General features: G+C 40.3%; 1 protein-coding gene across 1 annotated transcript; it reads left to right on the forward strand.

The window, feature by feature from the left end:
• The first annotated feature begins 22170 nt into the window (after window positions 1-22170).
• ZC3H12C (zinc finger CCCH-type containing 12C) lies at window positions 22171-52618 on the forward strand. The gene is made up of 6 exons (XM_073339163.1): window positions 22171-22262; window positions 25589-26352; window positions 41495-41634; window positions 44792-45026; window positions 47870-47976; window positions 50660-52618. Exons 1-6 carry the CDS (start codon window positions 22260-22262, stop codon window positions 52057-52059), a joined length of 2649 nt encoding a protein of 882 aa, XP_073195264.1. The 5' UTR covers window positions 22171-22259; the 3' UTR covers window positions 52060-52618.
• Window positions 52619-72089: the final 19471 nt, after the last annotated feature.

Genomic DNA, 72089 nt, shown 5'->3' on the forward strand with positions numbered 1-72089 from the left:
GGTAGCTAGGCCGGGGCGGTCGGGGAGCATACGGGGGGGATGTGGCCAGGACCGGCGGCAGGGAGCTGGGCCGTGGTAACTGTGGCGCAGCGTGGGCGCCTCCCCGGCGTGTCCTGTGGCCATGGCGGCGGCCGGCGAGTTTCCGCTCCGCGCTGCGGGGTCTGGAGACAGGGGTAGCGGGCCCGGGCCGGGCCGGCGTGTGACTAAAGTCGGCACCGGGGCTGCTGCTGCCCGCTTTGTTTCCAGGCCTTGGCTGCCGGGGGCTCCGCGAGGTCGCGTTGGTGAGATCACCGGGCTAGCGGCGCGCCGAGCGGCCGACTTGGACGCCGGGCGGCTGCCGCTGTGAGGCGCGGCGGACGCTCAGTGGTTTCATGCGAGGTAAGAGTCCCGGTACCTGCCGAGCCCTGCTGCCGCCGAGCAGCCCGGTCCCTCCTCCATCCCGTCTCACCGGGCAGCCCCTCCAGCCTCCCATCTCTTCTCCCTCCCCACCCACCAAGCAGCCCTCTCCCCTCTCCCCACATCCCGCCAAGCGCCCTGCTCCAGTTGCCCCCTGTCCCCCACACACCCTCTTGCCTCAGTCCACCAAACGCCGCTTTCAGTCCAGGCAGCCGCTCCAAAGACAAGGCGGGGGGGGGGGGTCATATCTTGTATTGGACCAGCTTCTGTTGGTGAGGGAGACGCGCTTTCGGGTTACACAGCGCTCTTCGGAAGCTGGCCCAGTAAAAGAGATGACCTCGCTTGCCATGTCTCTCTAATATCCTGGGACCCGCAGGGCTACAACAACGCTCCCAAACCAAGCCTCCTCAAAGTCTTCTCCAGAGACACCCCAAATCCAGCCTTGTCCTCCCCTCCCCCCAAAAAATAACACATTTTAGCTTTAATCCTAGTTATCTGGAAGTCTCTGTTCTTGTCCATATTTATGAAGATAGCATGTGTAATCCAAGGGCTGGTGAGAGCTGGGCCGTGTTCTTTAGGAAAGGGTTGTAGTTTAGGATTGGAAAAACTCGGATACCATAAAACTTGCACTGTTTCAGGGACACAGACCTATGGCTTGGGGAACAGGCCATCTGTGATGAGACAACTGTTCCCCTATTGTGTTGACTTCTGAAAGACTTCCTCCATTTTCCTGTCCATTTTCCTTTTCCTTGCTTGTGATCTAACACCTCTTGTGACATGGGAAGAAGCCTTGTCACTCACTTGCATGCATAATGGTGTTTGATCAGTTCCTTTCAGGTAGTCAGTTTCAACGGCTTCATTTTCTTAGGTGTACCATAGTGGAAATATTTGTTTAGAGTCAAGAGCAGTTGACTTTGTGTAGCTAATAATTAATCATTACTATTCGGCTAATTCTTTAAACCTGTTTCTGTAACTCTGTGTTCAGAGTTAATAGAAACAGTTATATTAAGGGGCATGTTTAACTTAATATATAGCCAATTTAAGGAGGAGTTTTAAAGTAGTTTCATGTGCAACACTTGTCTTACTGTTCCTCCTTTGTTGGTTATTATGGTATTAACTGTACTTCTCGGTATTTAACAGACAAAATATTCATTCCTACACTGCTAGGTGAAAGTGCCACAAATAGTGAAAACAGGAAAGTCACTATACAAAAAATGCTATTACGTACACTAAACAAATATAATTTTTTGGGGCCAGTCATAGGTGGTGTTTATAATGCTAGTAGGAAATTTTTCAGACCCAAGTGTGGGTTTTCTTAGAAAATTGTACCTTTAAATTAAAAAGTTTTCATCCTCTTCTGTTGTCTTAATTTAGACTTAATTTTGCAAACACCCCTGAGAAATTTTATGCATATGCAACAATGTTTGTAGGATTTAGGTTCTAGATTGTGAACTCTTTGGGATAGGGGCCTGTTTTATGCTGTGTTTGTACAGCACCTTGCACAATGGAGCCCAAATCCTATTTGGGGCGTTTGAGCACTTCTATACAAATAATTTTGCTACAGTCCAAGAATATTTTGTTCAAGATCACTCTTGATTGTTAGTTTTAGGGGGGGGGGGGAATCCACAGCTCTGAGTAGTGGCTCACATTTAGTGACCAGCGAAGGTCATTAATGTCAACTTTGACCATATATACTGAAGATGAGTGTTTAGAAGTTTAACATAGCCTTCTGATATAGAAAGAAACTAAGCCATTCATGTACCTTCAGGGTTTTCAAGGTAACAGATTGCTCCCTTTCCAGTATATCTGTTAAACACTTACTGGCAGGGATTGTCTATATCAATGGTTCTCAACCAGGGTCCATTCAGTTTACTGGAACATTAGTTAATACTTACTGTATTTAGTATATCTAGCTGCAATGCAAGAGCACATTTCTCTAGATGTACTTGGTGAAGTCCTTTGTTGAAGTGCATAGTAGTGAATGGATATTGAAAGCAATGCTATTTTATTACCAGCTTGCTATGTCAACTTTCAGTAACTTTACAGCTGCTTTAGTAATGTAGGATAGCACTTCTTAAATTAGGCTTAAAGGACATGGGTCACATGGAAGTTTCATAATTTGGCATGCATTGTCCCAGTATGCTCTAGGTCTCCTGTATTCAGTGCTTGTGAGTTTAGAAAAATACCACACATCTTGATTTAAAAAAAAAATAAATTCTGGTGGAATTTTCCTAGGGTGTAAAAGTCGGAGAATCAGATGGTAATTTTAAAAAAAAATGATTGAGCATAGGTATTATCCAGGACTTTGCTCATCTGTCTGTGGAGACTGTGGTGTTTATGCATAGACGGAGTCTCAGAATGTTGGGCTGAGTATTAATCTGTTGGAATGATTTAATTACTAACTTTACTGGATGGATCTGTGCTTTAAAAATATCAAGTAATGATATTCCAGAGACTTGTCTTGCTGCTCAAGGAGAACTAGATTTTTGATACTGGTTAACCTTTCAAGGGTTAGAGTTCAGTTTGGTTCTGATGAGCACACAAACATTTTCGTGTTTTCAGAATGTCACTTTCTCAGTTACATAAACTTGAGTTGGAAATCTCATGAGACTCATCTTTCTTGTGTGAGATTTCTGGTAGTCCCTGCTTCCAGCTGAAAATATCCCCAACAGTGAAATGAAGACAAAGGCAATGGAAGTGAATTAAAAAATAAAAAAATCAGACTACAAGTTTGGTTTGGGTAAGATCTTGTTTTAGCCAACATAGCTTGCCTGTAAACAGCCCAGAAATTCCTAGATTTAGGCCAAAAGGGATTTGGGTTCTAGTTTAACTTCCTGCATAACATAGACCATAGAACTTCACCCAGTAATTCTTCCATCAGGCCAATAACTTCTTGTTTGAGCTAGAATTTCATCTTTTTAGAAACATATCCAATCTTTATTTGAAGACTTCTAGTGATAGTTATTCCAATGGTCCAGCCATTGGATCTCATTAGGCCTTTGTCTTCTAGATTATAGCGTTCCTATTATGCATATCTCTTTAAGTATATCTTAGCCATGAAAAAATTCTTTGATACGTACTAGTGGCAATGAGAGAGGGATAACGGTTACTCAGAAAAATGCTAGTAAATTTAGGATATTTAATGCTGTGATTTGCAACATTTAACTTTTTCTCCCCTTTTTGAAACTATTATGCTGTCTCTCTCACTTTTCAGTGTCACATTTGGGACATGGCTAGGATGAGTTATTGGATGGATATCGTTAAAGAAAATGAATAGTCTAGAGACTTTCCTAGACTTATTTATTTCCAGAGTGCCTATTGCCAGGGCAGCTAGCTAAGTGTTTCCAACTGTTAAGACAACTGCAAAATAAAGACTACCTGGAGGTCCTGAAAGCTATATTCAGGTTACTAGGGAAAAGGCTGAAGTACAGGGTCTCTGTGATAGCAGTCTCTGAATTGCTTCTGGTTTCACGTGCAAGTTAATAAAGACTCCGGCAATTGCATGATAGGATACAACAAATATGTCAACCATTGACTGCCCGGACGTAGGAAGGAGCTTCCCTTATAGTCAGGTTGTTCCATCACGAGAATGTTTGCCCCTTTCTTTGAAGCATCTGGTACTGACTGGCCGCTGCTGGAGATACATTACTGGACTAGAACTATTACTCCTCTGTTCTGGTACTGTAGTTCTTTTGTTAATCAAATTGTGATCAAAATAAACAGTCCTTGCATTGGGCCCTAAACATTAATACATCCAGATGCTGGTGGGCTTACCAAAGGATCAAATTTTAAAAGTGTGGGTCCTTTAACTGAGAGCTGTGCCACGAGTTTTAAAATATTTGATTCCTGTGCCATCTGGTCATAGTAGTCAGTGTACACAGAGCCAGTTGCAGGTTTGGGGCCTTAGATAAAGCAAATGCCTCATAGGTTATCTTAAATACTCTTTCGTGGGATAGTGTTGAAGGCACTCTGAGATAACTTGCTCTTCGGTGTTGAATATTCACTTGCTATATCTTAATACTTGTATTGTGGTAGCACTTAAAGACCCCAGTCAGGATCAGGGTTTGTATACACATTATACAAACACATAAAACATAGTCCCTATCCCAGACAGTTTACAGTCCAGATAGACAAGACAGGAATATAAGCAAACTGTCAAAAGATATTTCTTGTTACCTGACCAGGTGCCCAGCGCTATACTCTTGGATCCCACTGAAACTTGAAGATCTTGCAAGTGAACAGTCACTAGTACTCATTGGTAACTAAAGTTGTTGAGGGACACCTTGCCATTGTCCATCATTAGGAGAAAGTAGACAATTATACAAACACTCAGTTCTGTACCCGTATATAAGGTTCAAGATACAATAAGGGATTTGAGTGTCATATGTAAAAGAATAATGGAAGATTTTTAGCCTTTGAAATTTTTATTGACTAGTCATGCTTAAGATGCTTCCTGTCTACAATCATTCTAAGTATTTCATATTTAAAAAATAGCTTTTACTATAGGTCTGGAGCGAGAAACCCAGGATTTACACCAGCCATTTTGACTGTATTATATGGTTTCAAAGAATTGGCATTTGTTTTCTGAGTTTTTAAGTTGCATATTAAAAGTAGCATCTGAACAGAATACTGTGGGAGACACAAGCAAAAAGTGAGGCAGTCTTTCAGACCTCCTCGCCCCAATCCTCACTTTCATTAACTAAGTATAATTGATTCTTAAAGAGAAGTCCACCCTGTCTAGAGTAACAAAAACGCAAAATAAAAAAAACATTTTAAACAAGCACTTCCTTTGCATAGTAGTCTATATTGGGCCATTGGCTCTTTCACAAGGGTGCCAAAACCAAACAAAAACACTTGAAAATTCTCAGTATTGGGGTGTGGAGGGAAGCATCCTCCCCAAATGCCACTCTTGGGTACCAAATAAATACCAGTTCCCAAGCCCTGTATACCTTCTTGGCCGATGCTGCCTCTTCTATTTGCTCCCAAGTTCTTCACTCTCTCCAGGATCACCTCACAAACAGTATCAGATTCTATGCTTTCCCTTCTCTGGCCAGGTATCTATGTTGATCTTTCCACAGTCCTTACCTAGCACACCTACTCTTTCCAGAACTCCCACCTTGTGAAATAAGATAGCTACTTATATATGCTGCTTCATTCTTCCTGGAATTCTTTGCTGTAGAGGCTTAGCGCTCACGTGCCCTGGAAAATACAGCTCCCAGAATGCCTGTGTTTTGGGCTGACATAAGTGACAACAGTTTTTAACATAAGAATGGTCATACTGGGTTCATACCAAAGGTTCATCTAGCCCAGTATCCTGTCTTCCAACAGTGGCCAATGCCAGGTGCTTCAGAGGGAATGAACAGAACAGATAATCATCAAGCGATACATCCCCTGTTGCCCATTCCCAGCTTTTAGATCTGGACCCATCTTAAAGGGCTAACATATCCTGATACGACTTCTGGAAGGTATTGCAAACTTAATAGAATATGTTCCTTCTCCAAACTGTTGTTTTTTTCTTGAGGGAGGATAGAAAGGAAATTAAATCAATTGTAAACAGCACATGTGATGGGTTCAAAAGCTAATAGAGTTGGGGCAGGTGTTATAGAGGTAGGTTTGGTTTGTTTGTTTGTTCTGTGGACAGTATTTTGTGGGGTATGAGCTAGAAGAAAGTCATACCCAAGGAGAGGGTGAGGAAACAGTTTGATGGATCTTGTCAATCCTCATATTGAAAAATACAGCAATGTCTTGTGCTTTGAAGGGAAGGGTTTAGGAGGGAATTGAAAGTCACAAATAAGTGCTGGGGATTGTACAAGTTAGTGAAGTTGGAGACATAGTGCTGCCTGACAAAGGAATACGGAATAGGTTATTGTAAATATGTGAAAAGAATTCCACATGGAAGCTCTGCAGATGTCCTAGGTAGACAGAGATCAGAGGCTGGCTAAACTCCATTAGCCTTTTCGACATGTTAGCCAAGGCCAAAATTGTTTGTCAGTATGTTGGTTTTGAAATACCTGTTCTCCTACGCCATCCTCCCAGATCACTTTAGTTCACATATGAACTGTGATGGATGCACAAGGGTTGGAAGCTAAAGCACCAGCAAGAGGTTGCACGCAATCTCATTGATCATGAGATGATAATATTTTGAAACTTTGATTTGGTGAAAAGTTTTATTTTATGGTAGCATCACCCAAATCCCAAACCGATGAAACTTTGCAGTGGCAAACCTATGTCTGGGTCTGACAAAAAATAGTGTAGTCTCTGGTTGTATGCTGGCCAGTTCCTCTTGATGACGTAGAGGGAATGTTGACCTTTCACCTCAACCCATGAACCTCAAGGCTAACAAAATCTAGCAGAGAAGAATTGGATTCATTTTTGGTTGAGATGCTAGCTTCCACCATAGGAGTTGTCATATTCCTTTTGTTGCACTACTTCTGCTAGCATAGACAGCTGGTATCAACTCATCCATTCTTTCACTCTGCCAGGGAACTAGTCTGTTGCTTTAGGACTAGCAGGTCTATCAGTTCCTTAACTGTCTGTAAATATCACTCTTGAGCCATCAAGTTGCCCAGCCTATCAAATGCCAAGCATAGGTGCGTGGCTGCATCTCCAAGGAAAAGAGATCCCTGAAAACCACTTTAAGTATTTTCTCAGAGATCCCCAACTTGTCTAGGATGGCAGATCTGATCATCCTCATAGTTTGTGGTAGCATCCTCTCCCAGGGCCGGATATGCCATCTCTCCTTCTCCCCTCAAAAAGGAATTGATTGAATACCTAAGATGATGATGACTCCTGCACTGCAATAGCCACCTTCTGTAAATGACCAAGCACACCTCTGGAAATAGTTCCATTTCTGACTAGGAAACGGTTGAGATTTACGAACACCCAGGGCACTGCACCTGGTTTTGCAAGTCTGTATAGGAGCTGCTCCTGGAATTGCTGCTGTCATTCTTGTTGGGCTTTTGCCAACTGGGCTTTTGCCATTGTTACTGAACTGTAAGTTGGACTTCTTACTGTTTCTGGAACTGCCATTGCTGTTCCTGGTGAACTGCAGTCTGGGCTTTTTGAAGATGCTTCTGGGCTAAAGCCTATGCTTGTTGCTCAGAGACTGAAATCTGAGCTTTCTGCTTCAGCTGCTGTTCCACCAGCCACTTGTCCTTTTTTTTTCCTCTTTATACATTTTATTGTGGAGGCTGTGGGAAAAATTCCACAACTTCTGGTACTAGATGTAAGCTGGTGGATTCCTTACCCTGCTCCAACAAAATGCTGTACACACCTTGTACAAAGTCAAGAGTTACCTGGTAGTTGGGATTTGGCTTTGTAACCAAAAGCAATTCAAATTAAACAACCTAAACCTTCTCCTCAAATTTGGCTGCTGTAGCTTCCTTCCTTAGGGCTGGCCCCTGCTTTTCTTTTGAAAGGGAAAGTCCTATGTCCCTTATTCAGGGTGCAGTTTGACAAACCACACCTGCTCAGTGAATTAAGGAATTAACTACCACCCTTCTACAAGACCTACCCCAAAATAGTTACACCCTTGCTTTTGTAAGTTCATAAATACATAGTTCCAGACTACAGGCCTCAAGGGTGTGCAGTCTTTTAGGGTCAGTTTTCCTAAAAGTGATTATTTCTCCTAGGCAATGGCTTTAGCTGGGCTTGGGCAGTGGCTGGACGATCTCATTAAATTCCAGATACCAACATGGTACAGATTGGGCACATTGTGTTTCTCTGGTCTGTAGAGCAAGAAGAAACCTTGTATAAAACTACTTGTAGCACCAGTGGCTAACTTCATATATTTATCCTTCTTCCTGTTCACTTAGCACTTGCACAGGCTGTTAAATTGTTTACTTGCGTATAGGTGCACTCAGCAAGGTGCAAACATTTTTCATTTCTCTGGGATTGTAAAAGAAAACAGTTTTCATTCTGATCTTTAAACCAAAAAGTTTCCACTGAACACTGTAAGTAAGGATTGATACATCAACTAAAATGAGAGCAGTTATGTGGAAAGTAATCTTGCATTTAATGATAGATATTAAAATTTTATGTTGCTAAGAGAGTTAATACATCTGAATGTTAATAACTTTGCAGTTTCTGAACTGAACATGTCACATGCATTTGTCATTGTCAGAAGATTTAACTGCATGACAAGTTTGAACTTTTAAAAGTAAGACATTTGAGTTTAGAGCAAAAGAGTGTGAAATATTATTCTTAAGGAGAAACATACTCTGTTCACAGCCCTGGAACTCAATCTGCTTGTGTCCCCTTTTTTTTTTTTTTTTTTTTTAAATAAAAATTCTCATTAGGTTTAGACTGACTAATCATAAGAAAATTCAACCCAAAAAGAATCTGAGAATTTTAAAGTTGGAAAAAGAGCAATCAGGTGGTGGTGGCAGAGTTATGATGTACTAGATTATTTTCAAAAATAAAGACTTTTTTATTCCTTAGTTTATCTTAAGTTTATCCTAGAAATATTCAGAATGTCAAGTCTGATCCTGAGTTACTTCCGAGAAGTCTTTTTGTATTCTATGGCTACAGTAAATCCAAACAAAATCTGAGGCTAAATAATGGCTAGATACATTGTCAAATGTATTTTTAAAGGCTCAATATACTCATTTCTTTGTTTAGATTTAGAACGAAGTGGTGGGGGGGCAGGGAGGGAGGTGAAGAGAAACCCACTTAATACCAGATCTAGGTGCCTGCCATACTTTTAAAGTTACATTAACAAGTCCCAGCACCTTCCCAAAAATAATGAACCAGAGAAAACAATCAAATTCAGACATCCTGACAGTACCTTACCATACCCCCAAATTTCCAACTTTATTGGGCTTCTCTCTCTCTCTCTCTCCTCAAAAGTCTGGGTAAAGAGATGGACTTTGCTGCACACTCTGGCTATTTCACTCCAAGAAAGGGAGTAAATTCCAAAGTTGGAAGCCCCTCATGGAGGATCCATTGCTGGAAGCTGTATCTGAGGAAACTCCAGCCCAAGCTGACAACTGCAACAGTATAGCTTGGGTAGAAAGGTGGTGTCTCAAAGAGGAAGGACCAAAGCCATTTAGGACGTTAAAAGGCCAAACCAATACATTAATCTCCAACCAGAAACCCTGGAGCACTGCTGTCATGTACTTCTGACAAGACACATCACCTAGTAAGCAGGTGGCCACATTAGAACTGAAAGACTCTGGAACTTTCCACACACTGCAGCAGCATCCACATGGAAGTTGTTGCATGGCATACTGGTGTGCTGTAGAATTACATCCTGGCATGTTGTGCAGTAGCGTGCTGTGTAGACAAGCCCTAATATTTTCTGTCACATTCATTTCTGGCTTTTTTTTTAAGGGATAGTTTTCCAACACAGATGAGCTCGGTAGCCCTAATATAGTATAATGGATGTTATGTAGGGTATCGAGCTCTTTTAAATTGTTTAAATAATGAGAATGCTCTCTCACATAACCATGTTGGTTTTTCTTCTGACAGAACAGTTTGAATAAAAGCATTCTGTTAAGCATGACAGTTATACTCTATACAGTTGTAGATATTGGCTGGTTGCCCAATATTGTCACAAGGAAAGTTAATTAGACACTTCAGTTTTTCATGTGCAGAAAGTATACAAACTGTCCATGTGATTCATTCTGAACAAAGGAAAAGATCAGCATCTAACATTCATCAATGAAAATACGTTTGTTTGTTTTTTTTAGAAAGTGTGGTGTTTTGAAGTGTAAATAGACACTCTTAAGCAGTAAGAAAATTGAAAGACAAGACTGCTGATTTTCTTTAACCAAATATATTCAGGCAGTGCTCTGATGCACACCTTTCTGTGTGGTGATCTAGAAATACATAGAGAAGTTTTCTCTACTGATATCTGTGAGAATAGTCACTCAATAGCTATCTGGATTAGTGGATTTTTGTTTTTGTTTGTTTTTTGTGTTTTTAAATTTTGTGTTGGAAAATAACTAGTTAAAATATGGGACTCTGAATAAATATTTATTCTTATGAAGTGTAACAATGGGATGTTGTGTGCCACTTAGTTTATTTTTGTCCTTCAAGGGGACATATTAGTTTGAAATTTGGTCAATTAAAAACAGTGAGTTAAAAGTTGTTCTACTTTGCTCTGAGTCCCACTAACAACTTTTGAGTTTCACTGTAACATTTGCCTGTTTTTAAAAAAACAAAAAAAACAAAAAACACCTCTCCCTTGCCATTTTGTGAAAGACTCATACGAGCAGGGGACTGCCTGATCAGGCCCTGCTCCTACAATTGGATACTCACAGGTGGACTTCTGTGCCCACATGAAGCCCTACTGAAGTCAAGAGAGCTCTCTGTGGGCACAGGGATCTACCTATGCAGGTTCAATTACAGGCTTAAGACCTAAATAACTAACCAGTAGAAATGGTGAAACCAACTATACACTAAGTGTACAAAGTAAACTAAAAGGGAGAACTTTTTCCTCTAATCTCTTCCCGTTGTAGTAATTTTAGACATTATTCCTATAAATAGGAGGTAAGCATTTTCAGACTGCGGTTTTTAAAAGTTGATTGTGTCCCTTTAAATAAATACAGTGGTTGTGAAGGATTATTTTTCTAACCATTAAAACAAGGTACTTTGGTTCAGTTGAAATGAAATCCCCTGTCTGAAAGGTTATGTTCCGTTTCACTTCAATATGACTACTGTTACTTAGTGGTTTCATTGCAACATTCTGGGTGAAATTCTGGCCCCATTGTGGTCATTGGGAGTTTTGACATTAGGTATGTCTGAGCTGGAGCTGAAAGTGTAATTTCCAACTTGGGTAGACACTCACATGATAGCTTTAATTGAGCTATCTAAAAATAGCAGTGGTGGGACAGGCTAGCTGCCTTGAGTACAATCCCATCTGAGACTCTAGGTACGTACTCGGACGTTTAGCTTGTCCAGTTGCCTGTGCTGCTATGGCTGTTTTCAGTAGATTAGTTTGATCAGACCTAGCATGTATCTGTCTACCACAGCTGGAAATTAAATCTCCAGCTGCAGTGTAGAGGTACCCATAGATTTCAGTGGAGCTGGTTTGCACCATTTAATTCTCTTATTCTGAATCTTTTTCATGCAGTCAGATATTGCTTAGGGCATGAACAAGCCTCTGCCATTCCTTCCTATCCCGGGCCACTCTTTGCATGTCCTCTATGTTGTTAAGTCCCATGATTTTTCCTTCTGTGAATGGTGTTGGACAGAGGAATTTTTTCAGTCAGATCCTTGTACATATTCCTTTAGTTGTTGTGACCCAGCTGGGAAGGGGGATTACAGGAATGCCCTGATTCTGGTATGCACATTGTGGTTCAACAATTAATATCATGGGAGGTCTTAAATGAAAGCCAGGGTCATAATGGTCATTAATATCATTGTGAAGTATATGTACAAATACTATGTAAGGAGGTGTGTGTGTTAAAGTTTATATCAAAGTAGAGTTGACAAACATCTAGGATGAGTGCAGATGAAGGATTATAAAATTTTCAGAAAGGAACTAAGAGATCCTTATTTTGGATAAACTTCAAAGGTTTGCTGTACTGTGTTTAGGGAACGAAGATGACATCCCCATCATCCTTCACCTAGGCAATAAGCAGGCAATGCATTTACATTCATCTCACACAGCGTTGGTTCAAACATTGTAAAGGACATTTTGGGGTGAGATAAATTTCTTAATTGAACTGGCTAACCTCCATCTAAAGTTTAGTCTCTAGAAAGTGTTATATTTGTATATGTAACTTTTTTGTTTCCATTATCATCACCCACTATCTTTTGAGTCTTTGATGATAGCCTTGTTGTTTTCACTATAAATAGATCTTAGTGCTGGGTATTAAGCCAGGTGCTGATCCTGAGTTGAATCATATAAGCTGGTGTGTACACTGATCTCTTGGGGACAGCATGCCTCACATTTCTGTGAATGTTCAGTGGATAAGGGGCTAGACACTAAAGGGGAACTCTTCAAAGGGACTTCGGGACGGGTGCATTTATTGTTAACCTACAAAGCAAAGTAAGAGCTGACAGCCCTGAGGAGAGTGCGCGGCTGACTAACAGGCTGGTGGTGTGGGAGTTGACACCCAGTTAAGCAGAAGCAAATCTCCCTCTCACAGCTGCCCAACGGAATGTCTGCCATGGCAAAACTGACTTCACTCTTTATACATGCCCCAGGTATTTGCTTTTTGAAGGCATTCAGACATACTTAAGTATACCTTTGGATTTTCAGCTTTCAAATTCATATATTAAGATGGAAATAAAATGCGAGTTAATAATGTGTAGTTTCGTCTTCAAACTGGTCATTTTAAATTTTTTTATAAATCTTTTTTAAACTGGTGAATGCAGCTGCCACCTTGCCAATTCATGACATCATTTCTTTCTGGATATCTCCATTGGCTTGTACATTACTGCCAAGGTATGTGAATGGACTCACTCCTTGTAATGTTTGAGTTTGGGAGCTATTGGGATTCTCATTAGAATTGTTTTTTCATAACTGACTATTAAACCTGTCTTTTTGCTACGCTGGACAGTCTTTTGGTCTTTGTTTTCTCATTAGTTTAGCTGTCATTTAGAAACCAGCAAAATCTATATCTTCCAGTGTACAAGTGAAGTTTGTGTTGTATTGTTCTACACTTTTTCACGTAGTGAAATCAATGACATTGCCAAACAGGAGCGGTGAGAGAATGCATCCTTGTTTGACACGAATGTCTCTAATAAATGATTCACTCAAGTGTGTATAACTGAGCAAGCTGCACCTTGATATAAAGCCTTGATGATGATGATTTTTGTTGGCAAAACTTCATGATGTTCCAGAGTGAATTGTAATGTAGGCTGTCAAATGCTTTCTTAACATTTTCTTACGGCATGGTGCTTACTGATGGATGACTAGGCAGGTATTTTAGGCCCTGATACTGCTGGCAGCTCTGTGTGGCCAGGCCATTTACTTTGATGGGTCCGCACATGGGCATAGCATTGCTCCTACAATGAGCAGCTTGCATCAACAACAGTGCAACAGTTTGGGTGTCTTAGTCTATGTCTGCACTGCAATTAAAAACCCAGGCTGCAGTGTAGACTTCCATGCTCAGGCTGCAGCCTGAGCTCTGGGACCCTCCCACCTCAGTGGGTCCTAGAGCCTGAGCACAAGTCCAAGCCCAGCAGTCTACGCTACAGTTAAATAATCCCTTAGCCCAGGCCCCATGAGCATGAGTCAGCTAGCACAGGCCAGCAATGGGTGTCTTAATTGCTGATATACCCATAGATCACAAAGATTTTGTGTGCTTTAACAGGTCTTTCTTGGAACCCAATGGTCTCTAACTATTTGAGGACTCTTTCATACAGAGGGCCTACGGTGATACATATCCCTATCTTACCAAGTTACATGGATGTATAGAAATGGATGAATCTCCTCTCCAAAGCCAAGATATTATTTGCCACTTTATTTTAATTCAAGCTGTGGTTATTTTAGATTGTTAAAGTCCTTTAATATTTTTACCACAAGTAAGAGAAGTGGCTCTGAATTTAGAAATAAGCAACTGAGACTATTTAGATGAAATTTTAAAGACTGAATGGCAAAGAGGGTAAATTGAGTGCTCCCTTTGCCTGTGAATCTTGCTGCCTTATTGAGGCATTTTGCATTAGCCTTTGTAAGAATCGGAATATTAGAACCAGTGGTTCTGGTATTTCAGTTCTTAAGAATTGTTCTTTCTTAGAAAATAGCTTGGAAATTACAATTTCACTTCCTCCTTGCCTAGGGAAAACTGTTGCTCATCTTTGTCATAAGAGTGTATAGTTATCTTGATTGTCAGGGACCTTTCTGCTATTTAGTTCATCCCACAGCATACCGGTAGTTGTAGGATTCATTTTGTAGTGCAGATCTGCATGTGGATTTAGTCTAGACAGAAGATTGCTCAGTTTTGAAGGTGATGCTCTAAGGTGCTGTATTTTGAATGTTTTGCACCTGTTGAGATATTGGTTAGTGATCAACAAACACTGACCAGATGGCCAACTCCTAATTTTAAGAATAAAAGGTTCTTTTCTGGAGCTGCCAAGTGCAACATTAAATATATGGATATTTTTGTAATGCAACAATAGTCAGATATTCTGAATTCTGAATGCTAAAATCAAAATCTTTCTATTTGTCTCTGTTTATGTATATAATGATGTGTGCTTAACTTGTCTTCTAAAATGTATTCTTGCGGAAACAAAATTGTATTTTTGTGGATTATAGTGGCCTTGGTACAAGGTTATATAACAAAGGAAACAACATGTTGTTGGGATAAATCACATTGTTTCTAGTACTTTGCTGCAGCAATACTTTTAGCAGGTTGAAATTACTGGAGGACTGTGACTTCTGTACATTTTGAATTAATATAATTTTCTTTTAAGTAAGCTTTTGTTTTCAGCATGTTTTGAAATAACAAGAGTTTGCTAGAACTAGAGGTCTGTGATGGACATTTTTTATAGTAGTGATATCCTGATGTCACCTTACCTCCATTTGGCCGTTCTATTTAAGTTTTGCAGCTGCTCCAGCTCTAGCTCTATGGGTCTTTCGCCTCTTCCCGTGCAGTTCCTGCTCCTTCCCCTGGCTGTGTTTCCTCCAGGACTCTAGTATTCTCCCCCCTGTCTTTTTGTGTGCTACTCTGAAATCTCTTTTCATCCTGATGTCCTCCAAAGTTAGTGAGGGCTAGTTGTCTGTAAACATCTTATGTTGTTTGCATGGTAGTCTATTTAATGTTTTAATAAAATAGTGCTAGGAACTTCATGATGAGCTTTGATACAGTTTCTGATCTCTCTAAAGAGCAAGAAAATAGAATCATTAGCCTCTCCAGATGGGTAAGAGGCTAGAAGTCGGAGAAACCGCTATGCATGCTGCATTTCAATGACCAGCTATAATCTTAATTTTCTGTATTGTATTTTAAATATAGCAGTGGGAAATGGCTAGACTGGTCAGTTTGCTGGATCTGAAGGTTTTAGCTGCAGAAGAAGAGCTTTCTTTGTTCATCTGCTGTGTGTACTTCCTAGTAATGCCATTATAGCCTGTCACAGATGTGACAGAGATCCTCATTGTTTCCTCTTAAGGTTTCTTTGTTGCCCTCGTTGTTCTCAGTAGGAAATCTAGTGTACTGGTTAAAACCTTAATATGAATGTTCTTCTGTTAGCATGAGCATGATTTGATAAAATGGTTCTGACACCTCTTAAATCTTGAGCATTTCCAGTTTATTTTAACGAAGTTTTGAGAAAATTATTCGGACAAGAAAAATATTGAGACTGATTTGAACAACTGACTAATGTTTTTACATAATGTAAAATTGCATTTAATTGCATTTAATTTTAATGTAATTATATTTTGTTAAAGTAGTTTACACTGGCTTACTTAAAATATAACCTACTGACCTATTTGATATCTTAAACACCTAATTTGATCTTGGTCTTTTGTCAAAGTTGCGCTACACGATTTTCCAAAGTAATGCCCGCATGGAGATGAACCAAAGGTAACTTAAAGTAGCTTCCTTTATTTCAAAAAGGCATGGGATCTGGAAAGTTTTTTACACAAGAAAATAGTGAAGGGGTGACTTATACCAAATGGTAACCTAATATTTAAAATAACATTAAAGTTAGGTCATCCACCTGCACTAATGTGCATTTTTGTTATAGAACAATAAATATGCTACTTGTATTATACTACCAAAGTTCTCCTCAGTTCATCGTGCCTGTACTTTGACTGCATCATATGTCCCTTTTGCCAAAATAAGCATTTCTGTCACCAGGTACAAAGTGTCTGTCTCGCTCTGACAGTGCTTGAACTAAAGGCTAGCAAAGTTATGCTGCTTGCATGTAAGGTCAGTGCCTATGACTAGGTAAACCAGACTGGCTTCTTATTTTTCTTACAGATGTTTTAATATGCTTAACATTATCCAATACCAGCAACTGAGATAGTCTAAATACCACAGCAGGGACTGATTAGCTTTTTCAGATCACTGCCTTTATTTGCTGTTTGCAAAGAAGCTTAATCCAGTGCTGGAGACCAGGCTTCCTGCTGTGCACTTGGGTAGCTTTCTCTCATTCTTTGTGTTCACAGTGGCAGAAATTAGTGAGAAGACTTCTCCTGCCTCAGAATTTAAAACTTCAAAATAGTAATGATAGTAGCTGTTCTTGTGGGTGTTTAATGGACAGTGTAAAGAGATTGTATTTGGTTGGATTTTTGGTTTGCAGTTTTCTAAATTCATCTGTTGCTATCCCCAGAAGGGTTAGGTGCAGAAATGTATGCAGTGTTAGATTTTGCACTTGATAGTATTTGCTTTATATCGGTAAATCTGGACATCTGATAAACTTTTGTCGTACGGCATGATGACGTGTGGATTCATTTATTTTCCTGAAACATTTTAAAATTCAAATGCCTGAAATTAACCATCCTAATAATAAACTATTTGTATTTTGGGTGCCCTCTGAACCACAGCAAATGGTCTCAAATAGATTTCCTCAGCCTGTGAGAATAGACAAACAGATACTTCAGCTTGATTTTCAGTATTGCTTATCTGCTCATTGAATGGAACTGAAAGTCATTTAATATACTTGTACCTCAGCCTTGATTCATCTGAACTGAGCTTTCCTGTGTAAAGTTACTAAAAACAAAGGCCATGATTTGAAAGTCTGAGTTTTGGTCTGCTTTCTTACCAAACACCAAAACTAGACATTGGGCTATCTGTAGGATCCAATTATTTGAGGGAGGGGAGAAGGGGACAAGTGGGTATTCTGGGGCCCATGCCCCCTGGATGTGGCTTTCTTTAAAAAAAAAAAAAAAAAAAAGTGACCAGTTGCTAGTTAGAGCCATAGAAAATCTTAGATTTTAGGAGTTTAAAAAAGTATAATTGGGCCACAGTATCAGTATTTACAGTGATTTATAATTTATATGAGGGAAGAAGACTTTCCAGTCTTCTACTGTTCCATTGCTTAACATTGGATAGCTTTGTACATATTTTGGCCTTTCTGACAATAACTCGAGGCCCCTTGAAGGTCAATTGGTGGGGGAAATGTACCCTTTGCCTCCCTGGTAGCTACATGACAATGGCCATGTGCTAAATGTAGTAAATTGAAGATCTTTTATTAATAGAAATTTGTTTTGGACATTTTCTTTTAGCTTAGAAACATTCTGCCTCCACAAGGAAGAAATATTTTAAAACATGCTTACCTAGTGACTTAACTTCCAAAACATTTATTTAGATCATCTATACACACTGCAGGAAACCAGGGAGATTTCTGCTTCAAGTGTAAATCTGTAGAATAAGATTTTCTAATTACAAAAGCATGAACATTGATGACTGCAACAAGTAAATTTATTATTGCAGTGGTGCTATCACAGTTCCTTTTCCTTTGTGTACGTTCTAATGCCATTAGTTAGAAAAATCCCATATTTGATGCTTGAAATTGATATTTTTGCAGTTTAATAATTTATCAAAATATTTTCCATTGAAACTGAAATACTCTAAACATTGTATTTGGTTTTAGTTGTGCATAAATGCAAGTTCATCAGGCTTTTTGGTACATAAATAAAAGTAAAGTTTCAGGAAATTCAGAGTGCTTTTGAATGTATTTATGTATAATATTGGCTCCTTAACAGACCTCCTGTTGCACTGCATCGATAATGATTTATTTTATTAACAGAAAAAAGAGAATACACACAATCACTGCTGTGATATTTCTATATTTTTAATTTTCCTAGCAAAAGCTACAAGGTTTTTGTAATAGACTTGGCTATATCCTTTAGGTTTTGTTTTTTATAGAAACTTACAACTTTTACTACTTAAAAATAATTCCTTTCTTTGTTTCATGTATTAGAAACAATGAGGAAAAGCTGAAGTCTGCCCAAGCCAGGTGTTTCTTGTTGGCAGCCTGCTCCCTAATGACTCTGGCGCTCATACAGCAGCTGCCTGCTAGTCTCCTTTGTATGGCCTATTGTTGCTGCACACCCCTCGTTAATACACATGCTGCCTGGGGCAGACCCTGAGAATGACATCAACTTGCTTATCTTAGAAACCTACAAACCTGATGCAGGGTGGGGAGGTTGCCTTGCATCTGCCTGGCCAACTAATTGTGAATTCTCTGGCCTATGATTGGCTGTTGTTCCACTCAGTAATAGGTTAAGCAAAGACATTGCCATTCCATCTGTTCAACCATTCATTGTTCTGCTTGCTTGCCTGGAAGTCTGCAGCTGAAATCGTGTTAAGGAGTTGCTTCTGGAACTGCTACAAGAAACCAATGTCTCTGTGTTTTCCAGCTAACGTAAGTATTTGGACTACTCTCTGCAGGGATTGAAAAGTTTCACCATTCTAACACTTCAGTACATCTTCTGCGTTCTGAACAAAATAAATAGCCATACACTTCACAAAAACTCCAAATTTTGGGGGTGTCTTAAAAAGAGAGAGAATTTTCACCTGAAAAATAATTACGTGAAGGGGTGATCTTTAACTTGATACATTCTGGAAGGAACTTGTTAGGGGCATCAATAATGTGTATTGGTGGGGGTTGGAAATGACAGTCAGAACTCTTAAGGAGAATTAGATTTTCTGCACCCTTTGGGTGACTTTGACTTGAGTTTCAATGTTTTATCCCTTGTAAATATGCAATAATTGATAGTTTTTTCCTTTGGAAAAAAAGTGTTTTATAGATTTGCCCATTTGAAACATTTGCTAAGATTAGGAGGAACATCACGTGGGGACAATGTGTGAACTTAAAGGGATGGATTTAGGGCAGGATATAACATTAGTTCTTTGGGGCTACTCTCAGGTGATAACATGATCCATTCAAAGCCTCTGTGCTTTCAAAATCATTTCTACATTTATAAAATTAGCCAACACATTATTGTGCAGTTTTTAATCTATTTTGTTTTATATTTTGGGTTCAGATATTAGGTTGAAGAACACATACAATGTACACTCCATGAACCAGTGTTCCAAGGATCCTCTAAAGAAAAAACACTACAAAGACATTCATATACCAGTTGGGAGGGAAAGAGGGCACATAAAAGGGTTAAAAAGAGGTTTGCATTTCTACCACATGCCCTATTGTGTGAACATATGCATAAGTCTATTGAAAGTTTTCAGAAGATGGGCAGGCCACCAGTTGCTGGTCTCCTGCAGTTCCAGTAGACATCTGTTGCCCCAGAGCATTAACCAATCTGTTCAATGGGACATCCTTCCTTTGTTAGACAGAGTGATGCAGACAACAGTACTCCTTGAAATACAATGGTAATTAAACATACAGAAACTACTGCAGGAGGTATTTATTACATATTCATTATTTTATTTTCATTGTTGCAATATCTTTGCCATTTGGGAAGCTAGGACATTTGTTTCTATATTGGTATTCTGAAATTCTGTATGACAAACAGTTGTGGTTTTTTTTAATAAGCTGTGGTCTAAATATTTACTACTTGCTGCTTAGAAGATCTAGGAATATTTTAAGTATTGTGTAAAAAACCAAACTTTTTCACTGTTGTAGGATTTGTCTTTAAAAACTTGGAAGCTCTTTTAAGAACACATGCCATTGCTATTATAAAAATTTGTCATAACACACTGTTTCACTTATTGCTTTTTGTGCCATGTAAAGTTTGCATTAAACTATTTTGAATTTCAGCTGTAATTGGACAACTTTCATAATATTAAAAGTTTAGATCTATTTGCACCTGACCTCTTGAACAGTAGAAATGTCTAGTTCAAAATTAATGTTGGTAGTTAGTGGGAAATGGTTTTGCTACTGAATTTGAAGAACAGTAGATGGAAAAAGGTTGCAATTCTGTAACATAATGGCTTTGTATTCCTCCACAGTGTTAAATGTAAACCCCTGACTTAACAAGTGTGTTTGATAAATGGGCGTAGTATTTGATGATGATAGTAATCCTATAATAATGGAGCCTGTTTAAAATATGAAGCCACATTTGGTTTTATAGCTTTGGGGGAGGAGGGTTATGGTTTGCAGGTTTTTTGGTGTAAAGAGTGTAAGTACATATGTATTCATAAGTTAAGAACCCTTCCTTTTCAGTGTAATGATTGGATTGTTGTTTATCACACAGAATAGCCAATGGAGATTACCTATTTTTATATTTAAAATTTTTATAAATTCAAAAACTATTGTTTAGTAGTTTTATTGAAAGCATAAGAACTAAGTACAATAATTTAGTTAATAGGTTTATTTCTTTGGTCACTCATTTTGTGTTGATACACTTTTTATTTTTATTTTATATATAAATATAATTGTATCAACACATATATGGCACTCAAAATAGTTCATAGCAAGTAATTTCATCTAGATTACATGGTATCTATAAAGTTTTCTTATAAACCATGGTCTCAGTATAAGAGTTTTATTGTAAATGACAGACAGAGAGCTTTTACGTTTTTATGTTACTCCTTGAACAAATTCATTCTCTTTATTTCTTGTGGGCTTCATTATGCTGTCAACAGGTGCATTAACATTTGACTGAAAGAACCAAAAATAATTTAGGTTAGTTTGCTCAGGTAGAGTGACTGGCATTTCTCCCTTCACTATCTAGCTCAAAGTAAAATAATAAACTCTATTAGGATTTAATTATGATATCTAATTTTCATTGTTATAATCAATGAATATTGCCTAGGACTTTGTGTTGGGAGCTCCCAAGCCTAACATTCTAAGGAGGTGCTGCAGCAGATTATTTGCTGCCTATCACAGATGCTGTAGAATTTGTCTGAACATACATAAAACTTGCATGCAGGTCTGACAGCAGGAATGGTATGCTGCTTATGCAAAACTTAAAGGTAATATTTCAGAATCCTTATGCTTTGTGGTTGTAGTGGAGTCAGATATTAAAATACTAGTTAAAAATAACAATAGTATGCTTAAGTCAATTAAATACTATTTTGTGGGTTTTGAAAGCTGCAACTGCTGTAGTATCTCTTTGCAGAAGAGAAGGTTACTCACCCAGTGCAATAACTGAGGTTCTTTGAGATATGTCTTTTTGAAAGAATATTATGTTTATAGTTAAGATAAAACTTTAACGAGAAACAATTAGAATATGACATCAGGAAATAACAATACATTAATCTTAACTAATCTAAATGCATGTCCAGATAGTGTCCAAAAGAAAAGTAATACTTTTAGTTCAGTGCTAAAATGGTATTTCACAGTACATGGATTTGGGCAGTGACCCATTATCTTGGCGTATTCTATTAGGGCAATACATGAGCTGACCCAACTTTTCACTCCAGCTTAAAAATGTTGCCCATTAAATATACTTCCTCTAGTCAGAGCAGATTGTGGGGTTTATGGAACAATGATGTCGGAGCGTCCAGATTGGTTTGGCAGCTGCATTGTTCTCAGAGGGTAAACCAGACGCACTTAAGTCCCGGTCTTTTTCATAGGCTTTTGTTCATACCAAATTATTCTTTCACTGTGCTAGCATTCATGATGGCATGTTAAAGGAGTGCATCCTAGCAACTAAAGACTGGTTGCTAGGCAGCCTAGCTTCCAATAGGTTTTTCTTGTTTAAGACACTTTTTGGTGGCAGTTCTATGAAGGCCACAGTGTGGGTTTTTAACTGTATCCTTTTATTGAGATACTGTTGTGATTTGTTACTGGCACTAGGCTATCCAGTGTATTACAGTAGTTAATAAATCACCAAGTGTAAAGGTTCACTTCCTAAATTCCCTTTGTATTTAATCTGCAGTATTGCTTGAACTCCTAAAGATCCCTATAAAGAAAATGAACATTGACTGATATACTTCAAGAGACAGCATCACAATCGCTCTGCCTTTTAACTAAATCAGGTCTATACAGAAAAATATTTTCTACTTCTATCAGTCTAAACTAGATTAAACTGCTGGAAAAAAATTCTCTTTGGTTACAAACCAAAAATGGTAAGTTATCAAGTAGGACAACTTAGTTAATACAGCTATTTACTGAAAATCTCTACTGCTGTGGAGATGTCCTAACAATGCATTTAAAAACTTTTTTTATTAAATCATGGATGGCATTTTCATTTCTCTCACATTTGTCTTGAGAGAAGTCTTCATGAGTTGTCATATCTATATTCTGCATACTTTTTTTTTCCCCCAGCAAAGGAAATAAAACTCCGCAAATGACTCAGTACTCTTAAATATATACTACTAACACGGCTACCAGTCTGAAATATATACTATTTATTTATCGGGGCGGGAGGTTTATTTATTCAAATGGAAGAAATTTTGTATCTTGGGTAAGTTTAATCTATGGATAATTGTTAATAGAATGGAGACAATGGAGTTGTGTTTAATACAATGATTTTTCTCAGTGTGATTTCAATAATCGGGTTTGTGGCCATGCTATATATGACATTCAAGCACTGCCTTCTGTATATGTGTCTTGCTTAATTTTTGTCCTGCGTGAACTAGAAAAGCTGTTGTTTTTCTGTTTCATCCTTATATTTTATTTTTTAATAACGGAAACAGTTCTGCTTTATGCCAGAATTCTCTTTCAAGAGAACAAAAAGTAAAGGAAGTAATAAGTTCCTTTTAAACAGATTATGGAGATAATTTTTCAAATATCTATTTCCTCATAAAAAGTTATGTTAAACTACAATAATGTGAACTCCTCTAGTAAACTTGGGTGGGTGGGGTTTTTATGAGGCACAGAAAACCACAATCTGCTTTATTCCATATCTCCTATATACCATCCATCTCTGCATTTAGGCCCTGATCCAGCAAAGTACTTATGCACATGCCTAAGCTTAAGCATGTGACTAGCCACATTATTGAAATTAATATTTAAGTACTTTTCTGGATCGCTCTCATTTACTTCAATAGACTTGGAATCAGCCCATAGTTCCAAGTCTTGTTCTTCTGACTAAAAAAAAGCTACTTTGAGAATATTCAAAGTGTTTCTTGATTGGCCTGGACTTTATAAAGGAATTTAGGAATGTGTAGGGATGTTTACCTGACTGAATGAATACTCTGTTTCAGGATTCATTGGACTATATTTATTCTATGATTAACCCATTTTCTGTAAGGTGGCTTCTTAAGCATATTTGCCTAATTAGTGAAATATAAAGAGGAACAAAGGGGATCCAAGGAACTATAGACCAGTCAGCCTAATTTTGATATCTGTAAAGTTACAAATTATTAAACAATCAATTTATAAGCACCTAGAGGATATTAAGTTTTTAAGTAATAGCCAATATGGATTTGTCAAGAACAAATCATGCCAAACCAACCTAACTTCCTTGTTTGACAGGGTTACTGGCCAAGTGCATAGAAAACAAGCTATAAACAACATATATCTTGATTTTTTTTTAAAGTAAGCCTTTTAACACAGTTCCACATGACAGTCTCATAAGCAAACTAGGGAAAGTGGTCTAGATAAAATTAAGAATACAGTAGTGTTTGTAAGACTGTACTTAAAGAGTAATTATCAATTGTTTGCTGTCAAACCGAGGCGGGGGAGGAGTATATCTAGTGGGATTCCACAGAGTTCTATCTTGGGTCTGATACAATTCAATATTTTCATCAATGACTTGATGTTGGAGTTGAGAGTATAATTATTAAATTTGCAAATAACACCAAGATGGGAGCTGTTGCTAGCATGTTGGAGGACAGGATTAGAATTCAAAATGACCTTGACAAATTGTAGAATTTGTCTGAAATCAGCATGTTGAAATTCAGTAAAGACAAATGCAAAGTGCTACACTTAGGAAGGAAAAATCAAATTCACAACTATAAAATAGGAAATAACTCAATACTGTAATACTTCAGAAGATGATCTGGGGGTTTTACTGGATCACAATGACTATGAGCCAACAATGTGAAGCAGTTGCGAAAAAGGGAAATGTCATTCTGGTGTGTATTAAAAGGAGTGCCGTACATAAGACACCAGTGGTGGTATCGCACTCTACTTAGCATGGTGAGGTCTCAGTTGGAGTTCTGTGTCCAGGTCTGGGCACCACACTTGAAGAAGGATGTGGATACATTGCAGTGAGTCCAGAGGAGAGCAACAAAAATTATAAAAGGCTTAAACAACTGGGTATGTTTCGTCTAGAGAAAAGACGACTGAGAGGGGACCTGATAAGTCATCAAAGATGTTAAGGGGTGTTATAAAGAGGCTGGTGGTCAGTTATTCTCCATGTCTACTGAAGGTAGGAGAAGAAGTAATGGGCTTAAGCTGAGGCAAAGGAGATTTATGTTTGATATTAAGGAAACCTTTCTAACTATAAGGGTAGCTAAATTCTAGACTAGGCTTCCAAGGGAGATGGTGGAATCCCTGTTATTGGAGGCTTTTAAGAACAGGTTAGACAAACACCTGTCAAGGATGGTGTAGACATACTTGGTCCTGCCCTGATGAGGGAAGCTATACTAGATGACCTCCTGAGGTCCCTTCCGACCCTACCTTTATATGATTCGGTGATGATATAGTAATATGCTAGTTCCCTTGTATTAAATGGAATGTCTAAGCCACTTAGTATAAAAACTTTTCCATAGCAGTACTCGTATGTTTTATAGCTGCATTTCTGATTTATTACACTGTTTAGTAATATTATCTTTGAGAGTACGTCCACAATGAAAAATAAAAAACCCACAGCAGCAAGTCTCAGAGCCCAAGTCAACTGCCTCGGGCTCACAACAGAGATGTTTACACTGCTATTTTTAGTCCCATAGGGCCAGTGTAAGTCAGCTGACCAAAGGTCTGAGACTCACAGCCACGTTTTGGGGTGGGAGGGTGGGTTGGTTAGTTGGTTTTTCTTTTGCAGTGTAGACATACCCAGTGACAGAATATCACAGTTACTTTAAATCTGAACAAAAGACTCCTGTTCAAGTTAACATTTTCTAGTGTCTGACCTATACAGCTACTTTATTTTCAAAAACTTTTAAGGAAAACCAGTTTATATAAAAACTAATTTTTGAATGTATTCATCAGTTTAGATGTAAATGCTTTTTGAAAATTGTTGAATAATAATAATAACAATAATACTCTGTTAATCAACCAGGATTGATTTTATTGGAAAGTTCTCTCTGTTTGAAGAAGTGTGTTTACATGCAGCAAGTTTCATACTAGTTTGTTTACAAATGCAATCAAACTTTAAGTGAAGAGGGAATTTCCTCGAATGTGAAAGTATTTTTAAGTTGGTAAAGAAACGGAGTCCCAGAGGAAACAACAAGAAAACCCAAAATAAAATAAGTGCTAACTAGTTACAACCATTTTATTTCTTCTGTAGGAATACGGGACACTTTATATTCAGGAATACAGGAAAAACAGCAAAGTGGAGTCGAGTACATGCAGCAGCTTCATGGGCGTGAAGGATCATCTGGGGCATGACCTAGGCCATCTTTATGTGGAGCGAACTGACACACAAATAAATGCAGTTGGATCTTGGTCAATGGTGGAGAAACCAACAATGGATAAAGTTAACTCTAGGAAGGAAGATGCAGATAAGGAGGCATCTGAGGAGACGGGAAGCTCCAGCTGTGATTCAGAAGAAAGCACAAATTCTGATAATGAGTCAGAGAGACTGAATAACATTACAGCAGAATCACATCTACTACCTAAGACTCACCGACAACTGTGCAGGTCTCCCTGCTTACAGCCCCACGTACAAAAACGTTATGAAATCTTACAAGATCTTAAAATAGAGGAGGCTCAGATAGTATCTAAGGAAGTAAAGAAGCCCCCTGATGTGGTAAAGGAATATCAAACCAAACTGGAGTTTGCACTTAAGTTAGGTTACTCTGAAGAACAAGTTCAGCTTGTGCTAAATAAGCTTGGCACTGATGCTTTAATCAACGATATTTTGGGAGAACTTGTCAAACTTGGAAATAAAACTGAGACTGACCAGCCTGCAAATAATGTCAACACAAACATAATGCGTGAAGCATCTTCTATAGAGTCTCAGAGGTCTGAGTCTCCACTTCAGGAGGATGTGACTGAAGATGGAGATAACCTGAGGCCAATAGTTATTGATGGCAGCAATGTGGCAATGAGGTATGTGGCAATGAGGCATTGATTTACTGATACATTACATTACCTATTATATGGAAATTGCATTATCTTGCCCAGTTAGAACACTGATGTGCTGTATGATTACACATCTATAACAGTACATTGGTTCTCATTTGCATAATCACAGTGTGTTTATTTTTCATCAATACAATATGCAAACCCCTGTATTCAAAGGGCCATTAGCCAGTCAGAGTGCAGAGATTTGCATTATCAGTAATTGCAACCATATATTAATTATGCAGATCTCTCTACTTTGGCTATTATTAAATTCTGTCCATTTTGATCAATATTAATTGTAGATCTGGAAAAATGAACAATGAGGGTGGGCATTTGATAAATGACATGAAATTACTATCATCTCTTGAAATCAGAGAAACCTGTGTGGAACTTTAGAGGGACCTAACAAAGCTAGGTTTACGGGCAGCAACATAATACAAGAACAAGGAAACATCCAGTGAAAGACAATAAATTCAAACCTGATAAAAGAAAATTCTTTCTTTACCCAATGCCACTAGGTATCACTGAAACCAACTGTTTAGCAGGCACCATTTCTATAAATAATTGCACCATCCAAAGTTACCTATGATAAGGTAAAATAACTGCGGTATAACCCCTCGTGCTTCAAGTCATAAATCAAACACTAATGGATTGGCTTAGTAAAAAAAAATTATCCTATTGAGTAGGCTTATTCCACAATGAGGCATCTTTCCTCTGAAATAGCTAGTACTGGCCACAGTCAGAAATAGGATACTGGGCTAGAAGTTACAGCAATTACTGAGACTGCAGTCTTCTGAATTTCAGTGACGTGCTCACAGAATAACATGTCTGCACACCTCACACACTCCTCTTCACCTGTAACTGTAGATAATGAAATACTCTTAGTTGTGCATAGGAGGGAGCTGGCCTTCCTCACTGGTCAAGAAGGAGTGGAGGAGGGAAGTATTGAAGATAATGGGATGAGAAACGTCAGAAATCAAGGTGGCCATACTTTCTGTGGGCGTATGGATGAGGAATTATTTGGTAGTTAATTGGAGCACAGGGATTTATACTAGCCAATCCTACCATAGTATTCAGAAGGAAAAGCCATTTCAGCATAGTAATAATTTGAGGATACTTCTTGTTTGCTTCGTAGTAAAACTTGGTATAAGAAACTTCAGGGCTTGGGGCATCTGAGTTTATTTAGTTCATGATCGTAATGATCTGGTAAACAGAGTATTGTCAAATGTAATTTAAGTATAGATAACTCTAGCAACTGGATAATTTCAGTAGATTTAAGTAAAAGCAATTAACCCATAAATGCAGGTTGCTACCTTCTTTCCAAACTCTGAATGCTAGTATTTCCTATCCGCTCACCTTTTAATTTCTTTGGCCAACTTGCACATCTGTTCAGTTTTCTCCTAATTCTTTCCATGTGATATGCTGTGTCTTGTTTTTTAGCTGTCTCTTACGATATAAAAGAGCTGGATTGTAAATACTGAATATGTTCAAGTTAACATAACAAGTAAACAGTATTCTAACACTCTAATTAAAAGCGATCCAGAGACTTCTGAAATACATCCACATTTTGATTAAAACTTAATTTTACATGGTTACAGAACTGCTTTTATAAAATGTTTAGAAGTGTCCTTTTTAGCAAAAACAGAGTGCCATCATAGTTTTGCTCATTGTTGGTTTATTCCTTCTTAGTGCTTTAACTGTTAGAGCCAAATCCTCCGCTGCTCTGTGACCGCTTTGTGCTAATCTGGTGATGCAAAGATGCCATAAAGATGGTTGAACCAATGTTAAGGGTTACCTCTGTGTACAGGAATTCTCAGATGGTATAGAGCCCTTCTCCAGCACTTGGGGCTTGACTGGGAAAAAGAGGGCATTGGTCAAGGGATCCCTGTGCTCTGAGTATCCTGAGCAGTAATTCCTGATGGCCCCTAGGTGCCAGAAGCAGCATCTCTAATCTGGATCTGGTTACTGACCCAGCATTAAAGCTGTATGAGGGGAGCAATACTCGCACACTTTTTATAAACCTCGCTTCCCTACACGTTACACCAGGCGCTCCTTGGAAGCAACTGAGAACCAGGCCATCCATTTTTAATAGACACTCAACTCTTTATATAAATTCAGACATGCAGACCTTCCTATGTTCAGTTGTTGCCTTAACCACCTCTGTGAAATGAGACAAATTTGAGTGTGTGCTGTGCTTCATAGAACCCAATTTTATTAAAACAAGTATTTTCGGCAGCAAGATGATGCACCGAAAAGTCGGAAGCTCGCAGTATCTTTTGTGGGTTTTCATAGCATGTAAAAGACAGTCATGATAATTATAGGGCTAGATTCTGTTTTTTACAGCCAGAAGTATGTTGAACAAGGTGCAGAGAGGCTGGGCTGTTTTGTAGTGTAGAATTTTGGATGACTTTGCCACAATTCCTCTGTCTAGATCAGTGGTCCCTAAACTGTAGGGGGATGGGGAGGGACTGCCACCCAGCCCCGCTCTGTCTGCTGCCCGGCCCCTCGCCCAGCCGCTGGCTCCAGGCCTTGCTCTGACACCAGGCCAGCTCTGCCTTCATTCCCTCTCTGCCCCCATCCCCAGTTCTGCCACCAGCTTTGCCTTCAGCTCAAGATCCTCTGCTGAGCTACCTGTGCAGTAATGGAGTGGGGGTGTGGACAGATTCCATTACTGGTAAGGGGGGGCACAACTAGAAAAGTTTGAGCACCAGTCATCTAGATGTTTCAGTGATGTGATGTGCATGAATGAGTGGTGAGTATCTGCATATGCTTAACTGGCTGTTCAACTGTCATTGCAATACATGCTTTCCCCACTTGTCATTACACCTTGTTGATTGATGCTAAGGAGCCATGATACTTCTTGCCTATTTTTGAATAGCTAGCAGGAAACAATGACTGTATTCCTGAAAAATATTGTGCATAATTCCTGATTGGGAATGAAAGATCTGGGGAGGCATCCTCTTTCTCATCTTGCATAACCCCCCGCACACACATACACTTCTCCAGGAATGGTCTGGTCTGTAGTTTTATTTCTGTGCTCTTGTGTCCACAGGCACGAGGTAGTCACTCAATATGATAGCATTCAGCTGCTACGATGGTGGAACAGAATAGAACCTAAGTAGAAAGTACTAATTGAGCTGAGAGATCTAATAGGTGTATTAGGGAAAATACACTGTGGGTAGGTTCTGGACTAACAAATCACTAGAGACATGGGGAGACCTTGATGGTTTAAATAATGTTGCTGCCTTCAGTACATCTAAGTGATATTTTGGCATGGCTTCTCCGGTAGTTTGTCCTTTAAACTGAAGGCAGTGGATGAGTTGGTCCTCTTATATTACAGGTCCTCTTGTATTATCTTCAGATATTGGCCGAAGTAGTGAATTGGTTTATTAAAACTTTTCCTTTGGCAGAGAGGCTGGTGTCTGGTGATTTGGTGGTTTATAGTTTAGTACTACCTAATGAATGCTCATAGAAGATTTACTGGGCCACCTCCAGTTTTTTTTAATTCTCTCAGCTTTCATATTGCCATTGATTTTAGTTACTTGGGTGTAACTGCTTATGGTTAACTTCTCTCTTACACCAACACATGGGAAACTGTCATTGGAATATTCTTGCAGGTTCGATTTTTCTTTTTGTGTAAATTGTAAAACTTGTAAAAAGCAAGTCCGGCAGCTACCAAGAATGGATATTTTAAATTCCTTTGAGATTGTTGCTGCCTTCTCGGTCTGCTGTACATCTATACAAACTAACTGTAAGTGCCAAAATCCTCAAATGGAAGAAGATTGTATCGTAAATAAAAGGCTTCTATGGCACTTGTGGTTCAAGCCTGCTGTATCTAAGCCATGATACACATGGTCCTTTCAAAGTGCTATATAAAACTGATATTGCATACTGTGAGGTGGTGTTTACATGTAGATGATAATATTACTATTTGTAATATTTTGTATTACACACATCAGTACACTTTGCCCACAGAATAAAACAGACTTTCTCCATTACTGAATAATGCTACTAAAACCTGTGTCAATATTCTCTTACAATATGAATTGCAAATTGGTTGATCGTCACTCTCCCCATGGTGCCTACATCATTTAATCAATCTCTGTTCTATATCCTTCCTTGCAGAGATACTCCAATTTGAATTTTTAAATGGGCATTCCATACTTCTCACAATATCAAAAAGTCTAAATAATCCTAAATTGCCTTTTTTTAATAAATGCACTGACAGATAATTGAGGCTAACGTTTGACCTATCTCTTGAAAACAAAATGTGTTTAATCTAATGATAGTTGTTTATACTCTAAATATTTATTTCTAAAAATTATACTACTGCAATATTGCCAACTGCAAAAGTTTAAAAAATTGAGTCTGGCCCTAACTCACGAGATTTATTTTTTAATTAAATAATGGGATTTTTTTCTGTTTTCTGGCAACTTTCTAACTCTCTGCTCAATCCCAATATGCATGTGAAAATGGGTGTTGTCAATTTATAAGAATTATAAATCAGCCCCACGACAACTCCGCCTACCCAACCACACAACAATTCTGCACCTCCCAACCCCATATCTGCCCCTTGCCCAATGTGCATCTTTGTTCTTCTTGCTGTTCCAGAGGTTCTTCATCCTTTCCTCCCAAGCCTCATGGAGAGGCAGCTCTAGGGGATCCTCTTCTCCACCTTAACAGGACTGTGTTGCAGGATTAGAGGGGAGGAGAGAGCAGCTGGCCCATTTTTCATAGAAGTTGGAGGAGGCAGCAGAAATTGGTCTTTTTCTGCTCTCTCTTCCCTCTCCTCCATTCAGATACTTCTCTCAGCTCCTAAAGACCAGGGAGAGAGCTCTGCCTGTGTTCTGCAGTATATCACCAAGAAATAATGAAGAATTCTTGTTTCATAGGACCTGTACACTGCATGTAGTGCTTCTGCAGAGCCCAAAGAAGCAGCACAATTCATAGAATCATAGAATATCAGGTTTGGAAGGGACCTCAGGAGGTCATCTAGTCCAACCCCCTGCTCAAAGCAGGACCAATCCCCAACTAAATCATCCCAGCCAGGGCTTTGTAAAGTCTGACCTTAAAAACTTTAAAGGAAGGAGATTTCACCACCTCCCTAGGTAATGCATTTCAGTGCTTCACCACCCTCCTAGTGAAAAAGTTTTTCCTAATATCCAGCCTAACCCTCCCCCACTGCAACTTGAGACCATTACTCCTTGTTCGGTCATCTGCTACTACTGAGAACAGTCTAGAGCCATCCTCTTTGGAACCCCCTTTCAGGTAGTTGAAAGCAGCTATCAAATCCCCCCTCATTCTTCTCTTCTGCAGACTAAACAATCCCAGTTCCCTCAGCCTCTCCTCATAAGTCATGTGTTCCAGTCCCCTAGTCATTTTTGTTGCCCTCCGCTGGACTCTTTCCAATTTTTCCACATCCTTCTTGTAGTGTGGGGCCCAAAACTGGACACAGTACTCCAGATGAGGCCTCACCAATGTCGAATAGAGGGGGACGATCATGTCCCTCGATCTGCTGGCAATGCCCCCACTTTTACAGCCCAAAATGCCATTGGCCTTGGCAACAAGGGCACACTGTTGACTCATATCCAGCTTCTCGTCCACTGTAACCCCTAGGTCCTTTTCTGCAGAACTGCTGCCGAGCCATTCGGTCCCCAGTCTGTAGCGGTGCATGGAATTCTTCGTCCTAAGTGCAAGACTCTGCACTTGTCCTTGTTGAACCTCATCAGATTTCTTTTGGCCCAATCCTCTAATTTGTCTAGGGCCCTCTGTATCCTATCCCTACCCTCCAGCATACCTACCACTCCTCCCAGTTCAGTGTCATCGGCAAACTTGCTGAGAGTGCAGTCCACACCATCCTACAGATCATTAATGAAGATATTGAACAAAACCGGCTGCAGGACCGACCCTTGGGGCACTCCGTTTGATACCAGCTGCCAACTAGACATGGAGCCATTGATCATTCCCATTGAGCCCGACAATCTAGCCAGCTTTCTAGCCACCTTCTAGTCCATTCATCCAGCCCATACTTCAACTTGCTGGCAAGAATACTGTGGGAGACCGTGTCAAAAGCTTTGCTAAAGTCAAGGAATAACACATCCAATGCTTTCCCCTCATCCACAGAACCAGTTATCTCGTCATAGAAGGCAATTAGATTACTCAGGCATGATTGCCTTTGGTGAATCCATGCTGAATGTTCTGATCACTTTCCTGTCCTCTAAGTGCTTCAGAATTGATTCCTTGAGGACCTGCTCCATGATTTTTCCGGGGACTGAGGTGAGGCTGACTGGCCTGTAGTTCCCCGGATCCTCCTCCTTCCCTTCTTTAAAGATGGGCACTACATTAGCCTTTTTCCAGTCATCCGGGACCTCCCCAGGTCGCCATAAGTTTTCAAAGATAATGGCCAATGGCTCTGCAATCACATCCGCCAACTTCTTTAGCACTCTCGGATGCAGCGCATCCGGCCCCATGGACTTGTGCTCATCCAGCTTTTCTAAATAGTCCCGAACCACTTCTTTTTTCACAGAGGGCTGGTCACCTCCTCCCCACGCTGTGCTGCCCAGTGTAGTAGTCTGAGAGCTGACCTTGTTCATGAAGACAGAGGCAAAAAAAGCATTGAGTACATTAGCTTTTTCCACATCCTGTCACTAGGTTGCCTCCCTCATTCAGTAAGGGGCCCACACTTTCCTTGACTTTCTTCTTGTTTCTAACATACCTGAAGAAACCCTTCTCTGTTACTCTTAACATCCCTCGCTAGCTGAAACTCCAGGTGTGATTTGGCCTTCCTGATTTTACTCCTGCATGCCCGAGCAATATTTTTATACTCTTCCTTGATCATTTGTCCAATCTTCCACTTCTTGTAAGCTTCTGTTTTGTGTTTAAGATCAGCAAGGATTTCACTGTTAAGCCAAGCTGGTCGCCTGCCATATTTACTATTCTTTCTACACATCGGGATGGTTTGTTCCTGTAACCTCAATAAGGATTCTTTAAAATACAGCCAGCTCTCCTGGACTCCTTTCCCCGTCATGTTATTCTCCCAGGGGATCTTGCCCATCAGTTCCCTGAGGGAGTCAGTCTGCTTTTCTGAAGTCCAGGGTCTGTATTCTGCTGCTCTCCTTTCTTCCTTGTGTCAGGATCCTGAACTCTACCATCTCATGGTTACTGCCTCCCAGGTTCCCATCCACTTTTGCTTCCCTCACTAATTCTTCCCAGTTTGTGAGCAGCAGGTCAAGAAGAGCTCTGCCCCTAGTTGGTTCCTCCAGCACTTGCACCAGGAAATTGTCCCCTACCCTTTCCAAAAACTTCCTGGATTGTCTGTGCACCGCTGTATTGCTCTCCCAGCAGATATCAGGGTGATTGAAGTCTCCCATGAGAACCAGGGCCTGCGATCTAGTAACTTCTGTGAGTTGCCGGAAGAAAGCCTCGTCCACCTCATCCCCCTGGTTTGGTGGTCTATAGCAGACTCCCACCACGACATCACCCTTGTTGCTCACACTTCTAAACTTAATCCAGAGACTCTCAGGGTTTTCTGCAGTTTCATACTGGAGCTCAGAGCAGTCATACTGCTCTCTTACATACAAAGCAACTCCCCCACCTTTTCTGCCTTGCCTGTCCTTCCTGAACAACTTATAGTCATCCATGACAGTACTCCAGTCATATGAGTTATCCTGCCAAGTCTCTGTTATTCCAATCACATCATAATTCGTTGACTGGGTCAGGATTTCCAGTTCTCCCTGCTTGTTTCCCAGGCTTCTTGCATTTGTGCATAGGCACTTAAGATAACTCGCTGATAGTCCTACTTTCTCAGTATGAGACAGGAGCCCTCCCCTCTTGCACTGTCCTGCTCATGCTTCCTCCCGGTATCCCACTTCCCCACTTACGTCAGGGCTTTGGTCCCCTTCCCCTGGTGAACCTAGTTTAAAGCCCTCCTCACTAGGTTAACCAGCCTGCTTGCGAAGATGCTCTTCCCTCTCTTTGTTAGGTGGAGCCTGTCTCTGTCTAGCACTCCTCTTTCTTGGAACACCATCCCATGGTCAAAGAATCCAAAGCCTTCTCTCCAACACTACCTGCATAGCCATTTATTTGACGGTCTCTACCCAGGCCTTTTCCTTCCACAGGGAGGATGGACGAGAACACCACTTGCGCCTCAAACTCCTTTATCCTTCTTCCCAGAGCCACGTAGTCTGCAGTGATCCGGGTCATTCTTGGCAGTATCATTGGTGCCCACGTGGAGAAGCAGGAAGGGGTAGCAATCCGAGGGCTTGATGAGTCTTGGCAGTCTCTCCGTTACATCGTGAATCCTAGCTCCTGGCAAGCAGCAGACTTCTTGGTTTTCCCAGTCGGGGCAGCAGATAGATGAGGAGGGAGTCCTCCGACCACCACCACCACCCGCCTTCTTCTCTTGGGAGTGGTGGTCGTGGAACCCCCATCCCTAGGACAGGGCATCTCATGCCTTCTAATTGGCGGAGTCTCCTTCTGCTCCCTTCCCTCAAATGGATCATCTAGTCCACTCTCCGCATTAGTATCTGGGGTGAGAACATGAAAAAGGTTGCTTACCTGTATCTGCATTGCTGGTACATGGACGCTCCCCTTTCTTCTTCTGGAGGTCACATGCTGCCAAATTTCTTCACCGTCCTCCTGTCCCTGCTATGCAGCTTGCTCTGAATCTTCAGAATATGTCCGTAGAAGCATATCCTGACATCTGTCCAGGAAATCTGGAGTTTCTCTTATGCAATGCAGGGTTGTTACTTTTCTCCAGACCTTGAACCTTCTCTTCCAATATGGAGACCAGCTTGCACTTTGTACAGACAAAGTCACTTCTGTACTGTGGAAGAAAGACAAACATGGCACATCCTGTGCAGGTAACAACAGCTGAATGCTCACCATCCATATTACCTTCCTTCTAAGAGCTTCCTCATGTGTTGTAGTAACTACTCAGAGAAGCCTGCAAGATGAAAGCCTCAGTGGGCTCTCCCCAGGCGAACTCCCAGGCAAACTCTCTCTGTTAGCCTCTCCACTGTTTGTTCGTTGCTCAGGTGGTTTGCAGCTGACTGGCTTTTTATAACAGTCAGGCCCACTCAAGGCTCACCTGGAACAAAGCACTCCCAATTCACACTTTTCAAACAGTCAAGCACCTGGTCAAACTGACCAAGTGTCCCCGCAACAGACACTCAGATACTCACCAACACAGCCCCCCTAACGCAGCACTTTGCGGACCTCCTCTTGGACAGATCCCAGGCAAACTCCTGCTGTTAGCTGCTCCGCTGTTCGCTGGAGACAAGACAAGTAAGTACTTAGCCACAGGGAGTTACTTTTAAAAAATGAGATAATTCATCTACATGTTGCTAGTTCTACACTTTTTTTTGTCCCATTTTATACTCTGAAATTGCTTAAGTGGATGTTTTTGCTTGTTTCTTTAATAATAGAATTTCAGATTTTACAAAGATGTTTTTCTGTTAAGCAATTCCACACTTAAAATGCTCATCTGTGCTGAAAAAGATAACTTTGGGGACTTCATAGATTAAGAAAGCTGAAATGCTTTGACAAACTCTACTCTTCCATCAGAGTTTGCAGTTTGATGTTAATGGGACGTAAGTAATTCATGAGCTAGTGAAAATACCACTGTAGGTGCCTCAGTCTGGGTTTAGGATCCTAACTTTAGGCGCCTGCTTTTGACAAATTTGGCATGTATATAACCAAGTTATTAACTTGGTTAAGATATTAAAAGTCTACATAGCTTTTCAATGTTAATTCTGAAACTATTTTGTTTTTGAAAATAAAAATTTTGTCACTCAGAATTTTTTAATAAATATACACTTAGGCTTTGATGTAGCAAATGCTTATATGCACATTCTTAACAATGCAGTGGAGCTGATAATGTGAGTAATGTCATGCACCTGCTTAAGTGTTTGCAACATCAGGTTCTTAACGTTCAATATTATGTGTTTTTTCTATAACAGTTTTGTAAAATTAAAATAAATACACCAGTAGTGGCAATTATTAATTTCAATCTAATAAGCTAAATTATAAATGCTATTTTTAAAGTTGCAGTAGCACACCTTTTCAAATAATTTTTTACAGAGCCTCAATCTGATTTAATCAAGGACTTAATCCAGTGCCTTAAATCAATTATTTACAGTGCTACACTCAGCTCTATTCTAAAGTAACTTGATGGGTCTTATTTTTAAGCATTTATTGCATAAATAGAAGGACAAACAAAAAAACATCATTTATCTTTGTTTTTTAAATGTAAGTTAATGGGAGGGCAGGAATGGAGGGTAGATGAGAGGTATTTTTTACAATTTTATTTTTAAAGTACATTTCAGTGAGCTATTAGACACTATATTTTCTTCCTTCAGTTCCGAGCTTTGGCTTTTTAAAATATTCTCACTCGCATTACCTTCTCTATATCCTAAAGCAAAACAAGTTAGATCAACAAAAAGAACCACATTTGACAGATGCTAGACTCTCAAGTAACATGGTTGAACAGAGCAAAAAGTAATATATAACAGCATAACATTTTCTTTGTTTCCATATAACTGTGGTGATCTGCCATTAACCAAAAAGTTTTGGCTTCGCTCATTTGAGCTAGATGTAATTTCCATCTAACAATCCAAGTGCGTATTTCTATCAAACATCAGCAAAGTTCCTCAAGCTCTGTGGCTTGGCTGTCCTTGCTGAATTTGTGCTAAGGTAGCTGCATAGTCATGATATTTATCTTTCAATGACAGTTATCCATCGGCCTAATGTGGCAGTTCCTATGTACCCAGCTGTTTTTCACTATCTTGAGGCCACTTCCAGGAATATGCAGTACTATTCTCCCAGAAAGAACTGTTCACATGGATAGGATCTCACTAATAGCAGGTTATGTGTGAACCTTCTCTTTAAATCCTTTTAGAACTCTCCAAGTTGTAGATGGATGGTTCTTGCTTCAAGAGATGTCCCAGCATACTCTATGGTGGTGACAGAACCCTCACTGGAGTATAGAGATAGCTTATGTAAGTGGCATTTTAAAATATGTCACAGTTTGCAAAGTTTGATTTATTTTTTTTAAAGAAAGATTCCAAAGGGTGTTTAAAAATAAAATACGAACTGACATATATTTTAAAATTGTATGTGCCTGTTATCACATGCTCCAGTGGGCTCTATGACAGACATGTGGGTGCACCTAGCATAACATATTCTAGAACATCTCTGAAACTTTTCTGATCCTAAAAAGAGTAATGTTCTCTAAGCCTCCTTCATGTGTGGTACTACTGTGGGTCCCCTTGCTATTTGGGATATTTAGCCTGTAATCATGCTTTTATTTATTTTTATTTTTTTAATGTAAGTATTTGTAGGACACTAGCCTAACATGCTGTTCCCAGAGAGCTAGAAAAATGCTTATACACACAGAAGGAATCAAACAAGGGAGAGCCAAATCCAGGAATGTTCTTGGGGAAATTTTTTCCTTTCCAAATGGGAAGAAAGCAAAATTAGTAAGTGGTTGGTGTTTTGTTTTGTTTTTTTTCCCCCCTCCTCCATATTTTTAAGACCTGTATTATACCAGAGTGGGTGTTTCTTTTATGGAAAAGTTTTTGATGCACCAAAACATACACAGCAAACTCCTTTGTTTTAAGTAAAAATGGATTTTTATACTTCGTAAAAATATAAATGTGCATCAAAAATTAAAATGTAGCAGAAAGTGACCTGAAGTAAAAAAAAATTTAAAGAAAAACAATTGAATTTAAACTTCCTGTGAACTTACCAAAAACATTTATTTACATACTACCATATCTTTCTTACAGAAATACCTGTTTTCAGATGTCGAATGTGCAATGTGGTGTGCTAACTGGTTTCAGCTTTACAAACAATAGTGAGATTTGTGTGTGTGTATTTAAGATGTTAAAATGGTAGAGCAGTTCTTTTCCACAATGATTTTGAAAAATACTATATAGAATCTGTTTTCTTCCCCCATACAAGCTTCACTAAAATATATGGATATGTGGCAAAATCAGAACTGTGCATTGTGTGAAAAATGTATGTTCTTTTATCAATTAGACCGTTAAACTCATTCTCACAAGTTACCATAGTGGATAAAAAAAAATTAGCAGGATTAAAAAAATCTGATACAGGAAAAACAAGTTTACACAGAGTAGTTATAGTAAATAAAGTTTTTGAAGGGATAGAAACCCTCCTGCTTCAGCTGGTAGTAGCTACTGTCAGAAATGGGGTACTCGAATAGAAGGTCACTGGTCTTATCTAGCACAGCAATTTCTGTATTGTATATACAATATATATGCTACTTTTTCTTACACAATGTACAAGGAAAAAAATTAGTGAGTCAATATGGAGAAGGAAAGAGTTTCCAGATAGTATTTTGTTCTCTTTACATTTTGTGGTTTGTGTTTTGATTTTTTTAAATCATCTCTGAATAAAATGTTTGTGTGTGACAAATTTCTGTTAGGTAAGAACCTTTTTACAATAGAAGTGTTTGTCGGCCATCAACTAGAACGCCCAGTGCAATTATAAAATATATGTGTATTTCTTCTATAACTTCCAAACTATGGGACCTTCATGGCTACCTGAATATTGCAGCGTGGCACCATTGAATTATACATGTATTATACCATGGCATTATACATGATCATCTTTTTAGAAGTATACCACAATGATTTTTGACAATTTGAAGGTTTAGTGTTGTAGTTAAAATATGTAGCCACTATTTAAATTTTAGCCTGAGGGCTAAGAAAGTTATGAAGATTGTGAAAATGTTCTCATCACATACAGTTAAAGAGCTTGTGAGAGTGCTAGCCTAGAGGCAACACTTTCAGAGAGCTTTTGCTCAGAAAAAAATCACTATCTTACTGCTTTTCTATTTTTTAAAATTAAAATGCCACCTACTGCTTGAATGAGTATATGCAATTGGAAAAAGACACTGGAGGGATAAATGAATAAGAGAGTCATTCATACCCACAGTGTAAAGGACAAATAGACAGTTTTCCTCAAATCCTCAAATACACTAAGTACACTGATCCACAACAGAAATTCTATGGCATGTTATTCAGGAAGTCAAAGGTAGTCATAATGGATGGTCTCTGGCCTTAAAATTTATGGGAGAAATCCTGGCCTCATTGAAATCAATAGCAAAACTCCCATTGCCTTCAATGAGGCCAGTATTTCATCCTGTGAATCTGAGAAATGAAACCATTTCTGACGTGAAACGTAAAAGCTCTTTAACACAGCATGACAATATTACACAACTGCTTACTGTAGGAAGTGAAAAATACCTTAACCCAGTTGAAAAAAAGAACTCATTTGGAGTTATTACCAGGAATTTGAGCTGGTTGCTGGAACATACACACAACTCTTTTTGAAAAGTGCTGTAGGATCTTTAATGACTATACATCATGATGATGCCTAGCTCTTATATCATGCTTTACTAAAGATGTCAGTATCATTATCCCCATTTTACAGAGGGGGAAACTGAGGCACAGAAACGGGGGAAGTGACTTGCCTAAAGTTACCCAGCAAACCTGGGTCCTATTCCTGGGTCTGCCACTTAAATCCTGATTCCCAGTCCAGTGTTCTGTGTCCTAGGCCATGGAATCTCATTTGTCTCCCATCCAAGTATGGACTAGGCCCACCTATCCTGAACAGGTGAAATCTGACTGCATCTCAGTAGAAGGTGGAATGACTGGACATACTGTTGGCTTTTTGTTTTGTGTGTGTCTTTAAATCCATGGTACCTTCACCTTTATGCATATTAATCTTACTATTTCTGAGGAGTTGTAAAGAACTTTAACAAGCCACATTATTCTCTTGCGGCCAATTAGAATCAAGAATAAGTGTAATCTACAGTATTTCTTTTTTAAAAAGCTGGTATACTGACATATTGTGCATGTCACAATGGCAGTATGCGCATTGTTTCAGAGACTGCAGTACCCAAAGCTATAAGGGACGTCAAGTTACATAATCAGACTTAAATCCAGAGTTCAACGAGTACTAATGAAGCTCTAAAAATAGGGAAGAGGTATTTAGAGGATCCGCCCCTCTGACTTTGTAATGGGGATACATGAGACTCAACAAGAGCATTATTATTACACTCAAATACACAAAAATGACTCTAATACATTGGTTTAGTGTGTGATCCTGCCTGTCTCTAAGGACTGGCCCTGGCAATAATAAATCAAATAGGGCTTTTTTTCTTTTGGTGTCGAAGGTCCCAGATCAGGTCTCTGCTGATATCTCTTGTATTTGTCTGATTGTGGCCATAATTCTTTACATTGACACCCACACACACTAGCATGGATTACACCCTGTCCCTGTGTTGCCAAAGTGTTGGACATATTCCTGGTGGTTTCATCACTTGACGTAATCTTTAATTAAAGATTAATCTTTAATTCCTGGAGACTCCAGGGCAATCCTAGAGGGTTGGCAACTCTAATGTAGGGACATGGTTTGATGTGGCCCAATACTTCATCTTGGGAATCTTGAGACGCTCGCTCTTCAGCTCACTCTACAACAACCAGTGGCAGAGCCTGTGTAACTAGGGAGACCAAAAGCCATGTCATCGCTCCAAACAGACTTTTTCAACCTGTACTCCCTTTTCCCTTGTTCCTGCCACTGTTCTGCCACCTCCTCCCTCCCTGCATTATTTCCCAAACTTCCTCAAAATGACTCTGTATAGGTAAACAGTACAATATTTTAGGGGACTGGAAATGTACTTTAAAACAGTACAAATGAAGAAGAAACTTGTGTAAAACAGAAATAAAATCTTTTTAAACTTTGTGTCCTGTCTTTCCATATACATTTGAAATAAAGAATTCTGTCTCTCCCTTTAAATAGATGTGTGCATTGTAAATACCATATATGGCTTGCATAACAAACATTCATTTGGCTTGACAGCAGCTCTTTACTTCTGTCTTCCTCTACCTCCTCCCACCCCCGCCACTTTGAAGGGGGAAGAGACAGTGTTGGGGAGGGAATTCAGATTGACCCCCAATTTGCCAATAGAAATCCTGGATTAAGTTAATAACATTACTGAGACTAATCAGCTGTGTTTGCTGTGCTCTGCTTTATCCATGATCACATGGAAAGTAATGGTTGTAAAACAGGAAATTAAGTGTTTCTGTGATGTCTGTTTCAGCCATGGGAACAAAGAAGTATTTTCTTGTAGAGGAATAAAATTGGCAGTAGACTGGTTTTTGGAAAGACGCCACAAAGATGTTACAGTGTTTGTGCCAGCATGGAGAAAAGAACAGTCAAGACCTGATGCTCTTATCACAGGTAAACTCTGTTCTGACATCATTGTCTTAAGTTTTCATTTGTATAAAGTAAGAGAGAGCTAATTGTGAGCATTAGCTGAACAAACCATTTGAAATTAATTTTTTTATGCAGTAAAACATTTTTGGTCTAAGACCTTTTTAGTGAACTCCAGGTGGGGAAGAAAAAGGCAAGGGAATGCATAGCCAGTACACAGTAAGATCCCATTGTTTAGTGTGCTTGCCAGATGAGCTTTCCCTGAAAGTTTCTAGTTAAATCTCTAAGGTTATGGGTTTTTTTATCTATCTGCTGTATATCATTAAAAATGAAAATTTTTGAAAGAATTGTAGTGAGTATGTAGATTATTGTAGCTGTTCAGAAACAAACTCCTTTTAATGATCGGGAAGAATGCCTTTGTTTTTTTTTTTTGTCGTTTTTTTTTTGTTGTAAGGTAGTTTCAGTAATACATACTGATGAGCAACAGTAATACCAATGAGCTGCATTTGAAAGGAGAAAGGCATACCCCCTTGCTCTGTTATTTTTCATATACTAGATTACTAAATTCAGTCTTAGAAAGTCTTGAGTGAAAACCATGTCAGCCAGTGCACTGAAGTCCACCCAATAATGTCTTCTAGAGAAGATGGACTTCTAAGTGGCCACTTTGAGTGGAGTTCAAATTAAAGAAATCTGTTTACAAGAACAAGGGGCTCTTACAGAAGCTACTTCCTTTTGTGACCAGAAAGAAGTCTATCCCATCTCTTTTTGGGTAACAAATGGAACCCCTCTTGGAAGTGTAATTCAGGAAAAGCTGAATGACTGCATTGAGAAACTGGTGTTTTGTTTTGCCTTATTGGTGCTCCAAAACATAGAAAAAGAAAACAATTTGATCTGAATGTGCTTGTTCTTCCCAGGTAAAAATGAAGGACTTGCACTAGGGCAGGATCCTTTCTCTTTATCACATTTTGGATTATGTCAGAAGAGAGGGAGGGAAACTTCTTGATTCAATGTGAAAGCTAGAATTTTTCTTTCAAGTTAAGCTAAATAGAGTTCTCAGGGCCACTCGTCCAAGGCAAAAGATAATGAAACAAACTCTTCAATAAAGGCTGCCATTTGTCCTTGCCTTCTGGTTGAAGAAATGGCTTCTAAAAATGCCACCTAAAATGAAAGAAAGTTCAAATGAATAGTCAGCGTAGTTTCTAAAGAAAAGTAGCAGAGTATTTTGAGCACCAGACTTCACTGCCAAACTGGAGTGATCTTTGCAGAATTTGAGCTTTTATTTGCTCAACTACTTTTAGAACTTTTAGAATTATTAAGGACGAGCTACCACCTGGGAACATTTGTTGTAGCCCATCATACCATTACATGGAAGATCTGTCTCTTTGAAGTACTAAGTGACTTTTATGATAGGCTGCATTGAAGATAATAAGAAAATAAGGTATTTGTAACTCAGAGGAAATATTCCTATCAGCATGTCATAAAGGGCAGGCTCAGTTGTGCTGGTCAGTAGTTACTTGTGTTGGAGATCTGGGAAGGACATCAGTGATACAGCTTTTGACCTTCAGACTTAATTCATCCCAAGCTATGGCTGTAGTAGATGATGGTGGAGTGGGCCCTGCAATAGAGGGTTTTGAGGAAGAGGCCAAGTCAGTAGGTTCTTTTCTTTTACCTTGTCCAGTTGTGTCTGTCAGCACCTTGGCAATGGGAGGAAAAGTAAGAAGTGGAGAAAGCACTGAAGTCTATTGCTAGCATATGCTTGCATCTTCTGTAGAACAGAGGCACTTCACAGTTGTCTTTTGCAACAAGTCTCTGAATAATTAATTAATTTAAATTAATTAAATCTCCATAATCATAGAGTCCAAAGCCAGAAGGAACCATTGTGAGCATCTAGCCTGACCTCTTGTATAACATAGGCCGTAGAATTTCCTCCAGATAATTCCTAGAACATATATTTTAGAAAAACCTCTAATCTTAAATGAAAAATGGTCAGTGATAGAAAATCCACTACTATCCTTTGTAAACTTTTCTAATGATTAATTATTCTTGCCATTAAAAATGTACACCTTATTTCCAGTGTGAATTTGTCTAGCTTCAACTTCCATCCAGTAGATCATGTTATACCTTACTCTACTAGATTGAAGAGCCCATAAATTATTTTTTTGTAGTGTAGGTACTTGTAGACTGTAATCAAGTCACCCCTTAACAACCTACTATTTTGTTAGACTCAAAGAGCTCAATATATTTAGTTTATCACTATAAGCCAGGGGTGGGTAAACTATGGGCCATGTCTGACCTGTCAGATGTTTTAATCTGGCCCTTGAACTCCTGTTGGGGAGCAGGAGCGGGGTCTGGGGCTTGCCCTGCTCCGGCACTCCAGCTGGGGAGAAGGGTTGGGAACTTGCTCCGTTCTGCGCATGCCGTGGCTCCACACCGTTCCCAGAAACAGCAGCATGTCCCCACTCCCACTTTTAAGCGTAGGGGCAGCCAGGGGGATCTGCATGCCCTAAGTGCTTCCCTGCAGCTCCCATTGGCCGGGAACCGCAGCCAATGGGAGCTTCAGGGGTGACACCTGCGGATGGGGCAGCACGCAGAGCTGCCTGGACACGCCTCTGCTTCGGAGCTGGAGGTAGAGCATGCCGCTGCTTCAGGTAAACGCTGCCCGGAGCCTTAATCTCAGTGAGTATCAAGTGAGGATGAAGAGATCTATCTTTATTTAAGAATGCAGTCATTGGACCACATTGATTACAGTCAGGATACAATAGGACATGGTCATGCAGCACCAGGCAGAGTGGGGAGCTCCGTTGCATCCTGGGAGCTCTCCTCATGACATCAGAGCAGTTTGGGATATTTACTGTTCTAACAACCAAACTTGGGAAATAGTGTATCTGTTAACTGCTGCAGAGCTAGCAAAGGGTGTGCAAAACACAGTCTTCTCTGTTGATCTGATAAAAATGGTGTGGAATGATTTTAGTTTTTCAAACGTATTGTTGGTTGATTGCTGAACGTTAGTTTAAAATCATATACATCAGATGCTTTCTACTGGATTATAACTATTTTAAGGTTAGGCATATTTTGGCCCTAAACACTTTGACCTTCTGCCTCAACCCTAATATCTGCAAAGATCGAACAAATTCCTGATTTCACTTCAGACATTAAATCTTTGACTCTTTCTTAATACTTCTAGATCAAGAAATCCTGCGCAAGTTAGAAAAAGAGAAAATTCTGGTGTTTACGCCATCCCGTCGTGTGCAGGGGAGAAGGGTGGTATGCTATGATGACAGATTCATAGTGAAGCTGGCCTTTGAGTCAGATGGTATCATTGTGTCTAATGATAACTACAGGGATCTAGCTAATGAAAAGCCAGAATGGAAGAAGTTCATAGATGAGCGATTGTTGATGTATTCATTTGTCAATGACAAGTAAGTAATCTTGATTTTATACCACTTGTTAGAAAACTAATGGCAAAAAGGGCACTTCGAGGGCTTCCATTAACATGTTAGATTCTATCAAAATTATTAGCTACACATGAGAAAATAAAAGTATGTTATAGTTCCAGGCTCTGCTCCTAATCTTCTGAACCTTCAAACCCTTCTTTTTGCCAATGTGCTCCATAATGGTGGTAATCACTATCAAAATGTTTTATTTAAACTCTCCCACCTGTCCTGGAAAGAACCCAAAGATTGAAAAAGGATTAGACTACTTACTGGACCCATGTAATTCCCAGGATGCTCAGATACTTTGTATATTGAGTGTATACCATAGTATAAAATACCTAGGTGGTAGTTTTTGCTTTGGCTGTTCTGTGAACAACAAAGAATCTTTAGTCATTTCTAAGACCGGCAAGCCTGACTTCATAACTGGGCAAACTAGTTGAAACCATAGTTAAGAACAGAATTGTCAGACACATAGATGAACATAATTTGTTGGGAAAGAGTCAACATGGTTTTTGTAAAAAGAAACCGTGCCTCCCCAATTTACTAGAATTCTTTGAGGGGGTCAATAAGCATGTGAATATGGTGTACTTAAATTTTCAGAAAGCCTTTGACAAGGTCCCTCACCAAAGGCTCTTAAGTAAAGTAAGCTGTCATGGGATAAAATCTCATGGATTGGTGACTGGCTAAAAGATAGGAAACAAAGGGTAGGAATAGATGGTCAGGTTTCAGAATGGGGAGAGGTAAACAGTGTTGTCCCCCAGGTGCCTATACTGGGACCAGTCCTATTCAACATATTCATAAATGATCTGGAAAAGGGGGTAAACAGTGAGGTGGCAAAATTTGCAGATTATACAAATTCTTAAGGTTCAAAAAAGAACTAGATAAGTTAATGGAGGATAGGTCCATCAATTGTTAGCTAGGAAGGGCAGGGATGGTGTCCCTAGCCTCTGTTTGCCAGAAGCTGGGAATGGGCAACAGGGGATGTATCACTTGATGATTACCTGTTCTGTTCATTCCCTCTGGGGCACCTGGCATCGGCCGCTATCCGAAGACAGGATACTGGGCTAGATAGACTTTTGATATGACCCAGTATGACCGTTCTTATGCACTCAAGATAGTTATGCCCAAAGCAGACTGCAAAGAGTTACAAAAGGATCTCACAAAACTGGGTGACTGGGCAACAAAATGGCAGATGAAATTCAATGTTGATAAATGCAAAGTAATGTACATTGGAAAACAATCCCAACTATACATATAAAATGGTGTGGTCTAAATTAGCTGTTACCACTGAAGAAAGAGATCTTGCAGACATTGTGGATAGTTCTCTGAAAACATCTACTTAATGTGCAGTGGCAGTCAAAAAAGCTAACAATGTTGGGGATCATTAAAAAAGGGATACATAATAAGACAAAAAATATCCTATTGCTTCTATATAAATCTATGGTACACCCACATCTTGAATACTGTGTGCAGATGTGGTCGTTCCATCTCAAAAAAGATATATTGGAATTGGAAAAGGTTCAGAAAAGGACAACAAAAATTATTAGAGGTATGGAACAGCTTTCATATGAGGAGAGATTAAGAAGATTGGGACTTTTCATCTTGGAAAAGAGACGACTAAGGGGGATTATGATTGAAGTCTATAAAATCATGACTGGTGTGGAGAAAGTAAATAAGGAACTGTTTTTTACTCCCTCTTAACATAAGAACTAGGGGCCACCAAACAAAATTAATACGCAGCAGGTTTAAAACAAACAAAAGGAAGTATTTCTTTACACAATGCACAGTCAACCTGTGGAACTCCTTGCCAGAGGATGTTGTGAAGGCCAAGACTATAACAGGGTTCAAAAAAGAACTAGATGAATTCATGGAGGATAGATCCATGAGTGGCTATTACCCAGGATGGGCAGGGATGGTATCCCTGGTCTCTGTTTGGCAGAAGCTGGGAATGGGCAACAGGGGATGGATCACTTGATTACCTGTTCTGTTCATTCCCTCTGGGGCATCTGGCATTGGCCACTGTCAGAATGCAGGATACTGGGCTAGATGGACCTTTGGTCTGACCCAGTATGGCCTTTCTTAGGTTTAAGACAAAAATTTTAACCCTTTAATTTTTAAATTAGGGCATTTCAACACATGAAGGTTAATCCTGAACAGGGTAGGGTGTGAATTTAAAATAGTTAACTGATTAACTCCATGAGTGGAGACTCTTTTTCCAGAATAAAGGTGCCACTTTGAGGTAATCAGGACAATCTGTTCTGGAATAACTCTCCTTAGCCACCTAAATAGAAGTGGCATAAATTTAAAATATGCATATCACCTACAGCTCCTGTTGACCCCAGTGGAAGTGTAGGGGTTGCTCAGCACCTCGAACAATCAGGCCAGTTCTGTTATGTGCTTAAATATTGATGTAGGCACTCAGTTTTAAAATTTTTAGCCTGTAGTTCTGTCTATAGGGCAGTGCTGTGATATGCTGCATAGTCCTGCAGATTTTAAAACAACTTGCAGGACAGCCAGGAAGTATATTGTGGGATTTTTTTTTCCCTGACAAGCAGATGTTGTAGTGCAGAAGCAGTCTTTCGAAACTACACTTTGGAGCTAAATCATTTGTTGAATAGTCCTGATTTGACAACTTCCTCTTGGTTGCAAAATGTGGGTTTTCTTTGTTAAACTTTTTCCTGGAAAATGTTTACTACTTTAGAATAAAGCTGACATAATGTATGACAGATAAATTGTAACAGGTAGTCCACAGCTATAATTAGTTGCAACAGGAACATGAAAATGAAATGTGGTGGTCAGTTCTTTTATGCTTTTGTTGTATGTTATAGGTTCATGCCTCCTGATGATCCTCTTGGCCGTCATGGCCCAAGCCTTGACAATTTTCTAAGGAAGAAACCTATTGTACCGGAACATAAGAAGCAACCATGTCCATATGGTAACTTGATTTAAATGCATGATTTATTGTATCATGTGACAAATTGCCAGCACTACTATGATGGGTCTCACGCTTTCTCTTCTGGAGGGTGGGGGGGTTTAGGTCACCGTTTCTTGCCCCTGAACTGGGGTATTAACTGCCCCACTAGTGTTCTAGAGGAGGGGAGTGGAGAGGGAAGGACCCGGGCTCTAGGGATAGCAGTAAACCACTAGAACTAGCGGTTCCTTCCCCTGGGCTACTTCCCTCTCCTGCCCTTCAGCTTGTGGGGCTTCCTGCCCTCCCTCTGCACAAACCAGTTGTCCCTTTACCTAGGGTCTTGGTGGTCTTAGCCCATCGCAGCACTTCTCCAAACTCTCCTCTGCTTCCCTCCAAACTGCTTTGCTCCAACACCAATCCACTCTGCTTGAACTCCTCCTCTTGTCTGATTGAAGCAGGGAGGTTTTTATCATGTGACTGGCTTCAGGTGCTTTAATTAATTTATAGCAAACTTTCTTCCCTCTACAGGGAATAAGGCTCCCTTCTAACACTCTCCTGCGGCCCTCTGGCCATGCTGTATCACATAGGTTAGGTATAAAGGGCAAACTGCTTTTTTTCTTTATAGCTGTGCCAATAAAAGTAAGACTTTTTTACAGAGCTGTCTTATATTGACAATGACTGAAATCCTGACTCTGTTGAAGTCAATGAGAGTTTTAGCATGGATTTCAGTGGAGCCAAGATTTCTGCTGACATCTTATTCTTTTATCAGTTGGAAAAGATCCGATGAAGTGAGCTGTAGTTCACGAAAGCTTATGTTATAATACATTTGTTAGTCTCTAAGGTGCCACAAGTATTCCTTTTCTTTTTGCGGATACAAACTAACATGGGTGCTACTCTGAAACTTGGAAAAGAACGTGTTAGTTTTTGTATCTACCTCTTAAACTAAAGAAATAACCTCATTCGCCATCAATAAGTACCAGGCTGTTAGTTACTGAGGCCAGCCACTACAAGGAGATATGTTCACATTGACTAAGCCAGTATATTACGTACTCTTCCTGCAAGACAAGGTAGACATGGTCATCTAAGGTGCAGAAGAGATTTTAATCTGATTTGGGGAACCATAATGTCAATGTGTATGGCCACAGTGCATTATAAAGTGATACCCCAGATGGAACTTGAACTTCCTTGGCCTTCAGACACTCAGGACAAGTTAGTATAATGTGGAAATATGTAATACATTAGCTTTTTGGCTGTGATTATGACCCCACTGTTGCGGATCCACAGGATTGGTGCTATGCCCCCAACTTTACAATAGTCTTTGGAGGAACCCCTTTGATGGGCCCGACCCCCCCAGGGGTCTCACTCTTCTTTCAAGGTAGGCCATACAGCCTCACCGCCTCCTTAGGCTGAAACTCTGGACTTCAGCACTCCTCCTTCACACCATGTGCTTTGCTCAGTGTGCCCAACTGAGACAGACTGCTGTCAGAAACTTGTATGCTCTTCGGGGATTAAAACACCTCAACAAGCATTTACAGGACACTCAAGCAGTGTTTTCAAAACAGTAAGATTTACTAGTCAACTGGAACACAGCACAGAAAATCCTTAGGGCAGCCCAGAGCCCCAGCCAAGCTGTAGTGAACTCCGTTTTCAGGCTGTGTGTGTCTGTCCAACCTCCTCAATTAGTTCCCAAGTGAGAGCTCCCAAACTTCTTCCAGAGCTCATGCTTATCTTCCACCTCACTTCTTCCTGTCCTTTGTTCTTGAACTGGGGTCTCTACTCACCTTTGCTGCTGAGAGTGTTACATCATCTCTCTAGACCCCTTGTTGATCTAGGTTGGTTTCAGCAAGTTCTTTAATGACTCTCTTCATTCCACCCAGACAGGGAGGTGACACACAAGAGATACCAATGTCTCTTAGCCTTCCCTGAGAGCAAACTTAGTGTCGTTGTGTGTGTCGTCCCCCATTCTCCTCCCCCTCCCCACCCACTGGGTAGCCATGCAACATTATAGGGGAAACTGAGGCACAACTGGGGCTGGGGAATTAAAAAAAAATCCCACTTCAAGAACATCTTCCTACGTGCTAAAAAATGACTCCTTCAGCTCAAATATTAGCAGCTTATGCTTCTGGTGCCAGGGGTTACTGGTTTGATCACACTGACAACCATGAGGTCTATATGCATGAAGACTGATTATTACACATGCATAATGTTTAGTTCAGCTCATTGGTGATACTTCATGGAAGACTTTTCCTTTAAATTAAATGAAATGAATTTAAAATGTAAAGGTTGTGCATATTACTTAGAAATAGGCAGAAAATTACATTTTGGAGGGATAAGAAAGGTGGAGTTCAAAACCATAGATCTCAGATGAAAGCAAGATTGGACTCCACATAATCCTCAGTTTAGGAGAGCAGAGGATTAGAAAGTGGGTGTGTAGGAGGGATGTTTCAGGACAGAACTGAGATACATTGGCAGTCTGCACTGTCTCAAGCTAGTGCTATATAGGTCCTTTACCTTCTTGAACATTACCACAATCTTTTCAACAGAGCAAGAAAGTCGGTTTCAAAGCCTCACTTCGGAAACACACACACACACAGACAGTTTAAAAATCATTTCAGTTAACTCACAAATTTTAAAAAAATGAGAGCTTCCAATTCAAATGGCTAAATAATTTTTTCTTTTTTACCTCAAATTGTATGACTTCTAATAGGAAAGAAATGTACCTATGGACACAAATGCAAATACTACCACCCAGAAAGAGGAAATCAACCTCAGCGGTCTGTAGCTGATGAACTTCGAGCCATGTCTAGAAGCACAGCTGCCAAAGCTGCAAGTGAAGGAGGAGGACTGGTAAAAAGCAACAGTGTTCCTTGTAGCACTAAGATTGATGGCACTTCTGATCTCAAACGTGCTGCTCCAAAGAGGCAATCAGATCCTAGTATAAGGACTCAAGTCTACCAAGACTTGGAGGAAAAGCTTCCCACCAAAAATAAATTGGAAACCAGGTCTGTTCCTTCTTTAGTTAGTATACCGAATTCTTCAGTTGTAAAACCCCAAAGTACTGCACCTTTAAGCAACGGCCTTCCATCCGGGGTTCATTTCCCGCCTCAGGATCAAAGACCACAGGGACAATATCCTCCAATTATGATGGCAACCAAAAATCATGGGACGCCAATGCCTTATGACCAGTACCCAAAATGTGAGTCTCCTGTGGACGTAGGCTACTACTCTATGCTGAACGCTTATTCAAATCTAAGTATCTCTGGTCCACGCAGTCCTGAAAGGCGTTTCTCCTTAGACACAGATTATAGGATTAGCTCTGTAGCTTCTGATTGTAGCAGTGAAGGTAGTATGAGCTGTGGTAGTAGCGATTCCTATGTGGGTTACAATGATCGGTCTTACATGAGTTCACCTGACCCACAATTAGAAGAGAACTTAAAGTGCCAACACGTGCACCCACATAGCCGCCTTAATTCACAGCCCTTCCTGCAGAGTTACCATGATCCTTTAACAAGAGTGCAAAGTTACAGTCATGAAGAACCAAAGCATCATCACAAACCTCCTACTCCATACATGTCTGTACATCTACAGCATCCTACAGTTGGTGCTCGTTCTAGTTGCCCTAATGATTACTCTGCTCTTCAAAGTTTGCAACATTCAAAGACCATGCATCTGGGGAGGGCACTTGTATCCACAAGAATAGATAGCGTTTCAGACTCACGTTTATATGATAATTCTCCATTAAGACAAAGAAAGCCTTATTCCAGCCAAGATGGGCTTGGAAGTTGGGATAGGCAGAGTTATGGGATTGATGCATACGGCTATCGTCAGACTTACTCCTTGCCTAGTAACCCCACTCAGCCATGTTACGAGCAGTTTGCCTTCCAAAGTTTACCTGAGCAGCAAGACCAGACTTGGTGCATACCTTACTGTGGAATCCCTCAAGACCCTCCAAGGTATCAGGACACACGGGAGAAGGTTTATATAAACTTATGCAACATCTTCCCTCCTGATCTTGTGAGAATTGTTATGAAAAGGAATCCTCACATGACAGATGCTCAGCAACTTGCTGCAGCCATTTTAGTGGAAAAATCCCAGCTAGGTTATTGAAAGATGATGATGCATCTTTGTGGTGTCTAGTAGTTTTCAGTTCAGCTCTAATGCTGAGGGAGGTTTGCTACAATAGCATATGTGATCTCCTTCTCAGCAAGGAGGTTATATAGTAATCCATTTATGTGAAAATACAGTATCATGGAATCTGTATGTTTAGCCCCATGCATTGGAAGTAACAGGTTTGTTTTACATTCTAACTTGACATTTTTAAATGGTTTTAAGCTATGTTCATGACTGAAATCTTTCCAGTCTAAGTTTAATATATGTGTGTGTATGTTCTCTGTGGTCTCCGGTAATAATCTTTGGTGCATCGGGGTTTATATGCAGCACTTTCTATCTTTTTGTTACATGTTTTGTTAACTTACTGGATGTATGTCCTTCAGCTGCAAGGCATTAAAAGAATCTGCAGAAAGTTGAAAGAATTTTAATAGACCTGGCAAACCGTTTTCAAGCCAAGCTTAATTTGAACTTTTAACAGCAATTAATTTATTATTTATTTATTTTGTGGGCTTCTTTGTGCTATAATCATTTATTTATAGAAAACAAAGATTTACTATGGCACTGACTTTATTTTTTAAATAAAATATTAAGTTACCAGTTAAAGTTGAAATGGGTAACGATATATTAGTAATTTACAGTATGGCACTTTTCATTGCTCTTTTAAGAATAGTTTTTAATGATTTGATTCAGTTGGTTTAGTAAGAGCAGATGCAATCAAAAGTAAAGGAACTCATTTCCATTACTTTTTGGATAAGGCAAAGCCTGGTGGTCTGATTTGCAAAGATGCTGAGCATATGCAACTCCCTTTGAACCCAGTAAAAGCTGCAGCTGCTCAGAACTGCCTAAAATCAGGCCATGAATGTTTCAGTTCAGATACGTTCTTATCCAGCTCTTGTGTGCTTCTGGTCAGTAGAAATGGAACTGAAAGTTTAGGATTCCATGAAATTGTTTTATATGCATCTCTCTTTTTTTATTATTTGTATTTGTGCACAGGTATACTGGATAAAATATGCTTTTTCATAAAATATTTACCTGTTTTTTAAATGAATCTAAGTATTCTCAATGCAAGTTTTGTATTTAAGATACTGTTCAATTTTCTTGCTATTTATCAAGGCTGGCCTGAGAAGGTTGTGTGTGTTGAGGATATGCAACATTTATTAACTGCACTATGGTAATGGTATTGTAGCTGAAAATGATAACTTAAACCTTTTTGTAAGATACTGTATATGTTCCAGAAGTTAGTTTTTTGGCCTGTTGTATTATGGAGGCCTAATTCTTGCCACAAATAGTATAGCTGTAGAAACAGATTAAAATAGTCTGTTCTAGTATTAGTAAGGGATATTTCTGGTTTTAAGTCATGGGTTTTACTATTGCTTCAAACTTTTTTTATACAAGGTTTGCAATCATTGACAGAGGGCTGTATTTACATGATGTAGGCAGTTGCGTATAGTTTTAGGGTTCCATAGAGAGTAACATTGTTCAATGTTAGTTCACTGATTTACAATATAATTGAGGATCATTTTGATACACTTGCTGCAATTTAAAGTAAGGCCCCCGAAGAACCAGAAAGTACCTATACTGTTGATACAAATTGTATCTTTTTAACTGAGAACTATTTTGATTTGTAGATCTAGTTAAAACACAAATGTGTAACTATAATTAGAATTTTGGGCAACATTTTATCCCTTATTTAAAACAATAGATTTCAATCTAGAATAGAGTTAGACAAATAAAAATACAGTAATTTATTTAGAGAAGTGTCTCAATTTTATATTTTTATAATTTTGTTTTTAAAAAAGCTATTGGCATTTTCTTTCTTCTAAAACATACCTAGTGTGAACTTACTGAAATAAAGGTAAAATGCTGCCTGAAAATAATGTCCAAGCACCTTTTGAATAGGAAAACATTTTCACTACTTGTGTGACACTGTGTGTTGCAAGAAGTAGGATTAGGGTATACAGTAAATGCTTCTAAAAAGCATTGAGCTTATAGACGTATTCAATAATCTGAACCATGTTCAGCAAACTTAATTCAGGAAGTGTTCTTCTCTACAGCTTTTACTGTTGATTTTTTGAGGTGGGATCTGCATTCATGTGTCCCTTGTAACTCAATGCAGGTGGTGCTGTACATAAGCTATCCTGAGTTGTTTAGGGGGAGAACCTGTTCACCTGTGACAGTATTTTTCCCCTTGGTTTTGTTGGTCACTATCTGTAGAACATGTTTTAATGTAGAGGCTAGTAAAGAGCTGACACTGAGGTTATAAACAGTGAGTCTTAGTTGTACACTAAGATTTTTTTAAATCAAATTACACTTTTAAGTAGTACACCATAGTGTAGGTGCATCCGTTTTAATAATGATTATACTAGTGTTTTGTCTTCAATGCATTTCTACGTTTATATTTGTATGTATGAATTAACTTCTACCAAAAGCTGAATTCCTTTAAGCATTTGAAGAGATGTGTCTGTAATAGATACATTTCATTTTTTTATTTTTTCAGTCAGAATGTCTCCTAATATATGTAGCAATTTGACGTATAATATTAAATCATTGGTCTTGGCCACATTATTAAAATGGTGAGAGGAGTAACATGGCACTGTATGCTGCAGTGCACAGATAAGAGCTATCAGCACTGGATGCTTCCTTGTATATTTAATACAGTATTGAATCATTTTAAAGCAAGTTGATTGCTAGAAGCATTCTTACACCAGGTCAAATTGTGCTTTGTCCTAAAGCACTAAAATTGCTTTACAAAATGTAAGAACAGGAGTTATTTGGCAGCTTTTAATATTGTGCAGTGATATGCTAGTTAAATTCAAGCTTTGTTATACTGTGCGAAGGAAATTTACTGCTGACAAAATATTGCCCGTTGGTATTTCTCTCCTTGTGAGTAATAAAAGCAAATGAGCAATACCTTCCATGAGCTCGTCATCCTGGAAGAGTTCACTCTAGATATTTAGAGAGATGACACACCAGTATGTATAGGACAGTGATAATACTGGTGAAACTTTACCTTTGATTTATGTTAAATGCATTGATGCAAATAGTGTAACTGTAAAATAAGGTGTGATTTATATATATTTAAGAAGTCAAACTGGGCTATTGACTACTTGCCTTTGCTCTGTTTGAGTAAGATGGCTTTCATTTATGAATAAAGTATTCCAAGCAAAACCTTACACCACCATTGAAGAGAGGGGAACGTTTTACTTTGTCTGCAGCATTTTTAGGAGAATTATTTTGATACATTTACCATAAATTATGTATTTTAAAAATACAACACTCTGCTTTTATAGATGTACCATATTTTATATGGTACACATATTTCCATACTACATCCACTCACAACTTTTATTTATCTAGCTAGATTGTCAATATTAGCTTTTTACACACATCTCAGAGATACCTTTTTTAATGAGTTAAATGTGCCTGGGCAATTCTTTTCCCCCTAGTGTTTTAACTTAAGTGAAATAACACCAAGACTGAGTTTGGCCCATATTTTATATCAAAGCCAGTCTTAACCACTGTTCCCACTGTGTAGGGTTTTAAAAAAAATCTTCCTTTTATCTTTAAATCTGTTACCACCAACTACTATTCTTCTGAGGTAAGATCTTGTCTTTGCAGGTAACTTCTTTTGTCCAGTATGTCTAAATTAAAAAAACCAAACTAAACCCTAGCAATTCTGATGGCAGAGCTGAAAGTTTCACATTCAGCCAGATAAAATATTGTTCAGGTTTAGGGTGACTGCAGGCAGCGATCACACTTGAAGGTCAGGAAGGTAAATTGTTGCTGTGTTTTTGGCCCTTCTTGGAAGGTGTAAGTGGATATACAAAGAGAAGAGGGGAATTTGGCCTTAGGGGTAGGAGGAGAATATCATCTAAAAATAAAGATGTGGATGAAAACCAGCGTATCTTATTTCATCAAACCTAAAACCCTGCAGCCTTTACCTTAGGCAAGTGACAGACTTACGGAGAAGCATTCTTGGCTGGGATGGTGGATGTGAAGGTTTTCAAATCTAGGCACCACTATCGCCACAGTAAACAATTACTAGAACATTTGTCAGGTGAAGACTTGAGCAAGATGTTTTTGGTGTATTAGGACTGACATACTGACCCACAGCTGCAATAATATCAGAATGTTTAAAAAAATACCCAATTGACTTAACATCGCTATCAGACAGGTATAATACTGTGCAGTTAAGAGACCATTTTTAAGAATAAAACATAGTTTAGATGTTGTTTTTTTTATTTACAATGTAAGTAAGTTATTATTGTTAATTTATTACTTGCATTATTAAGATGAGGTGGAATACCGTATTACTAGAAGAAAAATATCAAAACAAAGCAAATTATTGATTAAAGCAAGGATGTCCTTAATGGCCATGTTTTGTTTTAAAGAGTTAGGGTTTTTTAAATGTTGGATCTCACATTTTATGTATTTTGTAAATTAGAAAAAATGGAAGCCATAGTATAGTTTAAGAATTTTATTTGAATTATATAAAATACATGTAGACATTGTTTAGCTTGAATATGTAAATAATTCTATAGTAATCCATTTTAAATAACTGTTCTAACTAAAACTTTTCTAGACAACTACGCTTATATCTAGACGTTACGTTCATGTCTGTGGGAAAAGTTTCACTTATGCTCATCCTAAGACTTAATCAGCAACTGGTGTTCTGATGATATAATCATGTATATCTCTGGGCAGTCTGTGCACATGTGAAACTTACTCCTGTATGTACTTTTTTGCAGTGCATTACAAACCTTTATTTTTTGTATATAAAATACACAGTAGCAGGGTATAAAGGTTGCTACCAAATTATAGTGAATTCAGTTAGTAACTGTAGAATGCTCTGCATAGTTTTGCTGTCTCTGAATTTCAATTCTTAGTGTTCACAGGTTTTTTTAATTGTATTCTACTGTATCTATGTGTTAATGATCTAAGTTAAAATTGTTATGCCCTCTTTAAAGTGTGAAAAGCTTGGCCTTTGTTCCCAAGAGATTTTTTTTCATTCCTCATTTAGCCTTTGTAATAATTTGAGACCCCAATCCTGCAAAAATGTATGCATATGTCTAACCTTAAGCACATGGGTAATCTCATTCACTTCAATGGGACTACTCCCAGGTTTACAGCTAGGCATGGGCATAAGTGTTTGTAAGATTGGGACCTGAGTATATTTTAGACTGGAACCTGGTGAACATTTTAACGTGTAGGATCAAATTCTCTGCCTTTATAAATGGGTGAAACGGTACTAACACCAGCAGAGAATTTGTCCAGCACTGCGCATGTTCTAATGATTAAAATGCAGACAGATATTTCCAGCTAACAATTTGTCCAGATTCTTCTTCACACCACATAATCTATTTTCAACCACACAATCTATTTTTTCATTTTGTAAAGCAACTTTTTTCTCAGACGAAGTATAATTTCACATTTTTTAAAAAATTGAGTGGGATTTTTAATGAGACTGATATTTTTTTTAAAAAAAATTTCACCAACAAAATACAAAAATGCAGACCTAGCGGCATGAGTCATGGTCTGTTTTGTGTGCACACACACACCCTTGTATTGATGTCCCCTCTGGCAGAAAAAGAGTGCCAGAGAACAGTTTGGACCAGCTGATACACTTTACTCTCTCCCTTCGCTGGCTGTTGTGTACTACTTCTGTGATGTGACTGTTCACATCTGTTAGCAGTATTTTAGACCTTAAGAAAAACCATTGCAAAGCATGTACATGAATTCTTATATTAGAGAAAAAATAAAGATACCTTTTTTCTCACGATTGGATTGGTTTTGTTTCATAGAAGACAACCTTGCTAGAGCAACACAAAGCTAGGAATGAAATTTGTAAGGGTCTTTCATAACCACACAATAAAAACTTCTTCCTTGAGCTTGGTACAGCTAATAAAATTCAGTACAGCTAAACAAAGCATTTTAGATGCATAATAGGTTCGTGGACTGTCAAATCATTCTTAGAGGTCATTTCTGTTTCATTGATTTAACTCTTATCCCCATGGCATATAGTTTTAATTTCCCTAATACAGAAAATCCATGCAGTTAAATAGGATTGTCAGTAATTTAGCAGCAGAATTTGTATTAGAGACTCTGTATTAACAGACAGACTTGACTTCTTTCAAATACTGCCATTAATCTGTTTTTTCTTTTAATTGCATAATCCTGGTAGTTTGTACCAAAAAGGATTGTGTGGTAACAAATAACTCTAAGTCAAGGACAGCACAAACTACCAGTCTTTGAAAAGAGCTCTCAAAAACCTGGATCCCTGGAGCTGGCTCAACAGCTACTGACCAGACAAGGGTGGGTGACAAGAATGACAATGTAAATAGCACTCCACTGCGGAAACTATCCTATACTGCTATCAGTGGGTTTTGAGTGCTGATAAATTCCAGGCCTAAGACTAAAGTTTTGCACAGCTGTGAGCCCCTGCTGTGATATTACATACATGTCATTTCATTGGCTGTTCAGTGACATTGCATCATTACAGGGCTTCTAAAGAGGCAGTGGATTGAAAATACAAGTTTCCCACTAACAAGGAAGTCTGACAAGACTACAGCAATGCGTCTCTGAGAATGCTGCTCACAAAGCTCATTTCTCATATGCTTTGTCCAATGTCTATCCCTTTCCTAGCAGGGGAAGAGCAAGTGGTATGAAACTTGCTTCCATAAAACGCTACTAACTTGAGCACAAAGCACTTATCAAACTCATGCTCAAATGTGATGCTTTTGGCACAGTACTATAAAATAGTCTGCTTTCATTATCTTTTACTGATAGGCTGTTTCACTGCCCAATTGCTCCAGAAAATTTTTCTCTCTAATCTAAGCTCTTCTTTGCTTCAACCCATTGCTACTTAACTTGCCATCTTCTGACAATGACTGATCATTACTTTCATTATAGTGTTGTCATGCATAATTATGTCTCCTTGCATTTTTTCTAGATTACCTTCCTCTCATCATGTGTACTAACCTCCAGTCCTTCTATCATTTTTGTGTGTTAACCCGTTCTGTTTGTGCCAGGCCCATGCTATGGAGTAGGGCTAGTAAATATTACATCCTCAGAACTGGTCTAAAAGAAAAAGTTGCAAATTTAAAGAAATGTCAGACCTTAACTTTACCTGTTATCCAGCTGCACTATGATAGTCTTTTACATGATCATCTGTAAATATTTTTTGTGGCCACAGATACATGTGTAACATAAATGCAGTACTGTGTATAACTCTGTATGCCACAATCAATAAGTCATTTATATATTTTTTTTAAAAAAAGTTAGTGGATGAGAAAAGGGCCTTCCAGGATTGTAAAAAGTGTAGTGAAGTCCCGTCAGCTTCAGTGGGAGCAGGATTTGGCCCTTTCTGTAGATACAAAGTGCAATTTCCAAGAGCATATAAATGACTTTGACTTTCACTTACAGTTGTGGTCCCAGACGTGTAAGATTTGTCTTCATGAGAGATTTAACTGTGTTGACTATGAACTTTCTCCTTAAGATGCTCCGTGTTCACACATCAGTACCCCTCAGGTGTGCCAGAGTCATACTGAAAGCGAGGCAGCCACAATATCGTGAGGTGTAGGGCAGACCCCAGGTTTGCTTGTCTTGCATGTTGCTAAAGTGTTTTGGGAAATCCCACTCTATAACTACCAAATCAAAGCCATCTTTCCTTAAAACAGGCACCTCCTACTGAGAGCCAATTCTCTCTGTGGGCAGGTTTTCTAAAACTTTTGTCATTTTTTTTTTTTGTTGCTATCCTCTGAACTCTTTCCAGTTTGTCCACCAGTGCTGATTAGAATAGGACCGTTACCTCCTGTGTCTTACATATGACACTTACATTCACTTAATACAGCCCAGAGTGATATTTACCTTTTTCGCGATCTCATCCCATTGCTGATTTGTATTCAGTGTGTGATCTGTTCTCATCCCCAGGCCTTCCTCTGCAGTGTATTACTGCCTAGCCAGTTATTTCCCCATTTTGTATTTGTGCATTTCATTTTTCCTTCCTACGTGTAATACTTTGCACTTGTTTTTACTGAATTTCCTCTTCATCTTGGCTTCTACCCAATTCTCCAATTTGTCAAGGACGTATTGAATTCTAATCCTGTCTTCCTAGACCTGGCTCGGTGTTATCCACAGACTATATAAGCATGCTCTCTACTCCATTATTCAAGTAATTAATTAAAATACTGAATAGTACCAGAGTCAGGACAGACCGCAGGCGGACCCCGCACCAGATACATACTGCTGGTTTGACAGTGAAACATTGGTAACTGCTCTTTGAGTATGTTTTTTCAAACAGTTTTGCATACACCTTATAACTTCATGTAGACCATATTTCCCTACTTTGCTTATGAGACTGTAATGTGTGATTGTATCAAAAGCATCATTAAATTACTGCAATGTTGTCTAGTTCCTGGAGTAACTAGTATCCTCCTGATTCTTTCACCTACTCTTAATTAAAATGGGCACCATGTTTTCCATTTTCCAATCACCGGATAACTAAAAAATTATTTGTGGATAGTACTTTCAAAGGCAAGAAATGATATTCCTCAGAACATATGCAATTAAAAGAGCAAGTGTGTTACATTTAATGTATGAATTACTGCCATCATATAACTACAACACTGAGAAAAACTATTTAAAAATAACTAACTTTTTATAGCATCTACTGTATTTAGCCATATATAGATGGGTTTAAGTCTAAATAAGTTCTAAGGGTTGAAGGACCTTTCACTAAGTGTTGCTCAAACAAAGGAGAGAAAAATGCAACCCAGATGCAAAAATGTACATCATAATATATAGGTAGAAAGTACTTTAGCTCTGTGCAAGTGGAAGAAATAGAGCCAAAATCTCCTCTTAATTACGTGGGTGCAAGCAGTAGGTTGCACTGATGTGGTTAAGAGCTAAATTTAACCACTCATCTACACATATAGGATATTAAACGAATACTATACTTGGGTTGAGCCCAGAGGCCAAGATTCTCTCCTTTACACCACCCTTTAACCAGCACACTGAAAAGTTTCCTAAATAGGGACCCCATCATCTGGTAACCCTGGCTGTGGCAGAACTGACTTTCCAGAGCTCTCTTTGCGTTTTCCTTCCTGCTGAACTACCCGTCTCCTTTTACGGATTTATTTTCTATGCACGAGATCTCTCCATTCTCCTACATGCTACACTACCCTTGCCTCTTCCACTTGACCCAGCATTGCATGTGATCCATATTCTGCTGATCAATACCTGGACTGATGTCCCTGTGGCTTAGGATACCCTTGGCCAATCCTGGAACGGTCTATGAATTGGACTATAATTAATTCCACTATCGACTGTAGTTGTGCTAGTAAAGTTGGGATTTAGGGCATTCCAGCCCATAAGTAATTAGGCAATACTTAGAGTTAGTATTTAAGACTGAAATAGCTACAGGAACTTACTGTTGTTTATCACATACATTTGTACTTTAGCACATTCTATAGATCTTTATAGCCTAGCATATCAGTCTGTTATGGCACTTTCATTAGCACGGACACAGATATTTCAAAAACGTTGAAAAAATTACCGCAGATGCCCTGTATCTAACACATCACAAACATCAACTAGTGACTTGTAACATTTCATAAACCCATTTATAGCTGTTTCGTGCAAGTGATCTGTCAGTAACTAGAACAGGGCAGCATTTATTTGCTGACTTCAAAGGGGACAGGTCTGTTACATTGGACCATTTCAGAAACACTATAAATAAGTCCAAGGAATGTTGCTTAACTTAAGCCATAGAATAAAGCTGTGTGTTTTTTTAATTGGTAACTTTAATACATCTGAGATGTCGTTGCATATTAGATTGGCTCCAAGCGGGTCTCTTTGACTTTTTTGATTCCTATCTTTGAGCTACCACTACCTTCAGACATTGGTTGAATATGATTTGGCTTCTAAGGACTGTCTGCAATCTTCTAGGCTCTTTGAGGTCACCCACATATGGCTCTGAACTGTCCATCTTGTTTGACTAACGAAAGTGGAGCACCTGGAGTGCCATGGACAATCAGTTATTCCCTCCCCATAAGTGATTTTAGAGCTACAGCTGGTGGCCAGACATTTGTTGTTCTCCCTTTCTTAAATTGGCCCACTGCATTTGGTTTTGTTTGAAAAAAAGGTCAGTAACATCATCCCTGTTTCACAGATAGAGAAACTGAGGCACAGAGTGGTGAAGGGACTTGCCAAAGATCCCACCAGCAGGCTAGTGGCAGAGCCAGGAATGCAACCCATTCCTTGTCAGTGTTCTATCCACTAGGCAACACTGCCAGCAGTACCCAAGGCAAAATGAACCCTTTACCCCACTGCGATCACATCCTTCATCACTGTGACACACTGCTAATAGGATAAGAAATTGAGCTACTATAATCAGCTCAAGAGTAATAGTTTGGACGTACCTGGATAGTAAAACACTGATGGACAAGCTGAGATTTATGATTTTAAGTCCCTGCAGACTGGCCAACGGCTTTGATCTATCACAGCTGAAGGGAACATTAACCACGGTAGAGTAGTCTTGGTTCATTGCATTTTGATTATGAAAGTAATTGGGCCCTTCTAGTTAATATGATCATTCTCAATTTGCATGTTTTTTCAGATTTCAAAAGAGAGCCTATTTAAAGATCTAGCATGTTGGTGTGGGAACGCAACTTTGGGAAGGCTCATTGCAGAGTAATTGTCAAGCTGTTAGAGCAGCAAGAGTTCTTGAAATTAGGGGAAAGAGCACCAGCTAAGTGGATGAATCATAGTGTTACATGGGGGGAAAGCATCTTTATATTTTATGAGTTGTGCTACGTGTACTGATGGAAAGGGGGGTGAGGGGAAAGTTGCAGAGTCTCTGCAAAAGAAATCCAAACCACTTTTGAAGATGGCAGAATAGAAACTAAAATGTTCAGTATTGTTAATACACCGGATGATACTTTTATAAAAATGAAACAGACAAAATACCTAGTTTTAACTTATCCAGGTGTTGCAACAAAGTGATGTGGACTACAACCTGCTGCATGGTGGGAGAACTTGGGTTCCTCTTGGGAAGTACCCTCTACCCTTTTAGCACTGACTGAAGCTGGGAGCGTGAGGCAAGCAGAGAGGAGGCAGCTGGACTGAAATCCTGTTCTGGGTTTCCTTACAGAATAAAACGTTGTTCCTGGTGGTTTGTCTGAGTGGGCCTGGTCTGAGGTGAACACTCACTGGCATGCAACGCAGAGCACATTGAAGAGCCTCAGGCCCAGCCCCCCAAAGTTGTGTAAAAGTCACAAGGCAGACGTACCCTCCCGTGAACAGCCTCATATCAGGATAGGGAACAGGGGTGGTGGGTTAAAACTAGACTGACCCTATTGCCTCCTGTGGATTCATGAAAGGCACCACCTTCACAGCCCTTGCAATCATCAATAAGGGAACAGCCATATGGCTTTCCCTCATGCTCTCCTGCCAGCATTCCTGCCTCTTAGTTGCAGGGGCCAGCCTCTTCTGGGTGAGAAGGTAATTCAGTCACTGCTCATGGCCTTTCTGTTTGTGCTACCAATTGGGATGTGGCCATCTTCCCACTAGGAACTGGACTGACACCATCACCTCATTTTGGATCACTCAACAAACTGCCAACAGCTGACCACAACCTTCAGGCACTGCCAATCAGGACTGAATTTGAATGGCTCCATATCCCATGTTCAATCACCTGAGCCACTTGGTCCTCAAATACAGGCGTCTTGCTGTTCCCCCCCTATGGCAGTAGGTCACTTGAAACTCCAGCATGGCCCCGGGTGAGGTGTACTTCATTCCTCATCCTCACCCTACCTGCGCTTGTTTTTGCTTTCTTGACCCTCAGTAAGGAAACAGTGTCATTGGACAGTATGAGTCTTTTGTTTATATCTATCCTTTGTAATTTGACCTAAATTTCCACTTCTTGGATGACTTGTTTTTGAGGTTCAGATTATTGAAGTTCTCCGGGTGAAGCCAGGGTGGTCTCTTGCCATACTTGCTAGCTATCCTGTGCAGTGGAATAGTTTGCTCTTGTACCTTTAATTAAGTCTTTCTAAAAAAACTGCCAACTCTCTTGAACTGTTTTTCCCCTTAGACTTGCTTCCCAGGAGATCTTACCTACCCATGCCCTGAGTTTGCTGAAGTCTGCCTTCTTGAAATCCATTATCTTTATTGTGCAGTTTTCCCTCCTGCCGTTCCTTAGAATCCTGAATGCTATTTCATGATCACTTTCACCCAAGCTGCCTTCCACTTTCAAATTCTCAACTATTTCCTCCCTATTTGTCAAAATCAAATCTAGCTGTGGATCCCAGGTGGCGTTAAGGATAAAACCTGGAGCATGTCTCTACAATAGACTTGGGGCTCGAGTCCCTCCCTGCCTAGGTGTCTGAAACTGAGTTTTAACTGGACGGAAATGGCGGGGGAAATAACCAGAAGGAGGATCTGCTGCCAGCAGTTATATAAGTTTGCAATGTGAGTGAGGGTCCTGTTCTGCAGCAACTTTTGGATGAACCAATAGCTGTGGTCACAATAAGTGCCTCTTTACATTGTACCGTTACCATACTGTAATTGAAAAGCTGCCCAGCTAACATGGAGGCCCTTTACATAGGAAAATGGGTTCTGTTAGCTGCTGCATTTAATACTGTGATTTAATTAACTCTCAATTGTTAACAGAGACATACACAGTACATGTCAAAGCTGCTACTGATGTACTTTTGTTGCATTTTTAGATTTTGCCAAACAAAAAAAAGTCAACCCGTTAGTGTGTCATATGGTACAAGGAAATTGGCTTCTTGCTGTGTTCTCAACCTGTATCAGGCTTTTAATCAAAGCTGACTCATTCTCTCTTCCCCTTACTCTTTGACATTTAAAAACTAATTTACTTGAGCACCACCACCCTGCGAATGGCTCGCATGTGTTTTCTTAGCAATCCCGAGGAGAGGGGCTGGAACACTTGGAGGCTTTCTTTCAGCAATTGACCAGCACTCATAAATTGTGGAATGAAGCAGTACAAGACAGTGACAGTATTTCAGTCACTTAATCAGAGAAATTGAAAAATGTGTAGGGTTATGCTATTCTCTTTCACATTTAAAGGAAAGTACAGGGTTGGCTGAGCTCTGAAATTATTGAACTAGCCACATGAAAGCCGCTGGGCTGCCTTGGCCCTAGCTTTTTCTATTACTACCTGTAGAGTCTTGGCTAGCCACAAATTGCCATTGTTTGTATCCAGATTAGATTGTGGTGATTCTGAGCAAAGACGCCAACTTTCCTTTTTCCCCGATGGTTGTTCCACCCCTGCTCTGCCCTCACTCTACCTCTTCCCTCCCCATACCCCCCATCCTGTGCCTCACTCCTGCCCGCCCCCCGCCCTCCTACCGCTAGCTCTTCTCCACTCCCCCTTCTCTGAGCACCTCATGCCAGCCCCAGGGCCCCACCAAACAGCTCATCGGTGGCCAGCCCAAACTGTGGCTGGTGAGTGCTTAAGGCCCAGAGCACCCAGGGAGTTGGCACCTATGATTCTGATTGTGGTCACAGTGATATCTATGGTGTGGGGCAGGGGGCCTGATCCAGCATCCATTGAAGTCAGTGGAAAGCCTCCCATTAATTTCAGTGGACCTTAGAATGGACTCTCACTTTTAGAACCCAGTTAAAGGGAAGACAATGGAAGGTCAATACTGATAGGGTGAAAGTGACTAGATGAACACTCTATACAAAGATAGTGGCTTTGTACCTTAAGGACCAAACCTTGCTGATTTAGGAGTTGGCAGACTTATGCTTGAGCAGCCTGTGGGCTCTGCTTCATTGTGGTAGAGCATTTCCCTGTCTTCTTGCACTATGAAATTCCCTTGCAGTGAGGTTTGAACAGGTCCTTCCAAAGCATTTAATTACTAATTTGCTATAAGAGTGCATAGTTTTAAAAAAAAAATCCAAGGATGAAATCCTGTCAATGGCAAAACTCCTATTGATTTCAGTGGGATCAGGATTTCATCCACCTCATCCTGGAAAGGATCTAAAATACTTGTGCTTCAGGGCTTAAGGCAAACTCTAACTCTTGAAAGCTAGGAAGAAATTACCGAGGAGCAGGTTATTCCATCACCACTGCAGGGTTTCCCAAACGTGCTGGAGCATCTGTTACTAAGCTGCTGTCAGTGACCGGGTACTGGACTAGATGAGCCAGTCTGGCAATCCCTGTGTTTCTGAAGCTAAAACCCAATTATTGGAAGCCACATCAGCAATAACAAAAGGGCACAAAGTCTTAGTTGTTTATTACTACTTTCAAATCAAATCACTCAGGCCGCTTTTATAAGGTGAGCTTTTGGAATGTATTGCACTGTATCTTCCTTGCAGCCAAACAGAGGAGTTAATAAATACTGACAACAGGCAGCATACTTCAGCTAAAACAGCCCAACAGCAGATAATACATTTAACTGCACTTTGCAGTTGCATTCAGCAAACCCTATTTGCATAAAAGCCTTCTGTTTGGGTTTTTTTACTCTCAGTGTTTTTTCAAACAGTAAACAGCTTGTTGGGAACGGCTGCTTCCATCTATGAATCTAGCACACGAGCACTTCTAGCAAAGTTTGGAATGTGGGCGGAAGTAAAATGGATACAGAGCAGAATGGAAAATGTCTCTGGACGGTCTGAAGAGAGGACCGACCGACCGACCATCTCCTGTGAGGCATGGAAAGAAAAAAAACAAAAACCAGTTACCTGCCTTTTCAGAACTGTTGTTCTTCAAGACATGTGGCTCGTGTCCATTCCATTCTGGGTGTGTGTGCCCATGTGCATAGTCGGAGATTTCTGCCTTACGGTATCCGTAGGGTCAAATATGGTGCCCTCTGGAGTGCCACGCCCATAAGCTGGCACATTAGGACCACCCACTCTACACCCTCTCAGTTCCTTCTTGCCAGCAACTCCGACAGAGGGGCAGGAGGGCAGGTCATGGAACAGACATGAGCAACGCATCTCACAGAACAACAATTATGAAAGGTAGGTAACCGTTTTTTCCTCTTTGAGCGCTTGCTCATGTCGATTCCTTTCTGGGTGACTCACGAGCAGTATCTATGGAGGTGGGCTTGGAGTTTATGGTCTCAGCTTGCAGCACTGCTATACCGAAGCCAGCATTGGCCTGGGCTTGCTGGGGAAGCGCATAATGGGACGTGAACATGTGGATGGACGACCAGCTAGCAGCCCTACAGATGTCCTGGATAGGCATTTGAGCCAGGAAAGCTACCGAAGAGGCTTGTGCCCTTGTCAAATGAGTGGTCATGATTAAGGCTGCAAGTCTTTCCGTGACTTCTGCAGTGGCCAGTGCTGGCCCAGGGGCTGCCTGAGCCAGGCCAGCAGCAGCAGTTTGGTTGTGTGAGAGGGGGCTCAGGGTTAGGGGTAAGGGGTTGGAGGGTGTGGGAGGCATTTACCTCGGGGTGGGGGGACTCCCTAGCTCCCACTGGCATGGCCCTGCAGCTGCTAGGCTGAGGGGCCAGGGGACTCTGCATGCTGCCCGTGACCACAGGCCCTGTCCCAACAGATCCCATTAGCTGCAGTTCCTGGCCACTGGGAGCCGTGCAGCCGGCACTGGTGGCCAGAGCTGCGCATGGAGCCCCCAGGCCCCTCCACCACCTAAGAGTTGCAGGGACACGCAGACCCAGTTAGGGAGCCCCTGCCAACCCCATGCCCCGACACAGTAGGGGTCCCAGGTTACATGCCATGGCCCCCCCTCGCCCCCCCTCCAGCACCAGCACAGTCCCAGGCTACCTCCCCCAGCACCCGCAGCACCCCTGGACTGAACCTCCCAGAGCACCCACGGTACCCTGCCCTAGTTTTAGTCAGGGGGTATATAGTACAAGTCATGGACGGGTCCTGAGCCTTTAATTTTTGTTTACTGCTCATGACCTGCCCATGACTTTTACTAAAAATACCTGTGACTAAAACATAGCCTTAGTCATGATCGCCAGAGGGGCCACCTTTGCCTGATTGTATCAGCAGCGAATGCAGGCAGTGATCCAGGAAGAACTGCAGGGTGTAGCCCAAAGATGGTATGTCAAGCTCCCAGTGGTCTGAGATCCGCCGCGACCAGGCCAACAGGAAGGGGTGCAGGCAGTTGAGAAGAGCAAGAGGGTGGATCCTGGGAAGTGACTGGGGCACTGTCCTCGGGCACACCCTCAACATGCCTGCTTCTGAGGCTTCCAAAGGGCCAGGCTGGGCAGACCAATGGGAAGATGAAGGGCGTCGCCATTTAAACCCCTTGTCTCTGTCCTTTTTCCTGTAGGTGCTTGGCCGGTGAGTTCCTCGGGAGCTAGACTGGGGAGGCAGAGGATGAAATGACTTCCTAGCCTGCTGAGGATCATGAAGTCTCAAGAAGCAGTGTGGGGCACAGGAGTCTTTAAGTCCATGGAGCCTTGCATCAGAGAGCTCAGAGAAGAGCCCTGCTCCCTCAAATGGGAGGTTTTGACGCATGGCCAGAAAGGGTTAAACATCCTGCAAAATAAATAACCCTCAAAAGACATGTGGAGGGATAATGTTTGTGTATTTACATATGTATGAGTAGGGTCCACAATGTAATCGACAGTCCCTGTCTATGCTGCATTCTAATAGTTCAGAGATCAAAAGAACATCCTAGCATTTAAATGAATTGTAAACACGGGATATCTCTGTTTTCATCTCTCTTTGAAATATACTGTGAATGGTGGAGGAAAAAGCAAATTGCCATATGTTAATTCTATAGCTTAGTACTGGTGATGGACCTCCTTCAAAGTCATCCTAATTACCTTTTGTTCCCAGAGGACCTCCCAACTTGTCAAAGAGGACATGAAATTGTATAAAAGATCCTCGAGTCCTGATTCTGTCATCTCAGATCTGCTTAAGCTTCATCAGGGGAAGTTTGAGTCACAAGACTGAGGTCCCACTTATGCTGATATGCCCTGAGTATGATATTTGGACATTGGACTATAACCTGTGAACCAAATTCTAAAGGAACTCTTTGCAACTATAAAGCTTACCATCTCTGCTATGAATCTCTAAACCTCAATTAATTGAACTCATTTCTGTATGATATTGATCTTTTAACCATTCTCTCGCTCTTGTTTTTTAATAAATTTTAGTTTAGTTAATAAGAATTGGCTGTAGCATGTATTTGGGTAAGATCCGGAATATTCAGTAACAGGGAGGTAATGTGTCCGATCCTTTAGGACTGGTAGAAACTTTTCTTTTATATCATGAAATAAGATATTCAGGCATCTTCATCATATTTGACTTAGATACCTGGATGGAGGCCTGAGGCAGGATCACTTTAAGGGAACTGTGTTGTCTGGACTTCTGAGTAACCAGTGTGGTAATAAAGAAGCTGTTCTATGCTGTCTTGGTAAATCTAAGTATTGGAATATCCACCAGCTTTATGGGGATTGTCTGCCCCATTTTTTGCAGTTCACCCTAATTAAGTCACAGAGGTCCTGAATAGTGGTCTGTATCTCCTGTGACCACATGGAGGACTGTAACCAGGAGCTGCGCCTCATCACTACTGCAGAAGTGACCACTCTGGCCACCGAGTCCCAGGCCATCTGCAGGGCACCTTTCACTACCACTCTGCCTTCCTCAACTAAAGCGGCAAGCTCAATCCTGTGGGAGATCCTCCTTGAACTTGCTGATGGGAGTCCCACAGGTTAAAATTGTACCTGCCTAATAGGGCCGGGTGGTTAGACACCCGAAATTGTAGGCTGGTTGCTGCATAACTTTTCCTGCCAAACAAGTCCAGTGTCTTGGCATCTGAGTTTTTCAGCGTGCCAGTCATCTACCTGTTCCTCTCATTGACAGTGGACATGACCAAATCCCTCGCTGGAGGGTGCATATACAAATATTCAAATCCTTTTTCAGGGACATAGTACTTCTTTTCCGCCTTCTTAGAAGTAGGCGGAATGGAAGAGGGGGGTTGCCATAGCGATGTTGCAATTTTAAGGACCCCTGGGTGGACAGGCAGTGTGACCTGGGCTGGGCTGGTGGAGGATATAACATTAAAGAGGTCATCGGACTCCTCCGCCAACTTGTCAATCTCCAAGTTCAAACTGGTAGCCACCCTTTTAAGGAGGGCCTGGTGCTCCTTGAAGTCATAGAATATCAGAGTTGGAAGGGACTTCAGGAGGGCATCTAAGTCTAACCCCCTGCTCAAAGCAGGACCAATCCCCAATTTTTGCCCCAGATCCCTGAATGGCCCCCTTGAGGATTGAACTCACAACCCTGGGTTTAGCAGGCCAATGCTCAAACCACTGAGCTATCCCTCCCCCTTTGGGAGGGGCCCACAACTGCTTCATCTGGAGACAGTGACAACTGCACCGCACGGGGGAGGGGTGGCTTCCTCTGCCCTCTCAGGGGACGGCTCGTTAGGTGTCAGATTCGGCACCGTGTTCTGACTCCAGTGCTGGCAGCGCCGGAGATGGTTTGTCTGAAGCAGTCAGGGAGGAATGGTGCGCATATAGTACAGGCATAATGGGGATGCCCCACAGAGTCCAGTACAGCCATTGAGTGGGCCACTGTCCCAACTGCCATGCCATTGCTGCAGGTGCCGCACTGGTGTCATGGGTCGGCGGTGATTCACCCTTCCTTGGTGAAGGGCTGAACTCCTGCTCTGACTCATACCATGATCCTCTGGTGCCTAGGGCAGTAGTGACTAGTTACTGTGTGTGGTAGAAGGAAACCATTCATCTGGAAAGTGGGAAATCCTGCCTTCCAAACTCAGGTGTGGGCAGAGGCATATTTACTCATTGTCATAATGAGCTCTTAGAGTTTATAAGAATAACTCTAGGTTTTCTGCTAACTCCTCAGTTCTGGTCTCTTTCCTCTTGAACCTCTGTGAGGAAGTCAGATGAAAGGAGCATCTCTGATAGTGGGTTTGTGGTCCCTTAGAGCGCTAAGTGGTGAGGGGAGGGACTGTTTAGGTTTTGCAGCATTTTCAGCGACTCTCTTATCCAATTTTTCACCAAAGAGGAGAGATCCGGTGAACTAGGAGGAGAATGATTTGTTTGTAGTAAGAACATAAAAATGGCCATACTGGTTCAGACCAAAGGTCCATCTAGCCCAGTATCCTGTCTTCCGACAGCGGCCAGTACCAGGTGCCCCGGAGGGAATGAACAGAACAGGTAATCATCAAGTGATCCATCCCCTGTTGCCCATTGCCAGCCTCTGGAAACAGAGGCTGGGGACCCCATCCCTGCCCATCCTGGTTAATAGCCATTGATGGACCTATCCTCCATGAATTTATCTAGTTCTTTTTTGAGTATCTAAGTATCTACCTTCCAGGGATGCTGCCATTTGTATCCCCTGGCTGCTTAGCTGGACGCCACAGCCCTGGTGGAAAAACCTCACAGCATCCTTTGAATCTTCTGCCACAAATGCTGTTGCTAGGAAGATTTTCTTAAGTACAGACACAAGTCAGGTTGGACTCCTCCTCAAAGGATGGGTCGCAGGGGAATCACTGCCTTGGGAAAGGATTTGGAAGGGAGGTATTTGCTCTGAGCTTTGTCCACGGAGGATCCGCTCCAGTTGGATCTGGATTGTGGATACAATCCTTTTACACATGGCTACAAAATGTCTCAGGGTAAAATGCCTGTGTTGCATTTTGTCTGTGTCCTGCCCTGAATCAGAGACTGATTGCTCTCCTTCCATGGTGGAGAAGGAGGTGTCTGAGTCAGAGGACACCTGACACTGAGTCAGAGTCTGAGTTGGGTTTTTTGTAATTTTGTTTTTTCCCCTTTGTGATTGGTAGGGTTTCTGTTTTGATTGTGCACTTTGAAGAAACAACTGCCCAGCTATAGCCTGAGAAGGATCTTTTGCAGCTTGTTTTTCACAGGACCTTGAGCCTTCTAGAAATGTCTCCCTCGGAGTCCTCTCCTGTAGGCTCCCACTCCCCCCAGGTTGGAGGAGAGGGACTCCGCCAGAATTTCCTGCCTCAACCTTGGAGGAAGAGGGACTGATTGGGAGCCCTGCTTCTCTCCCCCGGGCACTTGGGACCCATTTCAGGACTTTAGGTGGGACCAGGAGCC

Source organism: Lepidochelys kempii, chromosome 1 (genome assembly GCF_965140265.1).
Source record: "Lepidochelys kempii isolate rLepKem1 chromosome 1, rLepKem1.hap2, whole genome shotgun sequence".
Lineage (NCBI taxonomy): Eukaryota > Metazoa > Chordata > Testudines > Cheloniidae > Lepidochelys > Lepidochelys kempii.

Bases quoted from the DNA above. Each gene is read 5' to 3' on its own strand.
- ZC3H12C (XM_073339163.1), top strand. The intron at 41,635-44,791 runs GTAAACTCTGTT...TAATACTTCTAG, and splicing joins ACCTGATGCTCTTATCACAG to ATCAAGAAATCCTGCGCAAG. The intron at 47,977-50,659 runs GTAACTTGATTT...GACTTCTAATAG, and splicing joins GAAGCAACCATGTCCATATG to GAAAGAAATGTACCTATGGA.